Genomic DNA, 69,590 nt, shown 5'->3' on the forward strand with positions numbered 1-69,590 from the left:
ATAATACATTTTATTGCAATTACTGTAAATACAAAAGGAGCATTTCCCCAATCAGTTATGATAATACAATAATAATAATACAGCTTAGTCACCATGTAGAAATGTCAGATATATAAAGAGACTTCAAGAAGTTGTTGTATCCACAAGTACTGTCACTTATCTATTTGTCTTAGTGTTCTGTAAAAAAAAAAAAAATCCAACTCACTATCCAAACTAAAACATTTTATTTAAAGGAGTTTTAGGGAACCTGCATGTCCATCTCCAGAATTAACATAATTCACTGGAATGAAATAAAAATGCCATCAGCTTTTATGGTAACATTTTATGTAACAAGGGTTGACTAATAAATGTTTGCAGACTTTTAGTTTATGTACATAATCTGTCAAAAGGGGGAAAACAATATGCCAATTTATTAAAGCATTTCAGTTTGAAAAGAGTGAAGGATTTTATGTCCCTGAAAATGTCCTTATAGTACTTTCTAAAATGTCTAACTCATCCAATGTGTGACAAACTATATTTCTTTCATTATTTAAATGTACAGGCGCTGCCAAACACAACACACTTTCCCTGCAGTGATCTCTGTGATGGAGCCAAAACCCACGAGTCTTTCCGATAAACATCACCCACTGGGGGCTCATAAGTTGGAGTCCCTCTCTGAGACAGGAAAGTAGCCATTTTTATTCATGGTGGCATCTCCCTCTGGAGTAAAGATGGCCAGTAACCTCTCTTGCTCCCTCTTGGTTTTGGGTAAGTCATCAGCTGGTGTGATGAGCACCCGGATGCGCTGTAGAAAGAGAAAGTCGTTTAAACAAGCTGAAGTCTGATTTATTTCTTCTCCTCTGATTTAGCTGTTTGGAAAATCAATATGTTACATCTGCTGTTGAGTATGGTGACCTTACCTCTCTGAGTGTCCCCTTAGTGATGCTGATCTTGTACACCATCCAAAAGGGAATGCAGAGCATGGAGGACAGAGCGAGCAGCCAGCCAATGACATACCCCCACCACGGATACACATACTCATTGTTGTATTTTAGCGGAGTGTATTTGATGAGGGAGAAGGCAAAAGTACCCTGGAGAGACAATTGTACAAACATTACAATTAGAAAATTAATACATTCTTTCAATTTCAATAACAAATAGCTGCACACTTACAAAAGAGGAGACCATAAGAGAATAAGGGAAGAGAGGAGGCCTCCTTTGTCATTTTTGGAAAGCTATGATACTAGTTAATTAGTTTGTTGATACACTCACAATGCATGTGGCTGGGGTGAAGAACAACCAACAGTACTTGATGTAAGGTCCTGGACGGTAGCCAATCATGTCCTCGATGTTGTCATAAAAGCGGTCTGCACCTGGAAACACAGTAAAGACAGCTGTTTTCATGCTGCGCCGTAAAAATCAGAGTAGAACGGGAACGTCTGCAAGTAATTAGGTCAAACACTGTATGTTATATTCAAAAAAGTACAGTCAGTATGGCCAGGAGGTATGTTTCTCCATCTTCAGGCAGAAATAAAACCATTTTATTAGTTGAGGGCATCTTACCATAGACCCATGCAATGCAGACAGTCTCAAAGATGGCCATGAAGAGAAGACACATGCCACTAGCTGCGTAGTAATCGAAGAGCTGGAAGACATACATGCCGCCCTTCAAAGAAAGAGATACAAAGACTTATTCATTTATTTTCAGACTGACAACTTTAAAGCACAGGTTCACAAAAAAAAGGCCCCTTCATAATGGCCCCTTTATAATGCACTCAAAAAATGAAATACTTTCTCCGTAGAAGGGCTGTAAATCCACAGCCCTTCTACGGAGAAAGTATTTAAAATATTATTTGAAGCTAATATGAGGCTTCAACTGTCTATATTGGGATGTTTTTACTGCAAATGTGCCCTCTCAGTGCTCATATACATACAGTATGTAATCCAGAGAAATGTCTCAGCATTGTTGCCAGACTAACTGCAATACAGCTACTGTGCATATTATTTCAGTTTTTATTAGTTTTCAGTTTCAGACCTTTTTCACTTTGGCTTTCTAATGTTTTTTATCCCAAATCAGAGCAGTATAAAAATGTAAAGCAGCGTCTAGATTACATATCAAACATAATAAAAAAGTTTCAGACAAATTTGAGGCATCTATTGTCAGTAGTTAATCATAGACAAATCCCATGTGGTTATTATACACAGTTTATAAAAGAAACTTGGAGCACTGAACGCCTGAGACTTACCTGAGACGTGTTGCACAAAACTTTTGACTTGCTTGTTCTTACATAATGAGGACTTGTTGACACCTCTGCAGAGCATTCATGCTACCAGCTGTGCAGAGGTGAGGACATGTCAACTATAATGGACTCTTGAGAAGAACAAAGCATCCAGGTAAGGTTTTAACCCGAAACAACCATCAGATGCAACCACTATCTAAATGCTGTTTTTAAGGCATTTTCACCCTGCTAGGATCATACCAGTAAAGGAACTTGGAGATGTTTGTCTGTGCATGCATTTACAGTATGTGTCTATAGTCTGCATCTGTGTGTATGTGGCCCTCTTACCTCCATCAGCATGATGAGACCCATAAAGAAGGAAAAGAGGGACAGAGCCAAGAGGAAGAGCTCCCTGCGGTTTTTGCGGCGGAACACAGCAGGGTACATGTCGACTATGGCCGTCACAAGGCTCTCTACGCACACAAACTGATCAGAAGGAGGGCAGGGAGGGTGGAGAAAGAAGGGAGGTAAAGTCAGAGAAATAAATCAAATCACACTGCGTTTGTTCAGGAATCCTCATAATTATGGAAAACAGAAAGTTGTACCTACCTGGCTGTCAAGTCCCAGAAAAACGATCATGATGAAGAAGAGGGAGGCCCACAGAGGAGAGAAAGGCATCATGCTCACAGCACGGGGGTAAGCTATGAAGGCTAGGCCAGGACCTGTTAATCCACAGCAAAAACATGTGAATGAAATAAATGAATTCTGACTTTAAAAATATAATCTGACTGTTATTGATCCATTTTTTTCATTTTTTTCCTTTGCAAGCCTCACCAGATTCTGCCACTTCTGAGATGGGAACATTCTGTTCATAAGACATGAAACCCAGGATGGAGAAGATTGCAAAGCCTGCCACAAAACTGGTGCCACTGTTCAGAAAGCACAGTGACATGCAATCCCTGCAAAAGACAGGAGATTTGAAATTTAGTGGAATGAATATGAAGGCAGCACAACTGGAAATTTAAAGTGAAATTCTTCCAAGTTTACACATTAAAGTGCGTTTAGAGGTATTAGGAGGGCTCTATTACATATGTAAAAAGATTGTTACAGGTACTCAATGATGGCTGCTTTTATTCAAATGTTTCAAAATGAGACAATATGTTTTGAGAGTTGGAATCTAGTATGCACATAGTTATTGTGTTGATTACATACTTGTAGCAGTTATTGTTGTATTTGTTGTAGCTTCCAAGAGCAGTCAGCGACCCTAAACAGATGGCGTAGGAGAAGAAGATTTGGGTGCCAGCATCCATCCACACCTGACAAAAAAAAAGAACAAACAGAATATAAAAGGCCAATGCGAAAGCCAGCAACACAGTGAACACTCGTTTAGGTTGATGCATACGAACAAACGTGCCATGTGGTGTTTATGTAATCCAGAGGAATTCACGTGCAGAGAACGTTTGCAATCGTTAACTATTGAGGTGGAGGTGACCCAACAGTAAACTGTTAAAAGTCTGTTATTGGTCTTGGTTGCCTCAACACTGATTGACAAAGCAAGCTTCAACAAATGTAGAGATTGTACATCAGATGTTTCTGGTGACAAGTCATTTTTAAAAGCTGATTATGAAAAGGAAAGAAGAGCCAACTGTAATGGATATAGAAAGACTTTGACCTATTTGATTAGGAATGGTAGAAAAGTAAGTTGCATATTGAGTTATTTGTTTTGTTTAGTTCACTCTAGACAGATTATGAAAAAGCGAACTGAGGGTCTCGTCTGATTGTACCACTACTACCCTGAGTCAAGCCGAGCCAGAAAAATCTCTGTTTTGTCTTGTCATCCCGGAGGAGGGGAAGCCTAGTTAGCTCGGCCCTGGTGGAGCTCATGTTTACAGTCCCAGTGGTGTCCTGGCCCTGCATTTGATCCCTGTGGTCCCTGCCTCTTTCATGGAGAGCAGATGGACCCAGCAGAAACTAGGCTCCCCAGCAGAGAACCATGGGATATCTGCACCTGGTGCGCCCTCGTCCACAGGGAGCAGAACACCAAATGACCCTCATTGGGAATATGTGACAGGGCGAGAGATGTTTTTGTGGAACATACCTCACGCCAGATATATAAAGTATATCAATAGATGTTCTGCAACTCAGCTTTAATTTAAAGGTGTTTGCGTGACATTGTGGTACCTGTGGATCCGCCAGTCGTCCCAGGTCAGGGTAAAGGTAAAACTTAATGCCGATGGTGGCACCAGGCAGGGTGAGCCCTCTGATCAGCAGCACAATCAGCATCACATATGGGAAGGTCGCAGTGAAGTAGACCACCTACATTGAGACACACATGCAATGATGTCAAATATGCAATGAAGATAAATACCAGATGTTATCTTGAATGATGGCACCAGAGAGTTCAACATCAGTCAACCTCTGGCAAAACAAACAAATGAAAACAGGACTCTTGGTACGGTCACTTGGTATAGATCAGAGGTGCTGGTCAGTAGAACCCTGACCCTGACCCTGAACCCCTCCCCTCCCCTCCCCTCCCCTCCCCTCCCACCCACCTTTCCTGTAGATTTCACCCCCTTCCAGATGCAGAAGTAGCACATGATCCAGGCGATGAACAGACACAAGGCCAGGTCCCAGTTCAGAGAGCCCATGTGGTCAATGCCTGGGGAAATCCTCAGTGCTCTTCTCCTGCATAGACAAACAAAGAGGTGATGCATCTTTTTTCTCTTTATTGCATGAGTAATATATCATCAGGAGGAAAATAGGCCATGTGAAAACTCACTCCCAGAACTCCATGACAGGAGAGGTGAAGTTCATATTTTGACTGATGGAGTTGTTTCTCCTCTCAAACTCCATACAGTTTTCTGTGGGGAAAGAGCAGGCATTTTTAGAAGTGTGTGGTTATTTTTTTTATGATTTCTTGTCCCATTTAAAAGAAAAAAACTGTTCTTGTTACCAGTGTTCCATGTGTTGTTGCAGGAAGACCAGGCCAAGTCCCAAGTGAAAGAGAAAGACAGGTAGAAAATCCCCCAAGCCAGAACAATGATGTAGTAGAAGTTCAGCAGAGTCACTATCACCTGGGTACCGTAGCCAAGACCTGCAGAATACGGCACACGACACATGAAGAATAACCTTATTAAAATAGTCTGAAACACCTATTAAGATGTAAGCTGTTGAATAATTAGGCGTAGTTTTATCATATAAGGATCATTTATGTAAAAATAAGCCAGGGGGATGAATATTTGAATGAACAAATGTTGCTTTGCCAGGAACCTGCAGTGGTTTTGGCCTAAGGTGATGCACCTGTCCTCCTTACCTTCAAACAAGGGACTGATTTTCCTCCAGCAGGTAATGCCTCCCTGGCTGGTGTACTGGCCCAGGGCTGTCTCCAGGAAGAAGACAGGAACACCACAGGCAAACAGGAAGATGAGATACGGGATGAGGAACGCACCTGAGTTGAGAGAAGACAGAGGACTCAGGATTAGTTTACAAGGTCACAGCAATACACTGGAAATTGTCAACCATCTGTGTCTAGGTGTCACTTGAATCGATAAATGTTTTCACTGAGTATCCATCCTCCAGGATCCAACAGGGAAGGAAAGAGCTTGGGCAGGTCTTCAATCTACTGCAGGTCTAATGCATAAATATATTCACTCTCACACCTGTTTACAGTTTTCAGTCCAACAAGCACATGGGGTCATGAGTCAGGTCAACTCTGGGCCTCTTGCAGTGCTGAAAATGTTGACCCCAAACATACTGTAGCTTCAAAAGTTAATAACAAATCTGCTCAAATACAAATAAATGGACCAAAAGCCTAAGTTGAGTCCTGTGTGTGGTATAACCTACAGAAACATGCAACACTTCAGGAAACTGTGAATCCTGGTGGGTTTGAAGCAGTTGATAGAACAACAGAAGATAAACCTACTATATGATGTTGATGGGGTTTTTTTTGGGGGGGGGGGTATTTTAATTTTAATGTTAACTGTCTTACTGTGTTTATGTCTTGTCTTCTTTACCTTGCTCTTTTGTTGTTGGATTACTAATTTGTTCTTATGAAACATGCTTGTTTTTTCGGTCTCTACATCGATGCTGCTACTGTTTGAGCCAGATCACCTTTAAAAAAAATCTTTCATTTCAACCTGATCTTAAAATAAAAAAGTAAAATATATCAAATTTAAGATGTGTGCAAGGTCAAGTGTTGATTGTTTTATTCACATAGAAGCATTAAAAATATTCCATTATAAGTGAAGAGATATGTGCCTTCACATAAACTGAACTGGTCTTTAGTATTATATGTATGTATGTATTAATAACTCAAGGCACAAAACACTGCAAGTAGGCATAAGAATGTCATGATGATTAAGTTTCTTTAGTTCATTTTAGACACTGCCACTCTCTTTTAGCTTTAGTGTCGACATCCCATCGGGTGGCCGAGGATGTTTGGCGTGCTCAGATTTCCGCCTCTCAGCGGGGACAGCTGCTGTGAGCAAGGAGCAACAACAGCTGTCTGACCTTGCTGGGCCCTGAGCCCTGACCCTGCTACCCCATGGAGGGAGAGAGAGAGAGAGAGAGAGAGAGAGAGAGGGGGACGTCCAATTTACCAGCTACACAAGCATGTTTCTGCAACGACACATTATGTAGAATCATATGGGGGACAACATTCTTCAGGGTCAGATTTGCAGAGGTTAATTAAGACTCTGTTTTTCCTGTTTTCCCTTGAGATCTCAGGTGCTTTGTGAGGCCCTTTGTGCATGTGATGTAAGGCTGTCAGCTGTCATTAATCTCATATTTATCAAATAAATGTAAAAAAAAAAAAAAAAAAACTTCTGGATAGATCTTCTGTGTTGAAAGTGCACTGTGGAAAAATTCATCAACAGCTCATGGCGTAGTAAAAGCTCAATCACAAACCTGGCATACAAGTACTAGTAAACATCTGCATTGCTTCTGTTGGTGCTGACATTCATGTATGCATTCAAAGAACCTGAAGAAGAAAAGAGCCTCCATTTATTCTTCAATTACTCCACTCACCTCCTCCGTTCTTGTAGCAGAGGTAAGGGAAGCGCCACATGTTGCCCAGGCCAATGATGGAGCCAGCAACAGACAGGATAAATTCTATCTTGTTGCTCCACTGGCCCCGCTCCTCCATCTTCTCCTCCGCAGGGGGCAGCAAGCCATTTGATGGGCTGGTGCCATTAGGTAGGACTGCTTTGACAGCATCTCCTTCAAATAACAAGAGGGAATAGAAGCCAATATCATTTCAATGCTGTGCTCAAACTATGCTCAATTCTCTCATTAACAGTCAAGATGCAATAGAGTAAGAAAGATCTGAATATTTAGAACTAAATCGATATGAAGCAGGGATGAAAGAAAAAGAATAGTAGACTTTTGTCATGTTTCTTGATCTTGATTTTAGGCTGCCAACTCACACCTGGCCAGGGACAACAGATGAAAACTATATATTATATTTACAGATGTGTTTATGAATATGCACTGTCCAAATAAACTAATAAAATAAATCTTATACTGACAAGAGATTTACCAGTCAAGACAAAACAAATATAAGTTTGATCTCTGTATAAAATCAAATGTATTGTCATTATACAGGTAGTACAACAAAATTAGAGGAATGATATCAAAAGATATACAAAGTTCCATGCAACTTTTAAACATTTTAAATGAAAAAAAAAGAAAGATATATTTTAACATTTTCTAATCAACCTAAGTGAACAGTGAAAGCTTTGTCTTACCTTTCATTGCAGTGTCACTTGCTCTGCTGTACGACTTTTGTCTCCTGAGGTTGTCGCTGGGGATTTCTGTGCAAACGTTCCAAGTTTTAGTATTTAAAGTGACTGGACGGAGGGGCGGAGGTCTGTAATGCTAAACTTAGGGCCAGCCTCCGCTTTCTTTCCCTTTGTCTGCCCCCTTCAGAGCAAAGTACATCACCTTAACTAGAATTGGATGACACTGAACCAATCAGAGGATCACCTCTACTGTAGAAACTGTATGGTACATCACCTTCAAGAAAGTTGTGCAATAAGTTTTCTTTCTTTTTTTTTGTAATGTAATACATACCCCATTTTTAATTTAAGCACTATTTAATGGAAGGAGCAGATCCTAATTATATATATGAAATAAAAACTAATAATGAAAGAGAATCCATATTTATTTTTAAAAATCCAAAATTCCTACAGATGTTGAGTGGAGATGGGTCAGGCTGGTTTGTACACTGATAAATCTTCCATCATGTGGTCAGATAAACTATAATAATAATGATGATGATAATAATAATAATAAACTTTATTGACATAGTAACATTGTTGAGAAAAGTGCTAAGTGTTTCAGAAAAAACAAGAAAATCAAAGCTATTCATGCTTAAATCTGATCAAGTGGATACAGTAGAATATATTTATGGAATGTGAGGTAGCCATAAACAGTGTGTGTGTGTGTGTGTGTTTGTGTGTATTTCAATCAGTCAGTGCAGGAGTCAGGAGAGTTGACAAAGGCAGCAGGTGAAGATGGAATGGCATGCGATAACGAGGTAGGCGTTATGCAATAAATCATGTATCATTACAGCTGATGTCCTGTAGACCCACTATGACCGTAATCCTCCCTCCCAGTCCAACCATTGCAAGCAGGACACTCACATGGAGGCAAAAAGCAGCTGAGGTCAGTTCACACCGGATTTGACTCGGTTGAGTTGGAAGTGGACATCCACACCCCTCCCACCTGCCCCCACCCACAACCCTACCCAATTCCTCTAGTCAACAGAAGTGTGTTATTCAGTTATTCATGTGTAAATCTCACAAATCTGTTACAAAAGGTCATTGAAATTAAGAGCATCATATTAGAAAGTTTATCTCAACGATGTCAAGATGGAAAAATCTGATAGTGTATGGAAGATAAAAATAGGCATCTGTTCATAATTGCATTCATTTTTTGCACGAAACTGGCAGTTACTCCTGATTGTTTGTGAGGAGAGAAAAAAAATGCATAACACTGAATTCAACATGCAAGTGTTCATACCTTAGACCCACGAAATGCTACCACATCTCTCCTCTAATGGAGCTAATGAGTAACATGGGAAATGTGAAGAATGACTTAGCAACTTGAAATCAATCAGCTTCTCAATGACGAGGCCGATTCAATTTGTGGTTTCCCCTTTGGTCAAAAAAATCCAAAAAGTTTTTCACCTGAGCTGATTTTCCTGTGCGAGGAATTAGCTAATTTTGTTCATTTTTGTCTCATTAATTTAAAACAAAATACAAAGTGGACCCTTTTTTGATTCTTGACACCTGATAACTACTATAGAATCATTTTAAGTGACTTAAATTAAGGCAAAAATTCACCATTTCAAACACTCAAACAGGTCAATCAGAAAAAAAACCCCATCACATAACCATCAATCATTTGACTAGGAATAGTTTATTAAAGGTGAGAAAACAAAAAAAAGCCACAATCCATTCGTTTAATTGCTTAAAAGCTATGTACATTATAAATAATTGCACTACATTACAACCATTTGTTTTTCCTAGTCTTGAGTCCTACATATTGAGATGTTACTGTCTGAAGGGCCAGGCAGAAGGGGGGAGCGGTTTAGGACGACTGGGAACATTATTTGTTTGAATACAACAGCTGGGCTAAGTGCGTGTTTGTCTGACTGTTTAGTGGACCGTTGACTTTATTACTGTAGAGAGAAAGAGAAGGTTTTGGGAAGTAGCTGGTGGATTTTTCTGGAGCTAAAAACTGTCCGTGCTCTGTCGGCCTTCTCGACACGTCCCGGCGCTTGGATCCCTCGTGCGGAGAGGAGAGAGGACATCAGTTTGTTTCAGTGTGTGAAGGCAGCACTTTGCTCTTCCTCTCCGCCTTTATGTTTGTCTTGTGCTCTATAATGGCTGATAGAGAAATGCCCCTGCTGAACTAATTCACAAAGGGCTATTCTTTCCCTCTGTTAGATGCCGGACAGTCTTGCAGGTCGAGAGGTTGAAACACTATCCTGGATACTGGGTTTTGTGTTATGCACATTGTGTGAGGTACGGTATTCAAACTCAGTCTTAATCCCCCTTTTTTTTTGACGCTAACTGCCCTGCTGAGGTTCTTGCTGCTGCTGCTGTTGCTGATGGTGATGATGATGATGATGTGAAGTTGCTGGGTTTAGAAGCATGGCGGCTGGCGCGTGAGACCACGACGCCACGACCGTTGCCGCCGCTGAGGGCAGGCTCTGCACGCCGCCGCCGCACATCGACGTCGCCAGCAACACCACGCTTTCCTCCGCCACTTCCTCCACCGCCATCCCCCCGCTCGCTCCAGTCACCTTCCGGGAGCAGTCCATGCAGATGTAATCCTCGTTCTCCGCCATCTCGCACGACACGCCGACGCACACCTGGTGGAACCACTCGTCGCAGCCGCCGTCGCATTGCACCCAGTCCACCTGGACACACACACACACACACACACATACACACAAGCAGACATGTGAGTGAGGATTAAGGATTATGATGAGTCTGAGAGTACAATGAGGAAACAATATGATAATTATTGAGAAAAAAGGCTCAGACTGGGCTTTGACGAGAAAAAGAAAAAAAAACACATTCTAGTGTAATTTTTAACAGCTCACGTTAAAGCTGTAAGTCTGTCACTGTTTGATTGATTTAATGAGCATGAGAACAGAGCCAAATTGGCAGACCGAATTGGCAGACCTGGCAAACCCAGTAAACCCTGGGCAGACTGTAGATGATCTTTGATATGTACATCACACCACTAAATATTTTTGGGTTTACCAAAGTGCTGTAATCACAAAGTGATGAACAGTGTGCACAATTTTGATCCTATGCACCTGTTACTGAAACCTTGTTGTGTTCAGGTACATTCTGGACATTTCAGGTTCACAAATGTAAAAAAACAAAACAACTTGCATATACATATTAAAAATCCTTCTTCAGCTCTTCTCAATTTTTTTTCTCTTCCTCTTATTGGTATATACTTAATAAAACAAAACAATGAGGACATTAAATAAGTGAAACTCACATGCTTAAGAAACCCTAATTTAAATAGTCAAAAAGTTCAGAGGTATTGCAATATTGGCAGCAACATTTAATACATTTAAGCCTGTTAAGATTTTATGTTGTATTTTATGATTTAGACATCAATACTTCTATTATCCTATTCAAGGTTGCAGAGGCCTGGATCTTGCCCCAGAATGCATTGGTCTAGAAGCACACATCACCAGTTTAATCACAGGTCAGATGTGCAACATCCCACACTGAAGTGAAATATGACCTGATAGTGAGAAGGAAGAGATAAGCATCTCAATGCCACTCTTGTTAATCATCCCAACTTCAGGTATTGTTGGCCGAGTTGAGAACAGCACCTTCCATCATTTCATCACCTCTGCTCCACCCACCCTGCTGGCCTACCAGTTTCCAGGGCTCTGATTGGCTGGGGAAGGAGACTGGACACTGGTTAACTTGATGGCCAGTCTCAAGCGCCGTCTCCAAAAAGGGACCACATCGGCCTGTCCTGTTAATATGTTATGTGTAACTCTCTTTAAGGTGTTCCAGTGCTGTTATCAGCTGTTGATATTCAATAAGGTTCCATGATGTTCATTTTGAAAAGTGTTCGTTATTAACTACATACTCGAGACATACAGGGAAAATCTTTGTCACTCACCAGCACACAGCCAGGTGTTTTGTTTCAAGGGCGTTAAGTTCAGTTTTCCTGAGATGAAACTAAGAGGCAGAATTTATTGTTTCTAAAAGTTTGCAAATTATGTTAGAGAGGAGGTCAAGAGCTGTCTGAGTGGCAACATAATCTGCCAGCATCATGGTGCTACAACAGCAAAGCATTCAGTTGTTGTTTTATACATTTAAAATTTGAAATGAAAAAGGTACTTGCAAATGACAAAGTAATAACAATGTAAACCATACTTTAGTGTTTCATTTGACCTTTTGAAGATTTCATTACTCTTCTTATATATTTTTTTTAACAAGCTACTTTTTATAAACATCATGCCTGATATGATTAGGTCAGTCTGCAATGGAGGAGATTTCACTATCAATATCAAGCCTGTAGGAATATTAAGGGGCATTGCTTTGATACTGGAGATACAGAAAGTGAAAGACAAACTAAACATCTATTCACATACAATATTTTGGATGAACATCTAATATCAGCAAAAGTTTAGCACCCAGCTGCATGTATGGACGTCGCTTTATCATATCTACATAAAATTTTCTCATATAGAAACACCATGATTCACAATTGTCATGTCTTACTCTTAGCAAATGATAGCAAGTACAAGTTTATATTTTAAGTGAGATCTTGTGAGATCTTAAGTGAGCTGAAGAGTTTTATTTTGAAATGTATATGATTTTGTTCTAATAAGAAACAAAAAGTGCAAAACTGAAAGAAAGCGTATCATTTTATAGTGATTTTGAATACCTGAGTTAAAGTCCTATTTCAATATCAGACAATGCTGTGGTAATTATCACAATATTAATACTGTCCATACAGCCAAACTCTATTATTACATATCGGTTAAAAAATAATATTTAAAAAACACACACAGTACTTTGAGTTTTAAAAAGGCACACAGTCACATGGTCACCTTTGACCTCTGTTAAATGCTAAACCATAGCTGTGTCTATAAATCATCTATGTTTTACCCCTCGTGCCTCTTTTCCTGACCCTATTCTGACAACATAATCTCCATCTTAAGTGCTGAGACTCACCTTTTTTTAACCCACTGACAAAATATTCTGCAAAAATATGTTTTCACTTTCATTGTGGAGGCTAATGGCTGAGTCCTCACCTTATCTTTACAGGGTCTCTGGCAGTTTTTGGCTGCACAAACAGCATTCTCATCATTGGAGTCTTCAGCCCCGGACCAGTCGTACTTGGAGGGAATGTCAAGAATCTTCTTCTCCTTCCTTTTCTCCAGTCCCTCCCTGATGGCCTCGGCCTTAGCGGCTGCCTTCTCCTTCCTCTTTCTCTCCTTCTCCTCCTTGGCTAACCGCTTAGCCAGCTGCTTCATCTCACGGTTCTTCTCCAGGTTGAGTTTTAGTTTCTTCTTCTTCGGTTTGACCCCAAGACCAAGCTCCAGGCCCACCCTTTTCAGTTCTTTGGACTTGGCCGGTCGCATTTCTCCCATTGGTGAGGTGCCACCAGCAGTGGCCATCAACATATGGTGGTGCTCGGCTCTTTCTAACTTTCGTTTCCTCTTCTTCTCTGAATCTTTCAGCTTGATTTTTAGAGGCTTCTCCATTAGGGAGTCATCAGGCTGTGAAAAAGAAGGAAAAGAGAGTGAGGATTGAGAAAATGGGAGCATAGAACATTTTTGCCAAACTATTTGTCTTTTTAAGTGAAGACACTTGCAAAAAATGTTGGTTTTCAGTGACAAATGTACGGTTTATGGACAGAAAAGCTGTTGTTGAGAATAACACAGGTATCTTCTGCTACAGCAAGATACCAGAGGCATTGATTCAAACACAAACCCAGTGATCAGTTACTATCCAGCAATTGTCACGGGGTCCAGCTGCGCAATCAGGTTGCATAATGGATGACCTCCCTACCTCCATGACCTGCAGGAATCTCTCCTCTGAGGGGGGGTGCGTGGCCTGCAGAATTCTCCAGATGTGCTGGGTCTCATCCAGGGACACCTCCAGCAGGTCTCCCAGCATCATCAGTTCCTCCAGCTGGGCCTTAGCCTGCGGGGACAGCTCAAGCACTGGCGGCTCCAGGCTGCGAGGTACTAGGGGGGTCTTCCTGGGCTGCTTTCTAGGCGTGCCCAGGTCTGAAATATCAATATTTAAATATTTTCAGTAAAAGATGACACACACACATCTTTTAAGAGTCCAAGTAAAACGGTGTAACGGTGAAAAGTGCATAAGATAACAGCTATTCTTTAATGTTTTGAGAGTGAATGGAGTCAAAACAGTAACAAAAAATCTTAAGTGAATGAATCCTCACTTTGCACACAGGACTTGGAGGCTGAGGAGTAGGCGTGCTCGGCGCAGAATGAGGGCGTGGCAGCCGGCCACATGTGACTGACCACCTCCTCAGATTTCACAGGGATCTCTTCATCACAGAAAAGGTAGGGCTTCACCTCGCCTGGGTCCTGAAACCACAGAAACACATGAATAATGTTCCCAGTTTAGAGGTTGGATTCAGTTACAGCCCTCATTTAAAATATTAGACCAATCTCTGCCTCTCGTACCTTCATGTCGTAACCATAGGTCTCCCTGATGTCCTCGTCTGAGTCGGTCTCCTCGTCATCGTAGTCCACAGACTGCCGAGGTGATGTGGCTCTGCTGAAACCTGACTGCTGAAAAGTTTGGATGTGGCCCTGTGGAGGGAAAAACACACATACACACACACACACTTATGAATATACATGCAATGTCCATTTTCTGTTCTCAAAAGAACTTAACTTATACCAGAAACAAAGAAGATGTTGGATATTGTGAAATCATCCATCTACCATCTAATCAATTCAATTCCTTGCATTTCTTCACATTTACCATGTCAGTGCAATCACTTAGCCTGTTTCATGTTTACATATGAGCGCCCTCTTCTGGTGAACTCCACATCTACATCAAAAGCCAAAGTTGAGGCCAAAGGAAACTACAACCTGCAACTCAAAGTTAGATTCCTAGTAGGAGCTTAACTGTACACAAGTGTTGGGGTGATGGTTCAGTATGTTTTCAGTACAGCAGGAAAACAACAAGGGTAGAAAACAACTTTTGGTCCTTAATTCAGTCATGACACCTGCTGATCCACTGTCTCTTAAAACTGTTTTTTACAAGATGCTGTCCAACCACATCAGAAATCAAATGTGTTTATAGTTGTTGTGAACGGCTTCACTCAAAGAAGACCATCAGAGAGGGGAGGGGTACGAGGAGATGCAATATTGTTTAAACACTACATGAGTTTTGGTAACCAGGGTAACCAGGTGTTGTGCTGCCAAAATGTTCCAGGTTGAACTCAAGCGCTAGAATTATTGTTCCACGTCAGAATAAGTGGATTATTAAACTAATGAGGTAGTAATTGTGTGCATGAATGGACATAATGAATTGAGGAAAGCCAGATCCCAAAATGAACATCCTGCACCGAATTGTTACACTCCTAAGTCCTAGAGTCTTACTGAAGAAGATCATTTAATGTGACCATCTGAACCTACCTGCAAGTCAGGGTTGGCAGCGGCTTTCTGCAACTCCGCATTGATGATCTTCTCGGTTTTCTCCCTCGCAGCCTGCTCCACCATACGCTGGCTCAGCACTGACAGCTTTGCCAGGGCTGAGGACAGCTCCTCAGTGGCCAGAGCCTGGCGCGCTCTGTCCTGGTAGGGCAGACAGACAAGTGTAAGGTTGAGCTTTTCAGTAAAGATTAAGAGCAGTTTAGTGATTTCCTATGCATGCTGATAATATGAAGTGTTCAGAATAAATCAGGTAATGGTCTCTGATATAATTTCCATGCGTACCTGCCAGCTCATTGCCCTCTCTGTCAAACACTGGAGGGCCTCTCCTTCTGGTAGACGCACTGGAAGCTTCTGCAGTGACACCAGCAGCGAAAGGATGGTTTCTAATCTCGGCCTCCTCGACCTCTGACAGAGCGGGCACAGGAATTTGGAGTCTTTGCTGTTGCTCTGCCAGCCCACACCCAGCTTCTTCTGGGACCCAGTCTTAGGCAGAGGCACACATGCCCCGTGAAACCAGTCCTTACACAATTCGCACTGCAGCATGAAACCGCTGGCCGTCTTTCGACACAGGCAGAACTTGACCTCCTCGATGCGGTCGGCCATGGCCATCTTGGCCAGATTGGCAGCACGGAGTGAATGGATGGACTCCACTTCTTTTTGCTCTTTGGATTTGAAGGCTGCTACAACGGTGGCGGGGTCTCGCACCTCCTCGAGGCTCTCTTCCAGGTCGCTCAATGTGTCCGGGTCGAAGCCTCCTCGCTCCTTCTCCATGAGCTCCTTGACGCGCTTCCGCTTGCTCTTGCTGTTGCCGTAGACCCCGATGTCCACACGAGGACTGAGAACCTAAGAGAAGAGAGGAGAGCGACTGGTTTTCATTCTGCTTACAGTACATATTATTGTACTTAACAACACTCTACATTTTACAGCCACGAATGAAATCAACTACTGCTGCTTCAGTCTTGACAGCCAACCTGGAGCAGTGTGTACGTGGAGTTCTTCTTGAGGAAAGTGCGACCAGTCCTCTCCCTCCAGGCTCGGGCTGAGGCCACCTGAGACTCCACCTGGGCCAACGGATCTAGCCGGACAGGGATGGAACGACCCCGAGCCAGCAGGCTTTCCAGCTGCTCCAGGTAAGCGTAGCTACTGCCACTCTGTGTGTGGAAAATACAGAGAGGGAGACAGGTGAAGAGAAAGCTGAGCTGATGTCTCCATTCAGATACAGACACGTATATAGATTCACTTTCCACTAGAGATTATCAAACTTTTTAATAGAATTGTTACAAGTCTGATATGTAATGTATGTATAGTCAGTACCTGGATGGCCTCCACCTTAGCAGTCCACTCCTTGGCCTTGTGCAAGGCCTCTCGGAGGGCCAAAATATTAGGTAAGTATGCTGGAATGTTCCTGGCCTCCAGCACAATACTCTCCAACGTCACCATGCTGTGGCGAGGCCTGAGGACACATTTGATGGTTCAGCATAAGAAGAACTAAGTAGCACCAGTAGGACGGTTTGTTGTTGATTAAACACCCCAAAGTGGCCTATGCAGTTGTATGTGAGCAAATGGGTACGTGCAACCTTACCTGGCCTGCAGGCAAGCACGAGCCTTATCCTCCCATCTCTCAGAGACAGTGAGGATCTCCTGCAGTTCAGCCATCGCCTTCTCCACAGCGTGGTGGGGAGCCAGGCCCACCCCGGAGTCTATCAGCCTCTTCATCAGCTCCAAGGTGACGCGGTGAGGCTCGGCCAGGGTGACACGCACCTGGGATGTGACAAGGATACCGCATGTTACATGAAGCCACAATTACAGCTGCGCATCTAAAACCTCTCAAACAGGTTGTGGGTCTTATCGAGGCTTACCTCATCGAGCCAGCGGGCCTGCTGGAGCTCCTGTTTGAGCCGGGGAAGCTCCGGCAGCTCAACGTCCAAACCACTGCCAAGATCCAACAGAGCCTGGAGCTTGGAGGAATCGGGCATCTCGTCTGCCAGCGCCACCTGGGCACGCTCATGGAAGTCCTCCACATTCTCCAGTAACTCCTGAAGACATGGGTGGTAGCACAGCGAGTGGGAGGAGAGGAAAAGAGGGATTAGTCAGGTAAAGGTTTTAGCAGTTCAATAGTATTGATAGAGGAAGAGGGTGGTTTAGTAGATTTCCATGAAAGCACACAGATATGGAGGGGACTAACTTTGACTTGTCGGGCCTGGCTGATGATGCAGGGCAGCCTGTAGAGCTGGTCCACGAAGGCCTTGAGCTCATCCACTGTCAGTTTGGTGCGGTTACGACTGCTCTCAGAACGCAGGCGACTGCTGGAGACACACATGGACAAACACTAACGATTTAGTTCTGAACCTTTGGACATGAGTGCACGTAACATTGATTGAATGGAAAAGGTGTATACATTTGCTGCAAGTCACCACTTTTTGGTGTGTGCTTAAATCGGTACATTGCTTTTCTTTTGGCTCACAATAAGTGCGTGTATGTGCATATCGATGTCCACTGACCTGTGTCTCTGCTTGCGGCTGAGCAGCAGCTGGGCTACAGAGGAACATGTTTCCGCCTCCTTTACCATCTCCCTAAGGCGTCGGAACAGAGCGTTCTCAGGGTACTTCCTGTCCTCTGCATCCTCAAGCAAAACTTTGAGCTCAATAAGATCTATGAGGGAGAAACAGCGAGAGAACAACAATGAGAGATACTTCATACACAATGAATAAACAGTCAATGTAATTTCACAAATGATTCAGTCATACAAAACAATCCTCCAGTAGCACAAAAACGCGTCAACATTTTTTTCAGTAAATTTATATTTCCAATGAGGGTATTCACATGAAATCTTCACCAGAATTTGGTATTAACTTAAGAAATTCACACATATAAAGAAATTAAGACATTTAAAGTCCATACATAAAGAACACGCTAAGAAAAAGCAGTACACCAAGGCAAGGAAAGGGAAGGAACCAGCTGAAATCTGTAAGTAGTTAGAAAGTAATTCTACCTCTTATCTGTGTACATTGATATAAGCTGGATTAGTACATGTTGATGGGCTATAAAAAGATTTTTTGTTACCAAGGTGTAACACAAGGGACCTCTAATGATGGGTAAAAGCAAAGAGCTCTCACAAGACCTTTGCAACCTGACTGTTGCAAAACATATTAGTGGAACTGGTTACAGACGTATTTCAAAACTTCTGAATCTTGCAGTAAGCACCATTGGGGCAACATTTGTGGAAGGAACTAGATATCAGAGTTCACAAGAGGGGCCCTTGTAAACTTCCAGATTTAAAGACAATCTGTTTTAAAGAATGGGCCAAAATCACACCTGAGCACTACAGACTTGAGTCTTGAAGCTCTCATTACAAACATAGGCTTCTCCACTAAGTATTAAATACATTTCAGTAAGTGTGTTCAGTACTTTTTTACACATAACTTTATTTATGACGTCTTTATATGCGTGGATTTCTTGAATCAATACTAAAGTCTGATGATAATGTCATGTGAATAGCCTCATTGGAAATATATTTACTGAAAAAAATGGTGATGCGTTCAATACTCATTTTCCCCACTGTATACATTATAGTAGAAACAAACCTTTTTTGTTCTTCTGGTCTGCAGCCAAGGCTTCAGTGACCCTCTTTGCCCAGGTGTCATAGGACTGTGCCCGTGTCTTTACTCCATACAGCATGGACGGAAACTCCTCCAGATCATAGCGATACCTGAAACGTATAATAAAAAAATAGCTTGTTCAGAATGTGGTTAATGTGATCCAGTAAATGTGTGGTCCAGTGCTACCAGCCAATGTTATTCTCCATGATTGAATTCACTTGGAGAGCTCATTTTCAAAGCAATATAGATCTTTTTTAATAAATCTAATTTTACTAGTGTGTTATTTAATTGTTAGAAATTTACTGTCCACAGGTCAAAAAGCAAGAACCTCTTACCGGAGACACTTGTTGCCAAGTGGACAATCACAGAGATCTGCTGCATGGTGGAGACAAACCAGCCTGTCGGGGCTACAGGAGCACGTCAGCGCAGACAGGAAACAGGTCGTCTTACACTTGTGGCACTGGCGCTCGTCGTCAGGCACCAGCTCAAAAACCTCCTGCTCTGAGGACAGCACGCCCTGGAAGTAAAGAGGAGCTGATGAGATAAGTATTTTTAAACCATAATCTATCAACACAAAACAATATGATTTTATCTCACCATCTCCTGGACCGCCTGTCGTTGTTTTGTCTCCTCTTCCATCATGTCTCCCATTTCCTTGAAAACAGCGGCAGCAAGTTCCACGTCGAGGCTCTCTGGATCAGCAGCCATCTTGCACAGGAGCTCCTCGTGGGAGAAGACGCAGTAGCGGTGCAGGCGTTGGTAGTGGGCCACGCACTGACGGCCCATGGGTAACTGAGGAAAAGAAGAAGTAAAAGATGAACCGACGCATTCAGAGGAAAAAAACAAAACATGTAGAGTTCTTATAATCGGAGAAGAATTTGCTTTTCACTCACCCAGTCGGCTGTGCAGAAGTTAACAGCTTCTGCAAAATTGTATCCCTGATTGAAGCCACTGTGGTACGCCCTGGGGAAAGTCACCACAAACTCCCCTGCACACTGATTGGTCCTGTACACCTGAGGGGAGAAAATACACATATGCAATTAATAATTAATGTGCATGACATTACCAATATCTAATTAGACCCACAAAACATCCAGGCCTGTGCTACGTACAGGGACGCCATGCTCCATGAGAACATTGGGATTCATGATGGTGACCAGTTGATGGAGTAGGTCAGGCTGGGAGTCAAACAGCTCTGGAGCCAACTTCTTCATAACCGCCTCCAGCTGCTCTGCTGCTGAGGCCGGCACTCCGTACCAGGTCTTTGGCTCGCCCCTGGAGATGGGAAGAAAAGTCGTTTAAATATAAATTATTCAGCTGATGCTTTAACAGAATTCAGAGTGAATTGTAATAAAGTCTTGAGTGTCCATTGTCTCACCAGTGCAGGAAATTGATGGAGTAGCTCCAGTGATCCTCGATATGCCAGCAGAATGAGGAGAAACACATGCCCACATACAGCCAGGGTACCTTCATACCCGAGATGTCCACATTGATGTGGGTGAGCACTGACTGCTCCAGCACTGGCATGTTGTTCAGGTTCCAGCCCGAGTTGGCGTACTCCTGACAGGATGGCGGAGGGGGGGGGGGGGGGGGGGGGAGAAAAGCTTAAGTGAAGCTTTATTTCATTTAAGGGCACATTTCATGTTTCAAGTTAATGGAGCTCCATTAAGTAAAAAATAAAAAAAGCCTTTGGGGGGTTCATTTAAATGGAAAACTAATTAATTCTAAAGTCTAAAGAATGTCTCTGAAACACAGGGGAAATACTCATTAGATTATAGTGTTTCCTCTATATTAAAATACTGGTTATGGATCTTTAATAGAATGTGTAAGAAAATAATAAAATGCAAAAAAGGTTTTGGCTAAAAATTCAAATCAAATTCTAACCTAAAAACTAGACTCACCCTCAGTGATAAGATATGACAACATTTACTTAAACTATTAACCGGTCATTTATTTACTACTGTGTGTGTCTGACACATTCAAAATAATCACAGAATAATCCTGGTGCAGCCTTGAAACCCTCTACTCCTCAACTCTTATAAAGATATTTGTCAATGCAACACTTGAGGCAGTTTATGGAAATATGCATATTTTCTTATTTTTGTTTTTATTATACATCAATCTTCTCACCTCTTCATCTCCCAGTAGCCTCCTCTTACCATCCCTGATGGGAAATCCACTGCCCACTTCCTTGGAGCTGATGTCAGCTCCGTATTCTACGATTACATCCTCCTCGATGCTGCTGACCAGACGCCAGAACTCTTTCTCCACCAGTTCTGTGGGGACCATCTGTGGGCACAAGGTGGGACATGAAATCTCCTGCCTTCATTTTATTAGTGAAAATCGTGCAAGCAACAAAGTTAACCTTGAACTGTTGAAGCATAATAACAAATCAGCTGTAGAAGATGAGAATTGAAGGTGGTATTCATAGAGGTTTGTGTGAATGTAGAAGGAGTTTTGTGACAGTCAGACATCCATACAACAATTTATATATTCTAGCTCATTGACTGGATTTTACATACGTGAACAGGCATGTTGAAATAGTCGGACTTGAAGTGGTCAGCCATTTCTCCAAAGCTCTGGAGAGAATACTCCCTCACAGCCTGCTCAAAGCCAAATGCCTCCCTGGGCTTACTGCATTCCTGCAAGGGAAAGGGGACAACAAATTGATTATAACAGGAATTTATTTCCTGTGTGTTATTTACTCAGAGAGGGCAAATTCTACAAAAGAGAAATTAAGAAATAAACAACTTCTATCACATGTTTAAAGAATATAATTCTTAGTCCTAACCAATTATATTATTAGAGGCAAAATTGTATTATTTTACTATTTTTGCAAATGTCTTCATATATTCGAGCACCTGAAAATTATGAATTCATGCTTTAGACTTTGAAGAAATCACCCAGTGTTAAAGTTTTACCTCAGCGACACACTTAGGGCAGCGCCAGTCCCCCTTGGGTACATCCTGCAGGGGTGGGATCAGGCAGAAGGTGTGGTAGCTGTCGTCACAGCCGTCACACAGCAGGAGCCGGTCCTCCTCATCGCCTCGTCCACACATCAGACAGAGGTACAGGTCGATCTGTGAGATCAATGTACAAAAAAACCCCCAAAAAACAGTAATGGTCATGCCTAGAGCTAACCAAGATACATTAAAAGTGAGCAATCGGGCAAATGCTAAACACAATGAATTGTCTGATACTCACAAAGTTGACCTCCAGGGTCTCCTTGCGTGGTCTCATTTTGATGGCGAAGGCCTGGGCTTTGAGGTGACGCTGTTTCTTGTTGAATCCGTCATCTACGTGAATGGGGTAAAGTGACAGTGTGAGAATAGTAACACTGTCGATACATTGCTGATTATCTGCCATGTGTAAAAACGCGGGTCTTACCAGCTGACACAATCTCCAAGCCCACCATCTTGGGACTTGTACCAAAGATCTTGAGGCCTTTTGGCTCCTTGTTTTCTCTCTGGAGAAACACAGTAACAACAACAAGACCAGAGTGAGAAACAGTCTGTGAAACACAGTAATCCTGTTAAAAGGCCAAATATTAGACGACCCCTGGGGAACATCCCTGCTGTCATAGGAGGGAAAGTATACACCAGTAAATAAAGGATGAATATGTGGACTATTTGCAACAGTAATGTTATCAAAAACTGTGCTTGACTTTCTGTAGTATAAGCCCTCTTGTACTTGTTCATTTGTTTACCTCAGACTTCAGACGCCTGGAGCGTCTCTCAGGCAGAAGCCGCTCTTTGGTTTGCGTTGAATCAACCTCCCCGTCTCTCTCCTTGTCCTTATCATCCTCATCCTCTTGATCTTCCTCCTCCACCGCCTCCTCGCCAACCCCCTCATCTATTTCTTCCTCATCGTCTCCCTCATCATACAACCGGTGGAGGCCCTGATCGAACAAAGCAGTGAAGAATAAAGAAAGCCTAAGTTTGCAGTCCGAGACTGAACTTTGAGAACACAGAGCTTAAGCAATTTTATCTCAAATTAAAATAAAATAACCAGAAGATGGGTCGCTTCAACAACAAAACTCCCCAAAATAGGTGTGAACTTTTCCCAACTCTTGAAAGGATGTACAACAACAAGAAGTTTATCTCATGTACAATGTTGCAACGTGACTGGATTCTTACATTGTTTTTGTGTTAGTGAATGCTGGAGCTAACAGAGTTGCTGCCAAACATTTAGGTGCCATTTAGTCAGAAAACCAACACCAAGACTCGTTCCACAAAAACAAACAATAAGCAAACATGCCTGTTGCATTTTTAAAAACTTGTAATGGCCTTACATATATTTAACTATGACATTCCTTCCACTAAGAAAATTATTACTATTGTGCAGCTGTGTGACGCACAGCCAAATTGCATCTGCTTGTCTATGTTCAGTCAGCAGCACTCACAGTCAGAGTTGCTCCAGACTGGAAGAGTTCATAGGGGTACAGGATCCTCTCATAGTGGGAACGTAGTAGTGAGCCGGTTCCTTTCCCAGGTGGGAAGCCCATCCGACTGGAAACCTTGGACCACCTCTTCTCTTTACACACCGTCTCAAAGCCGCCTTCGGATGACACTACCTGAAATGCACGCAAACACAAGTGTCCTATATGAGCATTTTTACCAGCGACAATGACAAAATAAATATTTTACAGCCAAAGCGCAGAACAAAGTGTAAAATTAGGGGCTGACATTAATGGTTATTTACAATATCAATTTATATACAGATTATTTTCTCGATAGATCGATTCATTGTTTTGTATTTAAAATAGCAGAAAATAGTGAAAAATTGTTAGAATTTCCACTGGTGAATTATTCAAATTGCTTGTTTTAGTGAGACAGCCAAAATCCATCATCATGTGAGACAAGGAAGAACATAAAACCCTCACATTTGAGAAGCTAGACACAGAGTGGTTGTCTTTTTTGCTTGAGAAAACAAAAACAAAAAACTTCAGTCAATTATTAATTATCTGTTGAATGACTAATTAGTTCATCATTACAGCTCAACATGAAATTGCACCTACAGACAATATGTGTATCAGGGAAAACTAATAGCAGCCACCACATTAGTTGTTCATTTGGTCTGTCTCTTTAACTTTTAAGATAAATAAGCAACACTCTTTTTGGAAAATTTGGAAAATTTTTCAAGACATGTCTATGTAACAAAACACAAATACTTTACCCCACTAAAATGAATGCTACATATTAAGTGTATCCAAACTGATCTTGTTTTACCTTGCTGAGCTGATAGAGGTCCAGGATCTTTCTCTCCACATGCGGGAATCGGAGCTTGGATCCCTGCAGCTCCCAGAACTTTGCGATCTGATCCAGAAAGTTGAGCTTAACCCGAGTGAGGGCCTGGACAGAGAGAGGAGAGACTCTAAATACAGAAACCCAATGTTCTGCCGTCATGCACAGTGGATACCTCGGGTGAAATTATGTCTGGATGGCTGCACTCTGCTAAAAGACCATACTGGTCCATAACTTCAATATTGAAGCTGCCCTGCTGTCTTTGATTCACACACATTAAAACAACACTACAGGAGTAGAGATCTCAACAGGTATTAGACAGAAGATAACACTTAAGGTGGAAACAGCATCTAAATACTCTGCTACCATCCAAGGAGCACTGATGTGATAATTAACAACACACCTTGGGACAGCGAACAGCATGTGGATGCTGTTTCTCCCAGAAATGTTTATCAAAACTGAACGCAACTAGGATAATTTACATAAAGGTTAGACTCCTTTTCTTTCTTTTCTTAATATTACTGTTATGACAGCAAGATGCATCTTCTTGGAAAACTCACCTCGAGTTCATTGAGTCTTTGTACTCGAGGAGTGAAGCGGAAGTTGCGTACATCGCAGGCAAACGGAGGCTGCCAGTCCTGATAGACGAGAACACAGAAACATTAGCTCTATGTCAAAACAAAAGCAATAAGGAAGTGACTGCAACAACACTGCAACTTGGAATAAATCACTGTCTCTACAGGGGACATAATGTGAGCTGATGTTTGTTAGTGAGAGGCTGAGGCTCAGACTATTTTCATCACAATACCACTCTTTAAGTCCTCTTTAAGTGCAGGACATGCTGTGTGTCACACGCTGTATATTTGACTGAACACCTCGATGTTGATATTGTGACAATATTGTAGGGATGACCAATAGTACTTTCACTAAATATTTACACTATGAGATTTTTGATCAATCATCAATAATGTGGATATAATAACTAAGTAGGTAAAGGCAAATAATAGAACAGCTAAAACAGTCTATAAGTTCACAAGACTACATCACTTTACTGTAATGCAGCCTTTAAAACCAGTAAAGACAACACTTGTACCATGATATCATGATATTACAATTATGTAAGACGATCATCAATATAATATCATTATATTGCCCAGTTTTAATAAACATAGCTTCTTTCAAGCCCTACTTGTGACAATTCTTTCTCTTCTGGAAGCTGTAAATGCTCTACAAGCTACAAAGACACCCCCAACAGTTAAAGGCCCAAGAAAATAAAGATGGATTCTAATGGTTGCTTATATATAAAATAGCATAAATATGCGTTTAAAGTGTGTGAGGAGGGACAGGCCTGCATGTGGCCCAATGTCGCATCTTCGCAGCTAACATGGTACAATCACTGTACTGTAACTTAGCCATGAGAGAAAACAAAAACAAAGCAAGTGTGATCGGAATTATTGAATGTGTTCGGCTTTTATACAACTTTGAAGCACACCAAACACAAGCCAGTATCCCCAAAGTGCAAAATATGTACAGTTGGGTGCTAATAAATTAAGCTTTATTTGACCTCTATTAGGGTAATGGCAACTAGTCACGTCGTTGCCTTTCGCAAAATTCACGCAGGCCCAAAGTAAACTAGCACCGGCTTATGTAAGAGCATAACAGCCAAATCCTCACAGACTCCAACACAAATTGTTTGTTTCCAATGCTCTAAAACGATAGCTGAGGTTTACCTCGGGGGGTCGGATCTTGCAGATGCCCGTTTTCTCTGCAATGGGTCGGATCTTGTTGATAAATCCTAAAGGATCCGAGAAATCCTCCCAACTCGGCTCAAAAACAGGACATTCAGGAGGGGGGACAAACTCAGCAAATGCAGACATGTTGGAGTGGTGAATGAACAGTCTTTAAAAAATAAAATAAAATAAAGATTTGTTTTTTAATAGAAGAGTTGAGACTCAACAGTCCATGATTATTTCCCAGTTATTTTCTTCTTGGGGAACTTCCTCGGTGTCCATCATGATGCTTCAAATGTGCTAAATTGCGATTCACTTCAATGACAGGATGTAGATGCATTAAGACAAAAACAAGCGAGATGCGGGTGATTTTCATCCGCTCAAAGGCCGGGCCAGGGCCGGGGAGAGTCTTCACCACCACTCCCCTACCTGGGACGGAGGGCAGGGTCAGTCCAAAACGCCATCAGTCCTCCTCATAGACGAGAAGCTTCACGAACAACAACAAAAAAGCAACTCTGCGGCGAAGATTTGAGCCAAAAGGATTGGATCACAAGCAGAATTTGAAAAGAAGTTTTGTGACTACAAAACAAAAACACAACCCAGCTTTGTAATGTTTGCTGCGATGTTATATTACGCAAGCTAACGTAGCTACGTCTGTGTACCTGGCTTGTGTATGATTTCTTCGTGATGATGCATTTTCCCACAAAGTTTTCCCACGGCTGCGTCTAATGGCTCGCTAGTAAATCCAGTCTTTGTGTCCACTTCTTCAAGCACCTGGCAGCTATGTACCAGCCAAGCAGGACCACAACAAGGAAGCTAAGTAGTAGCAGGCGTACATTGTTGACTGACGCCTTCGCTCAGTGTAGCAACCCCCCATTCATTGGAGCACTTGAGGCGATGGAAAACTAGCGTAGAGCTAATTTGGTTAGCTCAAATAAGCTTAGCCGCTGCAGCTCGTTGCGCAGCTAACATTGACGGTAGCGGAGAAAGTCGACTGAGCAGGACTGTCCGCCATGACTTGAGTAGGTGGATTGGATGACATGGGAGAAAAAGCTAAAATCCTTTCGTTTAGTTTTACCGGGTGTCACTTTGCATATAATTTAACGTCGTCTGTAGCTACTGTAGCCGCATTAGCCGACGTGCTAACTACAACTAGCTGTTAGCAAGGCTGGGAAGAGCTGTAATGTTGCATTCGCAGAACCTCGGGAAGTTTTTAGTACTTCCGAGTTCGCAAATTGCAATAAAAAAGGCTGTCAGTGCTTTGTCTGAAAATAGCAATTTAAAACAATTTATATTAAAGGCAACTATTGACAGCCGTTGTCTTGTTCTACAAATTAAACTATGCCGTGTTGTCGTGTGTTGAATCGCTACAACGAAAGAGATTTTGGTAATAATTTATGACACGACAAGTAATCAAACTATAAAGTCTGACTGTATTATCTTTCATAGGCGTCACGGCTTCTACCTTGATGCTACATCTGAGCAATTAAGACCGCTGTTTAAAAAGACGGACAATCTTGAGAGTTGAAGGCAGATGTCTAATAATTCCTATATCACCTGAAGGCAGCACTATTTCTACAAGGGCTTGTTGGAAGACGGAAATAAATCTGATCAACTTTTGCAGAATACGTGATCAAGGTTGATCTTATGGTTCAAATTAAGATGTCGTATTCATAAATATCCCCTTGTTACAATAATAACCATCAAATATAATGCAAACGCATTCGTGCTAGCCTCCACTTCCCTCTCAGATTCGTCCAGATTGAAGCTTTTGTCCAAAAATGTCAGGCTGAAAACATTGTTGACCATTTGTTTTTAAATCAATTACAGAGGATTTAAAATATCAGTTTGAAAAATATTAAAAAATAAAATGTAAGTAATTTCTCACAAATTATAACTAAACCAGGTTTGAAACAAGGATTTTTATTGAAATAATCAGATTTCCTTTTTTATAAACACATTAATAAAACATGCAGTGAATTATATATCAGAAATATTTCATGAAACATACAATGGAAGTGCTATTAAAATTATTTTACAAGGCACAACATGTGAAAATGAACAAGCCATCTTGTATTTGTTGAAATTAAATCATTTGTTCGTGTCTGCAGGGTCTAGTAGTCGTCATGAAATGGATACTCGGGGTGATCAGACCACCTAGGGAATCAACGAGGAGAAATATAAATTAGTTGCTAATCAGAAGAACAGAACATCACTCAGTATACACTATATACTCACATGAGGAGCTCCACGAAACGGATGTTCTTGTTCAACCCTTCAATGGCCTTCATCTCAGCATCAGTAAGCGAGAAGTCGAATATCTGCAGTGTTGAAAACAGATTATGAGGGGATGCAGCAAAAAAACCCAAACAAAAACCTCTCAAGCAATGCAGAATTAGTGCCAAACCAACCTGGAAGTTCTCCTTTATACGAACGTGGTTGAAGCTTTTTGGGATGACCACCACTCCTCTCTGCACGTTGAACCTTAGAGCCACCTGGGCTGTGGTCTTCTTGTACTTTTTAGCAACTGATACCAGCAGCTCATCTTTCAACAGTGGGGGGCATGTTAGGTTTACCCTGGAAGGCACAACACATTCATTTTTTTTACAGTTTACATGAATCTGGCACAGCTGTTTAAACTACTATTTTACTAGTATACATGAAGTGAATGTGGTGAATTAGGATTTCTACGTCATACCAGGATGCATCTCTAGATGTCCCCAAGGGGCTGTATCCCACAATGACGATATCTTTCTGCCGGCAGTACTCAAGTAACTTTGGCTGAGTGAAATAGGGATGGCATTCAACCTGTATTTTAAAAAGAAAGTGTTAGTGTGTGAGTCTTGTGTGCTGTATTAGTCAGCCTTGATGCACCGACCCAGTTTTCCCAAGGCTATCATTACAGTTTTGTGTAATCATATCTTTCTTTGAAAGGATGGGCCATGGGAATTTTTCTAAGCCTGTCTCCGAACAACAGTCCTCGCTGTAATCATTCCTCCTGTTCATACTGAAATGTGCATTATATGTAAGTAGTTTTTTTTTTTTTCCAAAAATGCATATTTAAAAGTTAATCTGAAACTTCTATGTGGATTCAGCAGTATGAGTTAAAGTTATGAGTTAAAGTGGATATCTGCCAGGTTTACAGTCTTTTTTAGAACTCTTTGTTTCCCGTTAAGCTGCTTCATGTTAGCTTCATAAAAACTTCAATATATTTGCAGAGAAGGAGGCTTGTTGATTTTGACCCACATCACTTGCATTGTTAACACATTGAAAAGGGATCTTATATTTGCCTATATCAACAGGAGGAATCATTATGGCAAGGAAACCCCTATTTTAATGTTTATTTTGGCTCCAGATTATTGTTTGCAGACAGACTTGAATAACTGTGATCCCATCCTTGAAGTTTAATGTTCACTGTATCATTTGCCACCTTTTTTCCTTTAAATGAGGTATGTTTTCTACATGTCTGTACCTGGTTCGACACAGGTTTGTGTTTCAGCCCAGGTTTGTTAAGGATTAACTCCAGCTGTCGCTTGTTGAAGTTTGACACTCCGAGAGATTTCACAAGTCCTGCGTCTTTGCAAGCCTCCAAGGCCTAAAACAGAGCACAGCAAAGAAGCAATAAATGGAACATTGAACTTTGAACAAGAAGTCGTAGGCTTATAAACACACAACACAAGATAGCACCACGGGTCCGTTATATGTGTGTGTGTGTGTTTAGTAAATATTGATCTGTGTTGTGTGCGGGCAGTGAACATTAACCTGTGAGCTGTAATGAGTCTGGAACTATTCTGATCATGAATGAGAGACTTACTTAAACTGAATGTTGATTTTTTTTTTTTTACCATATATTATTTAGTTATAGTGAGTGTTGTCCATGAATTAGACACCAAATTAGTAAAATGTTCTATTCTTCAAAATTCTCACCTCCCAAGTAGCACAGAGATCCGTCTCATGATAAATGTACTTCCCATTCTCGTCCCTCGGGTAATACGTATCTCCAGGCTTCAGTGAATAATAATATCATATAATGAGGTGAAATGACTGTGGCAAAGCTACAAATACAATACAATTTCCATTGTTTCAACATGAATTGTTAATGTTATTACATATATGTGTACCTGAAAGGCTGTGGGCAGTTCTATAATATAGAGATCGACATAATCCAGCTGCAGTGTTTTCAAGGTTTTCTCCAAAGCAGGGCGTACCAGTTCTGGGGGATGGAATGTGTTCCACAGCTACAAGAAATACAAATAATTACTGCCACATTGTAGATACATTTTTACACACCACACACACAGAGTGGTACAAACTCTTGCAAACCTTTCCACAGTAGAAGATGTCCTCTCTCTTCACACTTCCATCTGCAATTTTGTCCCGTATAGCTTGTCCCACCTCATGTTCATTGAAATAAACCAAAGCCCCATCAATGTGTCTGTACCCTGTTTCAATAGCCACTTTCACTGACTCATATGCAGTTCCTTGAGGAGTCTATTGAAAAAACACACTTTTAGTTAGTTATAATAAAATTAAAAAAAACACTGGTCCACATAGTAAAAAGTGTAAATGTTCATGGCCTAATATGTCTTACCGTGCGAGGGTCTCCATAAGTTCCCAGTCCCATCAAAGGTATGCTGTTCCCATCACTCAGAGGAATGGAGTGAGCCTCAGCAGTCAAGTCCATTTTCATCAAAATGTGAGTTGTCAATGTAAAAATGTACCAGCACTGCTAGGTGCATCTGTTTAAAGCTCCAGGTTAAATGTACTATTAAATACAAGCTGATCCAGTGGCCGAGGGTTGTCCTTTAGCCCTTTGACCAGATTCAGGACTCCTCCCAAGTAGGAAGAGCAAACCTCCCACAAAAAAAGGGCAATGTGGATCGACAGTGCTGAGAAGGATTATAATACTGCAATAAATGAGGCTGCAGTTTTTCCACAACAAGTTCACCAAAACAGATCCAGCCGTGAAGTCAGACAAGTACAGTCAGTACACAACTCTTTTAGTAGAAGCACAAAAATGAAGAACAGTGGTGGAAAGCTACTTCCACTTTAAACTTTTCTGACTGTTGACACCAACTATGACACAATTATGTTAAATGTCTTTGTCAACAGCTCCACCCACCTGTAGTTTATATATGAAAACTTCTTTTCTATAGCTGCAGCAATGCAGCTTACTCACTGATGCCTCAGTATTAATAAACTAATGATGTCAAGTGTAATTTATCAGAGGTATTTGTATGTTTGTTTGTTTTTTACCTGCCCCATTGGTTTTGGTATTTTGATTTATGTAAAGTGGCTGCTGTAACAATGAATGTCCCTTTGGGATTAATAAAGTTCTCTGTCCATGTCTACAGTAGTACCATTGATTTTGAGTAGGATTCTTCATGCAGGACTTTTACATGTAATGTAGTAGTTTACATTGGTGTATTGGTACATTTACTTAAGTATAGGATCTGAATATTTCTTCCACAACTGCATTTTAAATAATATGTGAAGATTGCTTAAATTTATATTAATTACTCATCTATTTCAACTCTTTAAACATGCAAATATATCATATATTGTAATAAGAGATCAAATTGGATTTAGATTTTCTCAGGAAGAAGATACTTAGCCTATAGTTACAGTCTCATTTTTTTTAAATCTGGTTGAAGTCACATTTTATGAAAAGTGACTTTAACTGCCTGAATCTGAGTGAGTTTATAACAATTGTTATTCAGAATGAATCTTCTGAAGACAGCCCAGTTGATAAGTGTTGTAGAGTGAAATTAATAATGAATGTTTTTTTTTTTTCCCTTTTAACCTAATTCTTTACTGTTAATCATTTATTTAATTGTTTTTGTAAAACTGTTAATAAGGAGGATCATAATAAATCACTACTACTACATATTTAATAAGTACATAACCAACTTTCAATCTATAACAAATTTGGCTGAATAGTCTAATACTTTTTTCCCAGTTTCTTTGTCATTGCATTTATCGTTTGCCTTTGTAGGGAAGTGTAGTTTGGTCCAAACCGGACGCTGTAGCTTTAAAACACCGCAGTGCTATCTGGGTAATGTATGGTAGGTGTTTTGAGCGAAGAAAGCACAGATGTTCGCTTTTCTCACAGACATGTGAGCTTAAAAATACCACTTATCTACCAAAATGTACACTCTTAAGTAGCCGTACGCGTTTATGTTTCGCGTGATGTACTATGAACCGCCACAAACCGGCCAATTTATCATTTATTGTCTTTAGCATATGTACAAAGGCTACGATGCTAATTTAGCTTCTAAACGGAAAGAATAACATCTAAACTAAAGCTATTAATGTGACATTACTGCTCAACAACCCGGCTCCCCAGGATGATGGACTAATATGCGTGATATTAGTATCCACATCTCCTTTCTGACTAGTTAAGTCGCAAAGAAATTATAGGCTTAGCCTTTGTTTTTAAACGCAACGCGACATTGATCGGGGGGCAGCAGAAGGAGAAAAAAAATGGATGAAAGTGCCGAAAATGTCAACGATGACATTGTCATCATCGTGGAAAACGAGGCGGAAAGTTTGCCAGCCGAGGAGGAGAGGCTGAAACAGCTGGGCACCTTTGGGCTCATGGACACTTGTCCCATCTGCAAGTTGAGCTTTCACAATAGAGAGCCCAAACTGCTGCCGTGCCTCCACTCCTTCTGCAAGAGGTGTCTGCCTGCCCCGTTCAGGACCGCCGACCCGAGGCGTGACTCGCAAGGACAAGTCGACAACAACAAATCATGTGAGAATATACTGTCTTAAAAGATATAGTCTTGTCGGTCACTGATAAAGTCATGATTGATGTAACTGTGTCAGTGGTTGTACAGATACAGCTTTTATGTTTTTCTAAGGTTGGGCCAACAGATATTCAAGTAACTCCAGTTTTAAACTTGATGTGGTGTAACTTATCAGCTGGATGATGTGTCCAATATAAACAGACAAGCATCATTTTACTCAATGATAATATTGATCAATAAGAGGGTAATATTATTTGCTGTCAGAGGATATCCACTCAGCAAGAACTGATCTCTGGTCTCTAAAAATCAAGTTTAAGTTTATTTGTCATTTACATGTTTGCACACGCAATTTGTACCAGCAGCGTACAATACAATGAGTACGTCTAAAAAAAAAAAAGCTATAATACATAAATAACAGACTCAATGTCAAATGTTTCACCCAACTCAAATACATCCTTAAGCATCAACCGAAAAGAAATGTAAGCTTCTGATAAGCTTTGTGTATATAAAAGACACTAAAATCAGTATCTCAGCTGTATATTACCCATGTGTGTATTTTAAACGATAAAGTCATGTCCTTCAATAATCAATATGGATTTTTACAGCAGTAGGCGCCATCCGATGTCCAGTATGCAGACAGGAATGCTGGGAAATGGACGTGTTGGATAATTTCTTTGTTAAAGACTCTGCCGAGGTGCCGAGCAGCACAGTGGAGAAAAACAGCCAGGTTGGTCAGCTCGTGACACCATTCTCACAAGATTACAGTGGTGATTTTTAATTTGCTCGGCCTTCCTCTTTATTTGTTCTTTGTAAATTTTATACTTTGGCAGGTATGCATGAGCTGTGAGGACAACACGGAGGCGACAGGTTACTGCGTGGAGTGTGTTGAGTTTCTGTGTGTGACGTGCATTGAGGCGCATCAGAGGGTAAAGTTCACCAGGGATCACACCATACGGCAGAAAGAGGAGATGTCGCCAGGTAGTAAGTGTTCTCCATCACAGGAAAGCAGCTGTCTTTCTGTAATTAGATGATCTTAAAGTACCTATTACCATATTGTACCTCAGACTGCAAGGATCATGCATGCGCTATAGTGTGCTTAAGTGATCGTCTACACACTGGTAAATATTTGAATAAGACAATGCAGCAGACAAGATATTCTAGTTTGGAGGCTTTACAGTGAATTTCTTTAAACCCATAACCCAGATATAAAGAAAGGAGCATTTTTATAGCCTAAAGACATGCTTAAAGGCTAGCAGTGGAATAGTTTACCAAGTTAAGAAGAGAGGGGGATGGGACCACTGTTGGCAGGTGTAAGAAGTTTTCTAGAATATCAGATTTACTATTGTAGTACTTTATACAAACTTTACAAGCTACTTTATGTGCAAAGTTTTAAAAATGTTACTCAAAACGATGGTATAAAGACCTCAGCAAATGTTTAAGGTGCTTAAACGTTAGTTGGCTCTCTCATAAGCTTTTTTGTGTCATGAAATTCTCCTCCTCGTCCAGAAGCAGTAGGCATTTCCACGCAGAAGCCCGTCTTTTGTGACGTCCACAAGCAGGAGCCACTGAAGCTGTTTTGTGAGACGTGCGACCGACTCACCTGTCGAGACTGTCAGCTGCTTAAACACAAGGATCACAAGTACGCTAAATTTAGTTTCCCGCCATAAGAATCGTGTATTGAAATATCATTTTTCTCTCATGTGACTTATTTTTGAAAGCCCCAATTATCCATTACCAAACATGTACAGAGTTTTCATTCATTCTTTCAACTTGGTTGTGTCCAGCTACCAGTTTCTAGAGGACGCATACAGGAACCACAGGCAGAATCTGGAGAACATGACTCAGCAGTTGCAAGAGAAAAGAAAAGCCATTGAGGATGTTTCCAGCTGTATCAACACTGGGTAAAGTTGTTCTCTACCGCTGGCAATCCATCTGTTTTACTGTTTATCGAAACTGATGCTGGATTAATTGGTGGAAGGAAAAAATAATTTTCTGCCTTTTTTGTTTTTCAGACTCCAACAAGTTGAAGAAAACCGAAAGTCTGTAACTAATGAAATAAAGAAGTCTATCTGTAACTTGATTATGGAGATAAACAGGAAGGGAAAGATCCTGGTTAACCAGCTTGAGGTGTGTTTAATTTAGGGAGTAGTATCAGTAATAAAAGTTATGACTTATAGGCAATTTCTGCATTTGAGATCATTTTTTGTCTGACGACTCCCTCACACTTATACTCCCAGGCTCTGACTAAAGACCACGAGTTGGGTTTGAAAAAGCAGCAAGAAGACGTCAACTCTCTCACCAGACACCTAGACCACGTCATCAGATTCACTAAATGGGCCACAGCCAGCCACAGTGGAACAGCCCTCCTGTACTGCAAGAGACTGGTGAGTGCATTTTTGACCCAAGCATGCTTACGTACTGTTTTTTTGTAGGAAAAATATATTTTATACAATGATGAAAAAAAACGACTAAATATTCCTATCTTTTTGTCTCATAGATTCTTTTCCAGATCCATTACCTGATGAGAGCAAGCTGCAGTCCCTCCATCGTCCCTCAGAGTTCTGTTCGCTTCCAGTGTCGCTCTGGTTTCTGGGCCACAAATGTAGATCTCGGTAAGAACGGCAAAAAATGACAGTAGCAGTGAAGCACTAACAATATGATCGTGGAATAAAAATTACGTCAATCATGATGTTTAAATGATGAAATATCATCAGCTGAAGTTTACGAGAATAGAAATATTTCCTAATAAGGGCGTTCACAGTGATTAGTCCTCAGCAGTTAGACTGAGGGAAGTAGTGTTCACAACTGGTACTATTTTTTGACGTCATCTTTAAGTTTTATCTCATCTTTAATAGTCAGTGTGCTCTTGAAATCAGTAAGCAAAATAGATTTGCTTGGCATCTGCGTCGTCCAGTGTATAAATCTCATCTGGCCTAAATACAAAATATTTTTCTAATCTTATCTTTTCAGTTTACATCATTTTTCTTCTCATTGTTGTTTTTGTGGTTATAGTGCATGTATATAGATCTTTTTCTTAAGTTTATGAGAGGAAGACAATATCTGCCTGACTTCTTTCTGCTGCTGCTATATGAAAAATGTCACTGGTATGATTATTTTTAAATTGTGCTCAGCTTCCAGGCCATTTAAATGAGCTGAGGTATTTTATTTTGTCTGTGGTTGGATTCAAAGTTAAACTGTCCTCTCTCTTGTAGCCTTTTTGTTTGTTTGTTTTTGTGAGTGTGGTTTGGTTATTTAAAGCTGTGCCGAAGTGGCAACAGAAATGAAGAGTGAATTCTGTAACTACTCTTTAACCAGAAGACTGAGCTATAATTCATGGTAATCTTTTTAATTGTCTGCTTGTTTTCTTCAGGTTCTCTGGTAGTAGAAAGAGGCCCGGGACGGCCGACCGTCAGCAACCACCAGCCAGGTCCTAGACCAGAGGTGCCCACTGGAGCTCTGTCAGTCTCAGCCCAGCAGCGACAGAGTACGTTGGCTCAGCTCCAGATGCAGGTACAGCGATTTTCAGCACAGTTTATTGTTTTTAGTCACTTTCGCCCACTGCTTCAGTACTGTTAAAAAATCTGGGCAAATATTGCTCATTTATTTTACTGGCATCTCTTATTCCTCTGTCTGAGGTGGAAAAACTCTCCCAGCAGCCCCACAGGCAGCCTCCTCCTAACCATTGGTCCTGGTACCAAAACGTACGGCTCCCAGGACCCACCGGCCCTCCTCCTCCAACCAGACCCATCCACGGAGGATCCTCCCCGTCCCAATGCCCCACCAGCATGGCACAGCCAGGACCAGGACCAGGACGCAGGTACGGGAGCTCCAACCCCAACTCTAACCCCAGAAGCCCCACCTCCTCCATGCTTCACAACGCCGGATTTCCACCTCCTCAAGTAAGTGGGGGAACAGATGAGTATGTATCCGTATGTTATGTGGACCAAACACGGGCGGAAGGAGTTTGTAGATGCTGCTTATCAAAGAATTTCAGTCGTGATAAAAACATACAGCTGGTGTTTTATCACAAGAGATTTCATTTGACGTGAATATTGTTCTGAAGTTGTGATAATCTTGATTGTTTTTGTAAGGAGAAAAAAAAGGGGGGGGGGGAGCTGATTTATCTGATAGTGTGTCCTTTGAGCTTTCTGATAAATCTCTTAGGTTCCATTGTTAATTCCATCCTGATTGCTTTTCTTTCTTTTCTTTCTTTCTGTTTGTTTCTTTGCTTTATTTTCCAACATTTTTAACACCTATTGCTTTAACTTCCTAAAAAAACCATGCACTTAAATGGCTCCTCCAATGAGACAAATTAACTTGATGCTAAGATAGTTTCATTCTTTTTTTTTCCTTTTTTTTTTTTTTAAAGTATTATTTTAACTCCATCACTTTTTTCTACATCTAGTCTCTGAGAGATCTGATCCTTAGCTCCAGCTTCCCCCCTAAACCCGTGGATGTGTTGCAGGGTACGTCCCGCTACCCACAGCCTATGTCCTCTGCCGGAGCAGCTACACAGACATCACTGCACCAGGTAGGTAGAAATGACACCGGACATGTACAGTCTTATATGAGCATGAAGTGCTTTTTCAACCCCCAACTCACCTTTTTTTTTTCTTGTTTTCTTCCGCAGCGGGGCTTAGCGGAATCGTCTTTCCTTAAGAGGAGCGAAGCAGGCGGAACTGTCCCCTCCATCACCATCTCCATCCCCAAACCCAGCTTTGCTTCAAGCCTGGCTTCAGCAACCGCAGACAAAACAAGCGCGCTCAATCACATTACAGGTCATTATCCACGCTCGAATTTAACAACAACTTTAAAGATCTGTGTGACAATGAATCTTATATCTTAATCTTTATCTATCTTAATACATTCATTAATGAATTTTTCCCGTTCTTTCCAGTTCAAGGAAGGCAGAATTCACCGATGGCCAAACCGTCTTCTACAGACAGAAGCACGGGGTAAGAAATGACTTTTTTTTTTAAATGATGGTGGCGTCTGTTCCCAGCAGTTTCCTTGTTCTCTACTGCTGTTGCTGTGAGCTCTTTTAAGACATAGTTAAGTTTAAACATATGTCTGGATAGTTTCACCAATTTATGAATACTTTTTAATCCAACCCTTTTTTTCAGTTTTGGGATTTAAGCAAATATTTAGTTTTATGTCGTTTTGAATCTCTGCTTATTAACTAAGACACATGTGAGGTTCTACTACTTGCTGCTTTTGATATTTGATGGTTAAAAGACATTTTTGAAGTCCAACTTGCTTTGATATTTTGTCATGTTTTGACAGCTATTGTCTTGTCACACTGACAGTTTAATTATAGTGTTCTCCTAGCACATAGTATAATTGATTCCCCCCCCCCCTCCCCCCCAATTTGCCACAGTCTTTGTAGCTGTAACTGCATTGCTTCACAGAATATAGACTTCATAAATCAATTCATAGTCTGTGTCTTTGTATTTTCACTAATCAGTGTAAGATGTGAAACATGACATTCACACCACGCAAACCAGTAAATGTAAGCAAGGCCAGTGTGTCTCATGTGTGTTGGTTTTATTTATGTATCTAATTTTATTACATCACGGTCTCTCTCTCTCTCTCTCTCTCTCCCTCTCTCTCTCTCTCTCTCTCTCTCTCTCTGGCCATCTGTGGGTTCAAGGACGACTTCCTGGAAGCAGACTCCCGAGCCACCATCTGCCCCCTCAGCCAAGCGACGAAGAAGAACGTCCCCCGGGCCCGTTATCGTCATCAAGGACGAACCAGAGGACGAGGATGAAGTTCGCTTTGTAAGAGAATAACGTGGGTTACATAATGTGCTGTCGTGCAACCTTGTATGTCCAAAAACCTGTTCCTTTTCAGGAAATGAGGAAAAACCCAATGCATTAAACAGATTTAGTCACATGCTCTTATTAATACTTTTCATTGGTTAAATATTTGTATTGATTATTGATTTATGAAAAAAAAGAAGAAATATGGAGATATGAGGTTTCTGCCAGACAGTGATGTGTTTTCAGTGGTTAGTAAGTTAAAGGGCTATTCTGTCCTCTGTATGCTCACTTCTCCATTATTAGTAGTTTTCTTTTTTTTTGACGGCATCCCTCTCTACCTACAGGTGCAATCCAGCCTTCCAGACAGCAGCACCGGGGCTCAGTCCAAACCCCGGCAGCAGCTGAAGGTGTGCCCCCAACCCCCGGCCCCTCGATCAGACCTCTCCCCCGGAAAAGAGCAGCACCCTCAGCCCGCAGCCCAGCCAGCCGAGTCCGAAAAGAGAGCGGAGCCAGAAGAAGACCCCAACGAGGACTGGTGCGCCGTCTGTCAAAACGGAGGGGAGCTGCTCTGTTGCGACAAGTGTCCCAAAGTTTTCCATCTGTCCTGCCACATCCCCACTCTGAACGAGTCCCCCAGGTGAGAGACCGGGCGTCTCTCAGCGTCACAGGGATTATAAACACTTAACAGCTATATGGTTGAACAATTACAGGATCATCCAAGCGCTGTCGAACCATACATCGATACATTTAATTGGGAGAAAAGAACAAATAAATAATATGGCATCTGAGGGAAAGTGTTTAACCTGTTGTATAAAGTCATATTGTTTGTCCTGCTGGAAACTGTATGTAAAAAAATTTTTATTAAAAAATCTAATTTGATTATATTTATAACCTTGGAGCACAGTTATCATTAATACCATTACTATATTAACATACTTAAACTAAACATCTCAGGATTGTTAATGGTTGAGATTATTGCGGTGGTAGCAAGTATAAGAGCTTCCACATGAGGTCACTGTTACTTCACCTTAAACTTAAACTGCAATCAACCATGACAGCATAACTAGTGGCATTGATGCCAATTGTAGTCTTTAAGTGGTTACAAGGTGATATTTAAAGCCTGAGATGTGTCTTTACTTCACATGCAGTAATTATAGTAGTCTTTATTATGTAACAAGAAAGAAAGTATATTTTACTGAAGCTCTTATTTTTGTTAGGGATATTGAAACACTTGTTACATTTGATTATATTAAGTTTAGACACATCTGACATGACAGAAAAATGCAACAAACAAAAAAATATGGGACTTAGAATTTGACAATATGTATAGTAAATACTTTTTTTTCTTATGTCACTCGCAGTATCTAGATTTTATTCAAACCTGCTTTAAAATAGTTTACTGTACAAAAATCTATCACAGGAGCAGTTCACATACATTTCTGTGCTGACACATTGCTCCCCCGGTCTCATCAAGGACTAAGCTTGTCTGCTCTCTGTACACAGCCTGGTGTCAGATTCAGCAGCAGTTTGCCAACCCGTGCATCATCCTAACCGCTCTTCCTTTCCTTACGTCTCTCCTCAGCGGCGAATGGTTCTGTTCATTCTGCCGAGACATTGCCTCTCCTGAGATGGTGTACGACTGCGACAGCAAGGACGACCCCGACCCTGACGGATTGCAACCTGTTGACAGAAGGGTACTCTACGTCACGCCATCCATATTTCTTGTTCGATATATGTTTTCTTCTTGATTCCCACATTCGTTTTCCCATCATACAAATTTCACGTTCTTGAGGGTGACATGTCTCACTCAGTATATTGTTAAAAAAAGTTCAATGACTGATTTTCTTTCCTTATTTTTCTCATTTTAAACACGCAGAAATGTGAGAGGCTGCTGCTACGTTTATTCTGCAATGACTTCAGCACTGACTTCCAGCAGACTGCTTCTACATCGGTAAGACTCTCTTTTCATCATTCTAACAATTAAGTTTTTCTTGAATTATTCCATCAGTAAGGAAATAAAACTGAAGTACTCAATAGCTTTGAGTGACGATAAAATAATTGATTTTAAAGTATGTGAAGTATACTAAAAAGCTGAAGAGTTACAATACTTTTTAAAAAATTCTAAATCAAAATGAAGTCTTAGTGAAAGAAATAGATTGTCATCTAAAACCAATTTAAAAAATCCTTCTAGCCACGTTGAAAAAACACACTATACTTTTTTTTACAAGAACAAAACAATCATATTAAGTGCTTCACCTATGTTGTTTCTTTCTTGTAGGAGACGAAAAGGTATAAAGAGCTGATCAAGACCCCGATGGATTTATCAATAGTTAAGAAGAGGCTGGAGTCAAAGCTGAAGGATGTTGAATGTTACATCAGTTCTGAGGGGTTTGTCGCAGACGTCAGGCTCATATTTTTCAACTGTGCAAAGTACTACAAGGTAAGCTGTGGGTTTCATAGAACGCCCCTGATGGAAAATTAACTTGTGTCCTACAAAAAGAAAATCATTGTAGTTTTATATCATTATATCATTGGTAAAGTCCGTCATTTGCAGGTGCGTTTACTGACACTGACATTTCTGTGCACTGATTGTTCCAGGCAACCTCGGAGGTGGGGAGTGCAGGCTTGTACTTGGAGGACTACTTTGAGGAACAACTGAAGCTCGTTTACCCAGACAAGACCTTTCCCGGAGGAAGGGAAGATCAGATGATCCCTCCTTTAGAGGATGAGATAGATGAAGAAGAGGAACAGGCGATGGAGGAAGGTATGGCTCCCATAGAGGACGATAAACCAGCAGATCCTGTGGACGAAGGAATCCCCCCTGTGGAAGATGACATGGCTCATCTGGAAGAGGGGACAGCTTCAGTGGAGGAACAAGAGCCAGAAATTAAGGAGCAGCAGACTGATATGAGCGAAGAGATAACGGACCTAAAGGTGGCAAACGAAGAGGAATGCAAGCTGCCTGCAGAGGAGGTAAAGGAGGATGAGAAAACTCCTTTGGAAGAGGAGAAAAACTCTCAAGCTGATGATGGTGAAACAACAAATGGGGTGACCGCCAGCTCCCCAAAAGAGGAGAGCCCTCAGGTCCCTACGGACAAGGATGCAGATCCGTCTGAAAGCCAGGAGAAGGAGAGCGCTCCTGAAAACACAGCCAAAGAAGAGGAGGGATAGAAAGATCACAGCAAAGAGAAACTGAAAAGATGGATGATTTCAGTCTTCCACAGAAGTGGCCCCAGTGGGGACCTATATTTGCTGCAATCAGACAGTTTTTTTTTACAATGTTATTTGCAATAGGAAAAAAGGGTTCAGCTACACTAAATAGACTGTTATTTAGTAGAAGTTCTGCTGTAGATGCACATTGAGAGGAGTAGCTCTTTTTTCTGTCTTTGTTGAACTGAAGTTACAATTTTACTGTAACTAAAAAGGTTATTTTCTGTGACGATGAGGAAAAGCACACGACATATATATTCTTTGTTAATAGGATCATGCGTAAGTTATTATCTTACTCATCAGTTGTACATAAAGTGGCCGTGAAGGCACAAATGCTGCAATCAAAAATAGGAAAATAAGACTTTGGGTTAGTTAATGCATGCAGGATGTCTTAATATAAATAATGAAGCCTCCTTTTTTCTGTGTTTAGCTCATTTGCCTCATGAACAAATTACATTTTTGTTGCAATAGTATTGTTTATTTGATTAGTATTGTATTAATTACTATGCTATAATTAGGGCCGTTGTACGTACTGTACTAGTTTCTGTACATGAGGAACGTCTATCAGTAAATTTATCAATTTAAATAATCCTTTGAAAAAAAAATGGAATCATGGAAATTGTGCAGTTGGAAAATGAACTGTTGTTTTTTTTTTTTTTGGGTTGCCAGTGTTGGTTGCCTCTCATCCCCCAAAGTCAAAACCATGTTTTATCATACAGCATCCTCACCTTTCTGCATCATGATCACTCTTACTGTAGATAAGAGTTGGTCAAAGCCTTGTTATTTTTAAATAATGTGCAATTGAACACAGTTGGCCAATCACAATGATCACACATCCTCATATCTATATTGCCCTCCTCCCAATATCACTATTTTATTTTATTTTATTTTATTTATTGAGGATATGTGAAATCCTGCTAATGAACTCTATAATGTTGAGCATTAGAACAATCCTGCTTTTGCAATATTTGTAATAAACAGGATTACATGTAGATCTGACTTGTTCCCACTGTTGTCATCCTTATGTTGAGGTGTACTGCACCTGTACACAGTTTATGAATTTAATACTTCACTTACTTATACTTTACTGCATTTCAGAGGGAAATCAGCTGTAGTTTGGTAGGTAGGTTTTTACATCTAAAACAGTTGGTAATATGTTATATAATCAAGTATTTAGCTGTATAAGAGGCGGTTAAATTGACTTCCATTTGAATACATCAGTAGAAATAAGATGACGTCTGGGCCATTCTGCAACTACTTCCACTTTTGACATTTTAAGTACATTCTGTACTTTTTCTACTGACATTGAATGTAGTAGTTTTTGGAGCTGCAACGATTAATAGAGTCGATTGACAGAAAATTGAGTGGCACCTATTTTGATACTATTATTTAGTTTTTTAATTCACTGGTTCCAGCTTGTTGACTGTGAATGTTTTCTGGTTTCTTTAGTCCTGTATGATAGTAAACTGAATGAATTTAACTTGTGGGCTGTTGAATGGAACAAAACCAGATATTTTAGGTAGAATGACCATTCTCTTATTCTATGTAGATCAAGGGACTGATCGAATAATCTGGAAAATAATCAGATTAATTTATAAAAAATCAGTTGTAGTCCTTGTTTGTTTTCATATTTTTCAGTCTTTTTTTATTGTCTTTGATCTCTTACCTTTTTCATCATGCGCCTGTCTTCTCTCTGCTGTGTTTCTGCATCTTTTTTCCTCTGGTTTGAACTTAAACTTAACTTTAATTTTATGCCGTCCTTTTGTTTGGCTCACTGTTATATTTCTTTCTCAGTATCCTGCTTTTGCTTTGCTTTGTTAAAGCACTTTGTACACTGTTTTCAAAAGATACTATATAAATAAAGTTATTATTATTGGTATTATTATTATTATTATTATTGCTATTTTAGTAAAGTAAATGATTTAATTTTTTTTGTTACATCTCTGCTTAGGAAATAGTAGTTTGAAGTAAATTTATAAGAATATTAAAGGCTACACACACAAAAATCAGACATAGCATAGAACCTCATTTGAACCTGATCTACTTTATTTCATCTAAAGGTCTTTGTACCTTACGCACTTTGTTGGCAAATCCAATTAACAGACGTATTTTAATCATAGTGTCAGCAGTCCCGACAGTTACGCAAAGCTATCTCCACCCCGCCCTCGCTGTCCCCCCCCTCCAAAACCAAACCTCCACCCTCACATGGAGAGATGAGTTCTTGCTCCTGTTCTCCTTCCTGACAGAGACGCACACACCGTCCTTTCCTGCGATCCGGGGGCTGGCACTTTTTTTTCCAAGTCCTCTATTCCGTCAAATTTGGAGAATCTGAAAGGGAGGAACACTTCAACCTGATGGCACTGTGGATCATACTTGTGTTTTCTTTGTGCGGAGTAGTGCGAGGTCAAGGTAAGGACACCGGTGAAGTTTCGTGTTTGGTTTGGTGCAGAATTTCAGCACATGTTGAGACTCTGTTGGTACTTTAAATAATTGAAATGTGTTAATAGTACAACTTAACCTGCGCTATTTATTGTTGATAGATTTTCAACCATGGCCTTTTTTTTATTTTTTTTTATTTTTTTATTTTTTACCCCAGTAAACCTTTTCTGAGAGTCCATTGTAATTATTCATTCTGGCACTCAGGTGCAGCTTTGGCATTTTTTCCACCTTCTGCCTTCCCCTTCATGCTTCTCTCATCTATTTCTAATCTCAATGTCATCATCTACCACACTGTAGAAATTCAGCCTCTTACTGAGCAAGAGTGCTGCCAGGATGGGAGGGATTGGGCCCTTGGAGGACAAGACTGTACAATCCCACCTCCCATCTCCTCCTCCCACACCTGCAGGTAAGGAACACCTGGTTTCTCCAACAACCTCAATCCTCTGAAAGCCTCCAACATGGGGCCTAGGGACCAAGAAAGGGTCACCAACATAACCGATTGATTTAAATACTTTAGTTATTTATGTGTAATGGAGAAAAAAAAGTTGATTTGGGTATACCTGCTGTAAATACAGTTCAAATTGGATATAAACTCTTCAAATGAAAGCAGTGGTGAAGTATGTATCCTGTAGACCAGTGGAGGGAAGTTTTAAAAGTAGGAAATACCCCCAGGTCCACAAGCCTCAAATCATCTCCACAGCCCTCAACTATCCCACTACAGGGGAGGATTGCCACATAATAACTACATAGTAAGTACAGGCGTTAAGTGGTCCCCTGGAGCATTTTAACACTAAAGGCCCCTATTTGACTGTAAGAACATGAAGGCAATGACTGATGGAGTAGAGGAACACCTGGTCAGCACATGGAGGTCAGTGGAGGGAGCGTTCGCAAAGGAAAGGCATAGCATAATGAAAATCACAAAGAAGCCACTAGTTACAATGTCTTTCTTGATGTCAGCCAGAGTGTTACAACATACAATAAATCCACTCTCAGTCAGCTGATGGACTGTATCTAATGTAAATAGTAAAAATTTCTTCACATGCTTCTTATCCAAGTCTTTCCTCAAAGAGTAAATGTGCAGCTGCTGTTCTGGATGTAGTTTCATGCTGGATTTTCCAGTTTGTTAGCCATGCTAGCAGCGCGGCTTTAGGGATGGCAGTATTGGTCTAGTGTAGGTACCGCTTTTTGCCGTCTTGTCTGTCTGTCCACCACTTTGGTCCAGACTGAAACATCTAAACAACTGCTGGATGGATTGTCATGATATTTTATACAGGCATTCATGTTCCCCAGAGGATGTATCCTAATGACTTCAGGATCATTCGGATACATCTGGACCCTCCAAATGATGATCCCCTGACTTTTCCTATAGTGCCACCATGAGGTTGTGTTGTTAGCTTTGAAATTTGGTACACACATTTATGTTTCTCTAACTTTAGCACCATAAGAACATCCGAATTTCAGCCTCAGTGGTACTTTGTAGGGCTATAACTAACGATTATCCTCATTATCAATTAATCTGTCTTTTTTTTTTTATCCTTTGATCAGAATATGAGAAAATAGTGAAGAAGTATCTTGTTTTTTGTGTGAATCATCCAGGATCGCCCAGGAGCAGTGCTGTTCGGCATTAGTACGAGACAAACTCTGTGACAATGGCATCAAGATGGGCAAGTCGCAAGGGGCCTGTGAGAGGCCTTTCTTCCAAGGAGAGTCATGGGAAACTAAAATTTCCAAGGTGCCCCACCACTTCTCTGTGAAGTCAATATCTTTAAACTTTACACTTCTTCCAACTTTTACCAACACAGACACCACACTTAGTCTTTTATACATCAATACAGAGTGGCTTTTTTCTGAGAATGTCATGTTTAAGATTAGATCTAGTCTCCTTTTTCATTTTGCCAACTGTTTCTCTTTTCATCTCCTGCTCAGATGTGCTGTGACTGCTGCATGCTGGGTCTCATGTTAGCAAGCCAGGGTTCCAGCTGCCAGCTTCAGGGTTTTTCTCTGGGGAGAGACTGTGAATACGCTGCTAAAACCTGCTGTGGCAAGAACACTACAGAGGAAATCAAACCAACCGTTAAAGGTAAAATAACCTAAACAGTTGTGTGCTTTGAGCCTTTTGTGTCTTGATTAGCTCCACTCTGTCTTATCATGAAGGAATGACTACTGGGTGTTTGTGACACTCAAGTCAATGGAGGCATTTGTGAAACAATCAATACATTTGGCCCTTTGCACACATTAGGTGCCAAGAGACTTTTAGCACAGATGTGATTTGGAGCCACTTACTAATGAGGCCCCCTTTGTAAAGGGTTTATAAGTCGTAACTCCTACAGTCTTGATGATGAAAAGCATTCATTTATGGCTTACTAACATTTATAACTTCATGTTTAACACCTTGCAAGCCAAAGTTTGTTAATGGTTTACAACTGTTCTATAATGATTTATACCCAGTTATAAAGTCATCACATACAACTTATAATAATGGGTGCTTTATTTGATAGTGGTATCAATGATTTTATTGGTTAGTCCTTATGTTAGAGCAAAACCTTGACACTCTGAGATTTCATGTATCTCATAAGTGTGTTTAGGCTAATGGAGCAGTTGTTTTTTTAAGAAATGAGTGCATCTCATCAAAACAGGCTCCAGCGTTGCTAGGAGAAGAGAGCAGCACAGTATCCAAGGAAGGCTGGTTTAAATGGCCTTGATGTGGCAGCGGTGAAGCAGATTGCTGCCAGACAGACAGACAGCCAGATAGATTAGGTCACTGAAGTATTCAGTAGGCTAAGCTGTAGATGCCTTGCCAAATGGTGACACAGGGCCAACTGGTGACTTGTTGTGTCCTGTAGCTTTTGTCGCCTAGCTGGCCTCAAGTGAAAAACACAAACATTGGGGAAGCACAGAGCTCCAGAAACACACATTTTGTGGAGGGCAAATCAATGTCTCATGCTCATGTAAGGCAAAGGCCAGAGTGATAAGAGCATATCAGTGTCAGGCCAGGAGATTTGTGAAGTCATACTGTGTAACAATGTGTTGCTGAAGTGTCTGAACCCAGCCCTCTTTACAGTAGTTATGCAAGGAATGTGCTTGTCTGTATTGTAAAGAGTCCTATGTTTCCCCATAGCTCCAGTGCCAGAAAATCCTGAAGTCAATGTTACTGCAAAGCCCTCAGACGAAATGGACACCTGTAGAGGTTTGGCATCTTCACATCTTAATGTGACCTCCTTCATTATAGTAAGAGCTGTAAAAAGCTTAACCAGCAGCAGACGTTAAGCCTGTCAGCAGACTTCCTGTGAACTAGGACATACACTGTGATGTCTAACTGTGACCTGTTTCGTTGATAAAAAGGTGTCAGGATGTGATTGGTTTTATGTGTGTGTGTGTGTCTGCTCTTAAATCTGTCTGCTTCCTAATTTGTCTCTGTGCTGTTCTCAGACTCCATTTGCTCCCAGCTGTGTGTGGGTGATGGTACATGTGCCTGCCACGATGGTTACCAACTGCAAAAGGATGGGGTGAATTGTGAGGGTAAGTAATGTAAATGAGAGCATGATTCCACCTACAGCTCAGCAGAACAGTTGGAGATGGGCCGCTTTTCTGTTTGTTTGAGTGGGTGTTTGTCTCCTCAGATGTTAATGAGTGTCTGACTGGCAATCACAACTGTGTCTTCGGACAAATTTGTATTAACACGGAGGGCTCATTTCGCTGTCAGAGGGAAACCGGCTGTGGCACCGGATATGAACTAACCGACAACAACAAATGCAAAGGTAACATGATAAGAACACTGTACGGATCATACAGTTTTTGCCTTTGAAGGTCAAAAATATATTCACATTATTCTAAAAAAATAAATGTTTGATCATTTTTTTGTAATTTTTCCCATTCTTGCCTGTTCAAGATATTGACGAATGCACTTTGGGAACCCATAACTGTGGACCGGAGTTTTTGTGCACCAACACAGCAGGCTCATTCCGCTGCCAACCAAAGGACAAGTGCTCTGAAGGATACATACAGGACGCCATTGGCAGCTGTATTGGTGAGTTTGGTGTCACACTGAAGCAAAAAACGTTGCTCAGGCCAACACCAGATTGATTCAGTGAATTTTGTATGTGTTTTTTTTGTTGTTGCTCACATTAGATATAAACGAGTGCGTGGCCAATATCACTCCATGCCCTCCCGGTAACACTTGTATCAACACATTGGGCTCTTACACCTGTCGCAAGAACACAGTTACATGTGGACGAGGTTATCATCTCAATGAAGATGGCACACGTTGTGAAGGTATCGTGATATATTTTCTGTTTGTTGAGTCTCCAACTTAATATCCCTTCATTTTTGTCTTGTTTTAATAATAAAGATTAATTTAAGTAATTTCTCTCCTTGGTCTTTCTCGCTCACCACCTGCGTGCAGACGTGGATGAGTGTCGTGCAGGTAATGTGTGTGGCCAACATGGTTGCGTTAACCTGGTGGGCTCGTACCGCTGTGAGTGCAGAATCGGCTACATCTTCAACAGCATCACTAAACAGTGTGACGGTATGTTACAGAAACTGTTACTATCAGCCATGAAAAAATGTATGATGTAGCAAGTAGAGAAAGAAGACGTGGCACAATTTTTTTTTTTTTATTGTCACAATTTTAATCTGCGCTCTAATTCATAGATTAGAACAGTATTGGGACTTCTTGTAAATCCTCAATCTTAAATCCATAATCTGTGCCTTTTGTTCTTTAGATATCAATGAGTGCAGGCATTATCCTGGGCGACTCTGCGCCCACAAGTGTGACAACACTGAGGGGTCCTACCAGTGCAGTTGCACAACAGGCTTCAAACTGTCTCATGATGGCAGAAACTGTGACGGTAAACTCACTCTTCATTTCTTTCATTTATTAAGACTCATTAGTGCTTTTGTGCTTTCTCAAATATGGGTTTGAACCATACATCTTTGGTCCCATATGTGACCATTTTCAGGGTTTATTCTAATGATGAATGAATGATCTTCCAAAATCAATAAGTTTGGACAGGATGTGTGAATCTAACTTCATTCATTTCACTTACTCTCAACTCTTTTCTTCTTCTTTGTCTCTGTCTTATGTGCTGACTCATAAAATGCAAAAGTTAAGGAGTCATCTCTGATTGAGTATAGAGTTGTGAACATTGAATGACATGCTGTGCCTATGCCTGCTCTGACAGATGTCAATGAATGTGAGGCCAACCCTTGCAGCCAAGAGTGTGCCAACGTCTACGGCTCCTACCAGTGCTACTGCCGCCGTGGTTACCAGCTGAGTGACATCGATGGGATAACATGTGAAGGTACTTGGCAGGTTCTGGCTTTTTATGATGCTTAATGGTGGAATACCAGCTTATGATGCAGTTAAAACCATTATTATTATTGCATAGCAGAAGGAAAAAAGTCTTTAATGCAATTTAGAAGCATTAACGTGTCAAAATGATCTTTACTCACTTTTAAGCAGACTCAGTCTACTCTGCTCCTTTCAGATATTGATGAGTGTGCACTGCCTACTGGTGGTCATGTGTGCTCCTACCGCTGCTCCAACATCCCGGGGAGTTTCTACTGCACCTGCCCACCCACAGGCTATACACTCGCCCCCAATGGGCGCACATGCCAAGGTCAGGACAAACCTCACACTACACAGTATTTAACAAGCATCTCAAAATCACCCCTTGGAATAATGTTGAATGTTTTACTAGGAGTTAATACTCCTTTTGAGGGTAGAATATCAATTTACCTAAAGAATGTGACCTCTGTTTTCTCCCCGTGTGTGTCCAGACATCGATGAGTGTGCAGTGGGGAGCCATACGTGTTCCATCTCTGAGAGCTGTTTCAACATTCAGGGAGGATTTCGTTGCCTGTCCTTCGAATGTCCTCCAAACTTCCGGCAAGCAACACATGGGTGAGTACTGATCATGAGTGGCAACCTGGTAATGAAGAGCTGTTGAAATATGAAGGCTTGTTATCCTCAGCTGTTCATCATGCATTTCTTATTTTTTGGTTGGGATCTGCCGTTCACATTTGCTCAGCTTTTTCGTCGGTCACAAACGCCTCTCTATCTCTTTTGAAGGCTTTCTCTGTCAGTCTTCTTTTCTCCTTCATCTTTCTTTCTACCCCATGTATCCAGATATCTCTGCGCTCCACCTGTAGTGAGTCTTTCGTTTTTCCCGTTTCAGCCGTTGCGAGCGTGTCACATGCGAGTTCACCCCGGACCCTTCGTCGTGTTTCTCCCTCCCGCTGAGAATCTCCTTCTACAACATCACCTTCCCCACCAACACACCCGTCCCCGCTGATGTTTTCCGGATGGGACCCTCCAATTCTGTGCCAGGAGATGAAATGCTGCTCAGCTTAGTCTCTGGAGACGACGAGGGATACTTCATGGTGCAGCAGCAAGCACATGGACGAGTGATCTCACTGCGCCGTGCCATAGCCGAGCCCCGGGACTTCTTTTTGTCCGTGGAGATGAGACTGATTCGCTACGGGACTTCACATTTGTACATGGCCAAGATTGCTGTCTTTGTCACACACGAGCATCCCATCAAGCCCTCAAGAACATTGCCTTATTAGAAGTCTGTGGAATTTATTGGAGAGAGTTTGGAGTGTTTCAAGTCAGTCCCTATTTTATTCAACACTCATATTATATGGGTGGTTTCATTTTTATTCATTCTTTCATTACACTGGAGTTGTATTTCCAGTTTTCCAGCCACCTTGCAATGCAGGAACAAACCTATAATTCTTGTTGAGTGCAAAAAACCCTTCATAGTTTCTCCAAAGCTAACATGATGCTTCAGCCAACATTGATTACTTTTTTCTGCTAAATGAAGTGCTTTCTCTTTATCCTACCATCTGCTAAATCACAGCTCATCATATCAATAAAAACATTTGATAAGTAGCCACTTAAATTCGCTCTCGTTGGCTGCTTTATCATTGTGTTTGCACTGACTGGGGATTGTGTGGTTGTCTCACATTAATTGCTACTGAGCTCCAGTTGGATTTTTTATTTTAATTAAATTTTTTACATTACAGCAAATATAAGGACATATAACATCTTAATTGAGTTGAGTTTTAGAGATATTGGTAGGCACTTATCTAACAATACCTCTAAATAAGCTTATTTCCTAAAATGTTAAACTATGTCTTGAAGATAGAGCAGAAGGATACATTTAAGAGTAAATGATAATAGCAAAAAGCATTACATTTTTATATGTAATGTAATGCAATGTAGTCTCTTACTAAGAGGTGCCCGCCTATTTTTTTAACTACACATGATACATTTTTGTTATTTTTTTCTAGCATATGATGCAGCACCAGATATTACGAATAGTAGGACATTTCATATACCAGTAGATGGGGCTCATTAGCTTTTGAGGATCACCACAACCCAGTGATGGATTGTTTGTTTATGTGCATTAATTTACATTGATGGCAGCTCACTCTAACTCATGTCTGTGTGCCAGCCTCCCTAAATGTGTACTTTCTATGTATTTGCAATTAAAAAGTGACAGATAAAAATGGCTTTTCACTCTGTAATATCCAAGAACTAACGCACACACACACCGGCAATGGTTTTTGCCACTACTCTCGTGCTTCCTCCGCTGTGGTCATTTATGATGTTGAAACCGATTTTTCCTATGATGTGCTCCAAGCGGCCTCACCATAGGATCAAACAGGCCCTGCCGTAGCGGACAGCAAGAAAAATAAGCGTGGCACTTATTTATGGGCACCTGGGGCCGAGCCAGCTAGGGGCTCAATTAGTGGTGGAGCAGCATTACAGCTCATATGATGGATGGCGCTTTTAGTGTTGATATTGGGTGGTTATCAGTTAATTTGTTGTAAATGATACCAAACGGCCAGTAGCTGTGTTGGTCAGCTGGATAAATGCAACCAGACAAATTTTCCACTGTTCCATTTTGGTTTTTGAGGTTTAGTGTATATAGAGTTGATTAAAAATGCAAAAATATGAAATATGTGGCTATGGTTCTCTTAAATCTTTGGAATATAACCTCCTCATTTCCAAAAATGCTATGTTAATCATTTTATATGCTGTCTGATAATGATAACAGCATTCTTACTATAGGAAAACTCTTTTTCTCTTACTGATTTTATCAAATTGTTGACCCTTTTCCTTCTTCTACTATGCAAATGTGATGTCATTGTGATCATATCACATGACATTCATTCTTACACACCCTCTCTTGGTTTTCTACCCTCCCGTTTTTTCCTCAGTGGCATTTGACTGGTGTGGAATAACCTACCACATAATCATGTCTGTGGCTTTGGCCTCTCAGCTTCATGAACCACTTGGACTCACCTGCTTGTTGCTAATTACATGGCTCAATTCCCACTGCAGTTTTTGAGGTTACGTTTGAAAGCTCTACTGTCCTCACACTGGGGAACCGTCACAAGCTTGATTTTAGGGTTTGGAATCAGGATTTGGACTCCCTTTAAGGCACTCGTCCCTTGGTGAACCATGGAGGTCTATGGAGCTATTCAGGTGTTGCCAGGTTCTCCTTGCTCAACTCAAGTGTGGATATTTGCCTATAAGGGTTAAAGTCATGAGAAAATCATTATTCTGTCATTGTTTTTTATGATTTTTGTAATTTTTTGAATTTGGTGTGTTCATCAAGGATATCATTACTTATTTCGTACCTTCATGAATTCCCCTTTTCTCTCTTTTTCATCTCATTTTTCCATCTTGTCTCTTTTCTCTCTCTGCTGTCTGTCCTGGTCAGATACAAGAACGAGGGCTCGGGCAACATGCGTTGTATAAAGGCCTGTCAACCAAACGACTTCGGCTGCGCTCTCGACCCTGTCCACCTCATCACCCACACCATCCTCTCTTTGCCAACTTTTAGAGACTTCAGTGAACCAGAAGGTGTGACAAATTGGAATCATTGTAAATCCATAAAAGCAACCTTTTAAATGTGTTTGTGAAAACTATGTGCGAGTGCTGTGTCTTTGTTCTCCATGAACATATTAGGTTGTACGTGATCGTATGCATGTGCTTGTGTGGCAGTGACGCCAGTACGAATAAGTTGCGATATTCTGTAACGTATTATTTAATTCAGTAGCTTGTAATAGCAAACTTTAAAAATCCCTTTGCTGTCTCATTGAGTTAAACCTATTTTACCCACCAATCTGCCACAGCGCATGAGTTTCAATTACATATTTAAACCCAGTACAATTGTTTAATCATATCATGAATATTTGAGTTGAAGAACTGAATGTACTTTGTGGTTTATTTCTATCAGACTAATAAGTACTTTAAACTCTTTTTTCCAACAGAAATAGTTTTCCTGCGGACAGTCACAGCTGCGAACCCTGCTCCTCTCCCCGGTACTACTGATGTGTTCTTTGACATCCTGGGTGCAGATGACCAGTTCTCCTTTGACGTGGTGAAGCGCTCCCACCAAGGCCTGATCATGGGTAAGAGAAAACCAAGCTTTTAATCCTTTATAAAATTGTTATAGGAAATTTGCATGTACTGTATTATTGAATGATGTTATATTTACGGTGATCAATTCCAATTTGTGTCAACCCTCAGGTGTTGTACGGCAGACGAAACCTATCTTTGGCCCCAAGGATCTGATGGTGGAGGTGGCCATGAACTATATCAAGTCAGGGATCATTTCCCATCGCAATGTTGTAGTAGTTCATGTCTTCATCTCTGAGTTCTGGTTTTGAGCTGTTAAAGTTAAAGTTACAGTTATGAATATCTGGGGGCACTTGTCTTTTCTTGCTTAACACTTAAAAATGCCTTGCAAGATAAGATTAATCAATGCATTTTCTTCATTTCGAAGTGGTTAAACTGCACTTAATTCTGATAGCAGTTTGCAGACTATACAGGCCATTAGTTTACCATAGGTCTTTATCATTTCAATACAACATATAATCATAAAACAAGAACGCATTATTAATAGATCCTCAGCAAGACTAAGAGTCTACAGCAATGCTAGTGGTTCTGTGAGGCTGCAGCACATTGGTGCTTTCAGTTAAATGCTAACATTAGTCTGCTAACATGCAGTTACAATAATGTGTTTTCATGCTAAGATCCGCTAATTAGCACTAAACAAAAGTGCAGCGGAAGCTAAAGAGAATGCTATTACTTTTGCAGCTATGTGGGTCAAAATCAAAGTTTTGAACAAACTTGAAATTTTGATCTGATGATAGTGCAGGATGGAAAGAAAGGGGTCATCAAAGGGATTACTGTTCATTATGAGGGGGACAGGAATGTCTCTACCATATTCAATGACAAGCCATCCAATAGTTGTGAAGACATGTCCTTAAAAAACTAAAATGTCGACTTCATTTTAGCACAAGAGGAAATGTCAATCTATGGAAATGTCTATCTAGGATTCACCTTCTGGGCACCATGAATGTCTGTGCAAAATTTAATTGACCTCATCCAATAGTTGTTGAGATATTTCAGTCTGGACCAAAGTGGTGGAAAGACAGACGTTGCTTTCTGTGAAGCCACGCTGCCTGCATGGAAAGTTACTTTTCAAGCAACAAAACAGACTCATTTCTCAGTCATTGTAAGACGCGTGACTTTTAAGAGTGTGCAATGAAAAAATGTCATAAATGAACAGGGTGCAAACAGCCAACTGCCATTTCCTTAACCACCATCTGATGTGTTTAACTTGAATTCAGTCTTTGTTGTCGTGAGTGCCACTATGATGCACGGTTGGTTAACCTGTGGAACTGTTTGATATTTGCTCCATTTCGTCTGTTTTGAGAGAATAAATACTACGTACTTTGTTTGATGATACTTCATATATGGACTTGCTTTCAACAACATTAATTGTGCTTTGTACCATAAGACTGCACCATCTGTGAATAATAAAGACTCAATGTCGTTAATGGCCTTCATGTTTTGTCTTGAGGAGAACTACTGTAGATCCTCCACTACTGCAGAAACCAACCATCTTCTAGTTAGCATAACTGAGGTTTCCAGAATAACTAAAATCTGATAGGATGTCCTGTTTTTCCTGTAACTCAACTCCTCAGATTCCCCATCATACCATACCACTTCCAGTTTGTGAGGATATTTCCAGTTATTCCCCTCAAAGAATGAATAATGGCAATACTATACTGGGAATGTTTGGTTCTTTAAATACCTCATTTTAAAGCTGAGAAATTGCTTGAGGTGAATACTTCTTACCATGAATAATCAACTCTCTTCCACATTGATCTGCGTTTTCACCACTGCTGTGCTCTGTCTGGCCAGTGAAAACAGAGGGGACAACCATAGGGAGGAAAATCCTATGATCTAAAATTCGCCACTCTACGTGGAAATCCCAAAGGCTTGTCCTGTGGCTTTGTTGCTGCAGCTGCAACAATTGTCCCACAACTTATCCGGCCTGATTGAATTGATCTATAGACCTTCCAAACATTGCTTTAGGTGAATAGATTTCAGATGTGAGTGCAGCTGCAGCATGCAACCTATGCAGAACTTCTGTTTTCGAAATGACTGGGTGTAATATTCTGGGGTATGTCCAAACATAGTTACATATCTGTGATTGCAGCTGGTCTTTTGCCCCCAAAAACCATCCTCAAATACATAATCTCATGGTGGATACATACTACATTAGCCTACACGCAAAGTGAATCAACTTAAGTTACACATCACTTACGGTAAAAGTCGTTCTTTCATAGAAAAGACAACTATCCAAATTGCATAAATCAGTCATCCCATTCTCATATTAAGTGCTCATTATGAGTCATATTTAGTAACAATGTGTTGATGGTGATAATGTTTGTAACCATTAATGACTGGGTTGGATGACAATAGGTTGGGTCCCAGGTTTTATGCTGTCAACATTTGTTTCATTTGCGGCTATGTGGTTGGTTTCAGCATATATTTACATATCGACAACATGAATTGTTTTATGTATCTTATTTTAAAGTGTATTTATGTTTGACCTTTCTGCAACTGTATTGCCCCCAAAATCCTTTAAAAAGGTCAATACAGTTCAAGTTGAAGATTATGTTTTCTTTCATGATTGAGTGTAATACAGTGCATCACTTAAATAAGCATAATGTATTGAAGTCTCATTGAGATCAACGTCAACTTTGCAAAAGAAACCTGAGAACAAATTGAATATATACAGTATGACAGCAAGACGACTACACAAAGAAGTCGTCACACACAAATACACATTAATTAAAAATTTCACTTATTAAAAAGAAAAATTGTAAAAGAGTAAGTAGATTATAGGTTCAATGTTCATGTATTATACAAAACAGGTTTGCCAGTGTAATGCATTATTAACAAATATTAAAATTTGAGTTTAGAATAGAATAAAACTATAAAATTATCAGACAGCAAGCAATCTTCTTCATTACTACATACTATTATTTATCAGCCTGGTTTCTCTCAAGTAACCAAATAAACAGCAACAACTCCTTGAAACAAAAATACATCAAAATTAGAATCTGATTAATTGCAATGTCATAAAACAAAACAAGTATCTACACAAAGTAAGAAAAATACAATGACCACAAAAGACAGGTGATATGAATATGTATTTTACAGTAAAGAATATATTGATTAGAAATGTGCAAATGTTCACAGTATAAAAAGTATATGCAATTTGTAAGATTTTGCATACAATGTTTATACACAATCTAATGCACGTCTCTCTATTATTATTATTATTATTATTATTATTATTATCATTATTACCACTATTACTATTATATTATTAGTATTATTGATACTAACACGTCATGCAGCACTGAATCATCCACTGGCTGCACTGAGCTGCTTGAAAACAGAGTGCCTTTACAGAGAAGGCACTCTAAAGGCACTCTACTTGAAAACAGCAGCACATGCTCAGACTCCGCCCTCAACCTACTCTGAACCAATAGCCTTTCAGGACTCTACCCGGAAGTTCCACCCACACGCAATGAGCAGGCAAACATGGCAGCTACAACCAACAATAACGTGGACTTTTCAGCGTCAATTGCTGGCATTTTGAATGAAAAACAGCGCCCTGAACACCTGCAGGTTTTAAAAGCATGCACGGCTGCGTTACGGGAAAAGGAATACAGGTGCGGACGACGCCATTTCACGGTTTACGGCCCGGAAACCGAGGGTGGTAGCTTACCGGCTAAGCTAGCCTGACTGTCAAATTTTAAAGTGCAGCATTATTCAGAATGGTTTAATGTCTTTCTGTGTTTATAAACGGCGCGTTTGGACTTTTATTCAGCTATCTAATTGTGTAGTGTTACTTAAATATGTGTATTTTGCCAAGACAATACGTTTTTAGTGTTGTCAGCTTAGAGGGAGAAGCATTACAGATAACGGTTTGAAGCTCCGTTATCAATTAGCACTTGACAATAATGAAAGCTGGGCAAATGAAAAATGCAACTTTAACTGTCCCCTCAGTGCCATAGTTTTTAACCTCGAAAGACACAAGACTGGCCTTACTGACTTTGAATATGAGCGCAAGATAGGCTTTTTCATAATGTTCTTGACTTTTATGTACTGTACATGTCATTTTTCCTCTCATAGTTCCTTGTATTACCTTTTACAGTAGACATTTTGACTGTGTTTGTCAAGTTAAAATGTCTGCTCTGAAAATGTGGACTGAAATGTAAGTTAATATGTTCCCCCAAGTTGCTCCATAATTTGAGTGCAACTGCATTAAAGTAACAGTGCTGGCACCCTTCCATTCATCTTTATGGCTCCTGCTGGCCAGGAGGTAGAGTGAGACTCACTAATTGCAGGGTTGGTATTTCGATCCCCCAGTCCTGTCCGCATGTCGAAGTGTCTTTGATGGATGAGCATTAAACACTGTACACAAAAGCGATATCAAAATGTTGCTATTTGTCATTCATTATTTACCATTCTGTTTTCAGAGATGTCGTCGAAGAGCAGGCTTTCTCCAGTCTTTTCCAAGTCTTGTCCTGTCTGTATGATGAGCTGCACGCTGCTAGTGTAGATGATCAGGACATGCAGTCTGTTGCCTTACAGCTGCAGCTGATAGCTGAGTGCTTCAGGGCTCAGAGGAACTCCTGTGTGCAAAGCACACGCAACCAGTGCCTGCTCAGGTAATGACAGTCATGAGCATGATTGATGACACTTACCAGTGCAGTGTTTGTGACAGGTTTATTCCATGAATTGATCAGTTATTTAATATACAAGCTTTTTGAAATGTTTTCTCTATTGTCATTTCCATAGCCCAGGTGTTTCCAAAGACTGACACAATGAGCACACCCACATGTTTGACACACTCACAACACATACTGAACATCATTGTACACTGCAGAATGACAGGATGTATTCGATAAGGCTATAGTAGTGCTTTGCATCATATTGAAGGTGTTCATGTTATTGTGCAGTGTACACAATAAACTAGAAATATGCAAAGAAATCATGCAAACAAACCAGTATAATTAATATTCTATTTTTTTCCTCTAGGGAGCTTGGTTTTATTGATGTTTCTGTTAAACTCCTGAGCTTCCTTCAGACCAAAAATTTGGAGGGCAGGGATAGCATATTAGAACGTAAGTCAGAAACTACATAATTAATTTCTTTTTTCCTTTAAACCTTTTATACTAACCTGTTTCTCTTAAATGGTCCTCTATGATCCAGCTCTTCGTTGTGGGATTCAGTTCCTGGGTAATTTGGCAGTGGGAAACCAAATCTGTAAAGATGACATTTGGCGGCTGACCTTCCCAGATCTTCTGCTGTAAGTTGCGTGTGTGACAGTAGCAGTCATATTTGTAACTCATGAAACAACAATACAATAATGCACACTCTATATCAGTACTGTACTTTTTGATGTGAAAGAATTATCACAAACCTTTGCCCTCACATTGAGTCAACTTAACTGTGTGTGAACAGGCAGCTCCTCAGTGTCGATGATGAGAAGGTGTTGAACTACGCCTCTATGGTGCTACACACGTGTCTGGATGAAGCCAAGGTGGAAGAACTGACTGATTCACGGAACATTGAGCTGGCTCTGAAGGTGATGGAGCTCTGCAGGACGCAACCAGAGCTAGACTGGACGTAAGAGTGTGTGTCTGTGTTATGTAGTTAATAGTTTGTATTTGTAAAGAGTTTACAGCTGTGTGTATATCATGTCAATACTGCTTTGTCGTTCTTGTAAGTAAAGTTTACATTTGATGTTTATTAATTGACAGGGTTATTATTGCAACTCAGCATTTCCTCAATTCTTCAGCTCTGGTGGAAAAAATGTACTCTGGGATGTCTCATAATGAAAGGTACTTCATTTTTATTATATGGTCGGACTAATCTACAAGTATTGTAATCTTTTGATTAAGTGTCAATATACTAGTGCTTGCCATTACACAGAAACTGATCTGCTGACGAACATACATTAAACATGTACTTTTTATAAGAGACTTTTCTGAATGCAAAACATATTTTAATTGTTCTCGTTCAGATTCTGACATTGCAGAATAACCACTGATGTATCCAGAAAAAGTAATAAATCTATCATAGAATACGGTCAAGTAGAGATTCAGAATGTTGACATCCAGACAGTACCGCAGATCTGTTTTACACATGTGTGTGTTTTCCAGGGTTACTCTGCTTGACCTGCTCTGTGCCCAGCTAAGAGAGGAAGACTCGGAGGATTGTGGCGTCCCTTCCAGCGTGGCTCGTTTCATGGCTTCTGCCTTCCAGAAAGGTTGTGGAGCTGTGCTGGCACTCGGTTCCGGCTCTGCTTCCAGTGATGAGGTACAGACATTAAACCTGGCAGATGTTGCTTCCACTGTCCTCAGACCTCTCACATGAACTGTTAGACACAAGGACTATGATTTAACTTTTAAAGATTTTAATTTTATAATTGAATAGAGAGTGGGCATAGACAAGCATATCATGACATTTTTTCTCCCATAACTTTATTTCACACATCTTTTCTCCATGTGGCATGTCCTGCAGGAGGCTCTGACAGTGATTAGTCTGCTAGATGTGCTGTGTGAGATGACCTCAGATAAGGGGCAGTTCATGTTCCTACAGGACCATCCAGACCTTCTAGTAACTACTGTTGGTAAGTGGAATTGACACACTATTAACACTCCCTAAGTGATGCTGTGAAAGATGGACATCCTTATCATATCACCAACAGAAGACAAGCAACAAAACATGTGCCCAATTCTGCCTGTTAACAGGAAATGGCAAAAGAAGCAAAACATTTAATTTTGCATTTAAACAATGTTTCTGAAGTAAATGTAACTAGATCTTAATCACCTTACTTCCATCACTATGCAAGAAATGTTTTATAATGGGTTGATCTTGACCTTGTGGTAAATAAAATGTCTTTCCTTCTTTCCTCCTTTCCTCTCTCATCATCTTCCCTGCAGAGCTCCTGCAGCAGGTGCATGCCATTGGGAAGGCTAGTAAGAATATTTTCAGTGCTGCTCAGAACTTCTCGTCCTTCAGTGGAGATGAAGACACTTCCTCACATTCCCCTGTCGTCGGCTTCAAAGCCCACCTCATCAGGCTCATAGGAAACCTCTGCTACAAGAATCCCAACAACCAGAACAAGGTTTGCATTAGTTTAAATTGAAATGATGAATGGATGAAAGATCAGATCAATAAACAGGTTGATCACTTGTATAGTTCAGTTACCCTTTTTAAAATGCACTGAAAATCTACATAATCATGCAGAAGATTGCATCAAATGTAGAGATATTAATCATGTGACTCAGATCAGTCAAAATATATTCAAGGCGGGTTCTTGTTATAAAACACAAAAATCTGCTTTCACTTGATTTGATTGTTCTTTGGTCTTCAAACATCCATGAAATCAGCTTTTCTGAAACTGTTAATCCTCTGATGTTTCATTTCTGTAGGACTATAATCCGCTGCTGTTGGTATTTATCAAAGCCAAGAAAATATTGTATGGAACAGAAACCTTGTGACCCAGGCAGTGAATTGATTAGCCAATCAATAGAATAATATTTTTTACTGCCATTAACCATTATTGTCATTATTAAGTAATCTGTTGATAATTTCTTTCATTAATGGATTTGTTGTTGAGTCTATTAAGTGTCAGAAAAAAACCCAACAATGTTCAGTGTACTGTCATAAAATACTAATGAAACCAGACAAATATTCACATTTAAGAAGTCAAAAGCAGATCATTTGGATTTTTTTCTCTTAGAAATGACTTCAACAATTAAATGACTTAGTGATTAATTATCAAAAAAGTTGGCAATTCATTTAATAGTCCACAAGTAATTGATTATTCAAATTGTTTCAGCTAAATAGAGTAGTCAACAATCAATTAATTGGTAATATCTTTCCCCAAAGAAAATTGTTAAATATTTGCTGCTTAGTGCTTCTCATAATGTATTGGTTTTCTTTCATTTTTTACATGTATATTTTGTAAATGTTACATATTTTGGTACAAAATAAGTCCTCTTAAGACATGGCCTTGGCACTCTGGGGGCTTGTGAAGGACATTTTTCAGTATTTTTTGACATTTTGTAGACTAAATGATTAAAAGATTAATCATACTAATAATTGACGGATGAGTCAATGATGAAAATAATCATTAGTTTCAGCTATGCTATGCTATAGGTTGGAAAAAGTATGGAATAGAAAAGCAAAATGCATAAAGTCCTTGTTAATTTTCATTTTTATGTTTTCCTAATCTGCTGGGATCCTCCTCTAATGGGATTGAATGGGATGAAGATTTAATGGGCACCTCCATCAGTCTAGCACACTGTCAGGTCAAGGTCTGGTTTTCTTTGACCAGAACGGCAGCCACCAGTTGCATTTTACAGATCGATAGAGTCAGACTCTGTCATATCAAACCACTTGATCTCCAGAGGACTGAGGACAACTGTTGAGTGCAAAAGAGTTTAATGTCTAATGGAGCAGGAGCCTGTGTGTTCCTGTGCCTGGAAGCTTTAAATGTTCTTTCAACACAACAACTCGGTTTTGTGCTGAAATATGAAACATTCCCTCCCTTGCTCGCTCGCTCTAGTGATTTTATCAATTTCCTTCCATCGCCATCTGTCAGTGCGCCACTTTAACATAAAGCACAGATAGATAATACAGCAGATGAGAAGAAATTGGCCTACATCTGTAGCGTAATACAGACTCAGTCGTACTTAATAGAAACGGATTTGTGGAATGCTTGTGGGATGGCCACCCTCTGTTGGCCCCTCTGTAATATTTACGGATGGTGATCTGTGGCCTGTCAGTGGTCAGAAATCACCCCATATCTGTTTTCACTAAGATCACTTCCAGTAAACCAAATGTCATTCTGTTCACCTTTGGGAGAGATTGTAATTTAAGATGTGCATGCAAAGGGCTGAACTGCATGTCCGGGGCTGAAGTTGGGGTCCAGTCGCTTGTTATTCATCTCTTTATGGGTTTGGACATAATGTAAGCAACTTCAGACAATCAGTTTGAAAGTGGAAAACACAGACCTGGGTGCTTGTACTAGTCAGCGACTTTGTTTCATTTTGACAGTTTAAATGACATTTCCATTTTCTGCAACTCAGCACTTTGTCTTGTTCTGGTGCTCCCACCAATGTATTTGGAGGGTAACCGCAAATGTCAAAAGGGAAGGCAACGGCAAGCAAGACAATAATTAAGCCTATAGAATCAGACACATGATACAGAGCAGATCACCCTGTTGTGACCGTCGCAGACTAACCGACAACCACACTGCTGCTTTTGTACGGACGTGAGGCTCTGGAAAAGAGAGGGACAGTTGGGTCGACTGCATATTGTTTATTTTGTGTTGACCTTCTGCTTCTGCACAGCTTTTTTTCTTCATCCCTTCGGTCTTGAATTCTGACCACCTAAGAAGTACTCAAAAATATTTCACATCTCAAGTCTAACATATTTGTTTCCTTTTAAATAAACTGTTTTCACTTTTTGATCACTGACTAGACTGCACTGCATAACCATATGTTACAATTTGCTGTAACCTTTTCTATGTAAGAATTCATTTAATGGTTTTGATGAGAGATTTCTTCCCTAAAATGGGGCAGTCTATTTTTGTGTGTTTGTGTTTTTAGCAGAGATTGACATCAAGGTTTTGTACTGAAAAGTAAAACCTATAGGTGCAATTAGTTGTGGGTGTTACTTGTAAATCTTGAAACGAGTCGTGAAAACTTACAGTAAACTGCAATTTCAGGTTTTCTTTTGTCCCACGGATGTTTTATCAAGACAATCAACACAAAATGGCTTTATACATAGTGTAATATAATCAGAAAACCAAAAGCATAAACCTCTGATTAAACAGTGTAAAACGAGCTTTTGTTGAGTTAAGACGTATGTGTGGGAAAAGTATTGTTTCTGGCATCAGTTTGTCTATTCTAATACATTACTGGAAAATGATCAACGATAGCAAACAGTAATGAAAAACGAAATGAAATCCATCTGTATCAGTCGATTCTTTTACATCTTCCTGAACTTGTTTCCTCAGGTGAGAGTACTGGAAGGCATCCCGCTCGTCTTGGACAACTGCAACATAGACAGCAACAACCCATGTATCCTTTTGCTAATAGGAGTTAATGGTTTAGAAATACAGACACATCTTTGTACATATTTGTCAAGTTGATCTAAATTGCTTTTCAAATGTATGCCCAGATATCTTTCCAGTCAATGTTTATCTTATCCTGGCAGTTTTCAAATTGAGTTTGGCATGTTTGCACAGGAGAGCTGGTCGGTTTGCAACCAATAATAAGTGTGGCATCGAGCTTTGATTGCTGCAGAATGTGCAGGCTAGCCATTTCAAACATTTCAGTGTAGGTTTCACATACTTATTCACCATTCCACAATACATCTTTGCCTACAACTGGTCAATAGTGTCAACTAATTGGGTGCATTTATTATTAAAGGGGGTATATTGTAGAAAGAGAGATTTCCATGCCGTTTTTGATTATAAAGCATTAATGCTATTAAATACTGTTTAAAGTGTCAAAATGCACAGTCCATGAAGAAATGCACACAGTTTTGGGGCACTGAGCAGACACAAAACAGCCCGTTTAAGGCTGAGGTAGACAGAGGGGCTGCATCCATGGCAACAGCTGTAACTAGGGACCGTTTGACCATAAAACAAACAAATGTTTGTGAATAGACCTCAGAAATGAAAAGGGGCATTATATGACACTTTAAAGTCATTTGGACTGGTTGTTAATGATACCTTCTTACACTTAAGTAGTGCTGAGTTATAGTACCACTTTATTATGTAAGCCTGTGATGTGGTAATCAAGTCAGGTTACCCCATGATAAAATCTACTTGTTTTGATGTTCATTTCTGGTTGACACCTTGTTCGAGGGAATTTATTAGACCACAGAGGTGATTTTGTGCTGGATTGCATTTTGATGGATGTCAGCCCACCATTTACATATAAAGGTGGACAGAAGAACCTCTCAATGTTATCCAATATGGAACCACCACTAATTTTGGCTATTCAGTACCTCATAGTTGAGTTAGTATGTATTTGACACTTTGTCAATGAACATTATATTACAGAATGGCAGTTGAATTGGATTCTGCTGGTGTATCCAATGTATTAAAGTGGTAACTGTGTACTTAAAGTGTATAGTCTGCTCCCAGACTCCTTCAGCTTGTGTGGACACTTGTAAATCCGCAACCTTTGTAGTGGAACGTGTGTACACAGGCACACACACACTGTCTACCCCTTACACTTTTTTCATGTACATGTCAGCATTTGTTTCCGTTTCGAGAGAGATGGGCAAAGAAAAAAATGTTTCTGGATTTATTCGGGAAACTAGAGACGAGTGAGTCAAGATTGTTTTGTATCATAAAGCCTAACCTGTCTGCGAAACCCATTTTCGTTTGTTGGGCCTGTGTGTACTCAGGAAACCTAAAGTAAATACTAGAGTTATGAGTTTGACATTCAAAACAATTGGCCTCAATTCTCCCAGTCTATGTACCTTATCTGTATACATTTGTTAGCTTATTGGAGTGAGTGGTGGTGGTGTAATCTTGCATCTTAAAGTGCTACTCTCGCGTATGTCCAGTATTAAATATTGATTGTTAAATAATCATCATTATAGCGCCAAGACCTACTTGTGTGATAGTCACCTAAATTGATATTCAGACATGACAACTCATTTTACACCTATCAAAACCTAAAGTTTGCTTGTTTTATATTCTATTTTAGTAGCTACATACTTTTTCCATCATTTACTTCATTTGATCCAAAAACCAGTGCCTAAAAACACAATCAAAAAATACCAGAAAGAACCACTGTGTAAAACTTTATGTTGCTGTCCTTGACTAACGCCTTCAGTCATCAGCCAGTGGTCCATCTTTGCAATCAGGAACCTTCTAGAAAACAACACGCAGAATCAGGAGCTGGTCGCCAGCCTGGAACGCCGCGGCACCGCCGACTACTCTGCGCTCAGGGAGTTGGGCTTCCAGGTGGAAGAGCGAGATGGGAGCTTGCTGCTCAAAACTGTGAGGAAGGATTCATGAAAATCTTACAGGACCAGCAAGGAGAAAGGAGGCCTTCAACTCAAAAGCAGGTTTTCATGTGAAGTCATTGTTTAGAAAGGAATAAATTCCATGTGTATAAGTTTGTGTTAACATGTGCTGCAAGCCTCCTCAGGGCTACCCAATACTTAAGCTTTGTGGCTGTCCAAAAAATAGACAGTCACTCTGCTGATTAGAATAAGCTGAATTAGACATTTCTATTAGAGAAGTATAGGATAACTTACTTTCCTGTCTCAGTAATGCTGGGGCTTAAGACATTCTTGGTACACAAAAGGTCCACAGGGTCCCCCTGGTATAAAAGCAGAGGTCAAGACATCCAGAACTCTTGTTTTGTGTTGACCCCAGTCTGGGAAATGAAGAGTTTGTGAGAAGCGAGAACATGCTGGTACCTTTTGGCAAAGCTAATGCTCTGGAGTTTAATCCAAAGACAAAGAGCACCTCAGTGTCCAGGCTTTTCACTTCTCAGAGACACTGATGTTACCAGCAGGGGTTGTGGTTTAATCCCAGGCCCATAGTGACTTCTCCAGTAACCGGGAAACAGAGCATGACCAACAAAAATGATGTAATAACCCCCCTGCCCTGCATCTCACCTAATTAAATGGTGTTGTCTGACCTTCTCCTCATACGCATGCTTAAAACTTTAATGAATAACTGCTTATTTTAAATATAAATATAAGGTCATCTAAGGTCAACATACAAACATACTAAAACTAACTCACACTATGCATGACACTAACCAGCAAAGCTCTTTACAGCATGAGCTACGTGCTTTTGCAATGCTGCTAGTGTTAAGGTTATAATAGTAATGAGTTTTATACTCAACATAATGTAGTGTAGTTCATCTTCATCTCTCTCTTCATCTTCTATTTCAATCCTATTATGCAGTATTGGAGATGAGTAAGGCATGAGACTGCTTATGGCATGTAATGTAGATCATTAACCATCTTTAAACTGATATTGAGTTAATATTTTCCACCTTACACCGCTTCTCTTCGCTTTGGCAAATGTCTAAATACTGACCTTTCTGTTTAGCTGTAGCTGTGTGTTTATGGCTATCTTGTGTTACATGAGGGATGGCTACGTATTGAAAGTCCAAAGAGTGAGTGAGAGATTGAGAGTGTGAATGAATGAAAGAATGAGTGAGTGAATCAGACCAGAAGCATTAGTTTGCAGAATGACATCCCTCCCTGCTCCTCCCGTTGCTGGATAAGCTGAACAGTCCTGACACCTCAACAATGCAGCGCTTTACGGGCCTGCCCACACCCTGCTCCACCCTGTTTGCTCTGCCTCTGATTTTTAATGACAAAATGTATTGAAACAATCCGCCGGACTCTCCCCTCAATCCGCCGGCATAGTGAAGGGAGCTTATGCGGTTCCGGTCCCCAAGGATTTCAGACAGCTAACAAAACAGCTGTTACTTGCGCTCGACTGGCTGGCTGCAATGCTTTTCAGCCCCACAGGAAAGAGGCTATGCGAGTCAGCCGGGCTGAATGAGGTGGCATGGCCGCGGCCGTCTGTTCACCTCCTAACACATTAGTACCACATCAGTCAAGGCCAGAATTCTGGTGTTTCCCATATCAGCGTTTTATACCGCAGGCCTCTACTATATTGTATCTGTGCCTTCTGGTTTGATATTCGCCTTCAGCAAAAAAACAACAACACTTTGTCAGGGTGTAAAATATATGCTTTATGTTTGGATAAAATAATATGTTTATATATGACTTAATAAAGATATTGTGTGTGAGAAACAGCTTTTTGTTATGATTTTACTAACAACAAATAAAGGCCAGATGTGACATAAAACTCAAGAGACTTAAAAAGGATGCTCAAATTTTATTGGTAAAAAAGAAGTACAACTGTCCGTGTTTGTAAGTGATGCAGACTCTGATTTTGTCACAAAACAAATAAAGAAACCTCCAATGAGCAGTATTTGAAGTTATAACTGCTTTTAGAAAGCAGCGAGTTGTTTCTCGTCACTGAAAGCGGCAACAAAACAAGTAGAAACACTGAAATCTCTTCGATATAAAGCTGCACAATCCGTCAGTTGCAGACACTTTCATTGTATTTTCTGCTTCCATATATTTCCTCAAATACTACAGCGGTTTCCACAAAATTTCCTGGACTTTCCAACATTTGATGCACTTAATGAATCACTCAGAATTTATGGGCTACTTTGAATTGTGAAGGATCATATCGAGATGGACAATCTGGGCTATTTTGATTAAACAAATAAAAGAAAAAAGAAAACACGTGGACTATTTACAATTTAGGAACTTTGATCAAAGACATAAATTCCAAATAATTTATAGCTCTCAAATCTGAATACAATGACATTAGAAAACGCTTGTAAATAGTGACTTTCTTTTCCATCTATAAATGACATAAAGTGCCACGTTCCTCATATAAAAATATACTCTTCAAATTGTTTTGTAAGTTATATAAAGCCTAAATAAACATTTCTGAATACATTAAGGGTACTGTCCAAAAATAGCTTTGAGGCCTTTGATCCTCTCATACCCCCTTCTGTGTGGTTAGGGCACATGCCATCCACCCAGGCAGGCCTAAACCGCGCTGGAAGGCCTTGTGTAAGCAGAGGCCATGATGTGGAATTCCATGTCTCTGCTGCTCATGGGAATGTACGATGTATCTGAACCTGATTGCACCTCTATGGAGTTCCAATGAGGCTTACACCCTTTTCTCAGAAGTCAAGAGCCTCCAAAAACAAAAAACGAAACAATGAACACGCTCAGGGGTGGAAAGTGCCATTCAAGCTGACAAGTTTGGATGCTTAAAATAGGATGTGTGAGTATTTTTCTGCCTCTTTGACTCTTGGCGTAATAATAAAGGGTGTGGGCCCAAGTGGGGGGAATATGTCCATGAGAGAGATGTCAGCACGGCACTCGACAGCACACCTTTCCAAACTCTGTGATGTTTATGTTCCACGAAAAAGAAAAAGTGTGACTACGTGAGTGCAAAAGAACTAATCTATAGCTTAATATGTCACTGAGGACTGATAATGGATTAAGATAGAAGTAGCAGAGGATGTAGCTGAATATTTTGTTCAGTGGCTGTAAATGTGATTCCACTTGAATAAGAGTTTGTTTATTCCCAGCTCGTATCAGTAGATCACAAAAGGAGAAGAAAAACATTAAAAGAGCAATTGAACTTGCTATCCATCCTATATAGGTTTGCAATATATTTATACATAAATAATTTTGTTTTATTTTCAGTGTTCAAACAGAATACAGTGTGAGTGTACAGTTAAACGTATCCCACTGCCATCATCGACTCCACTCCTCCTTTCACGGCAGTCGAAAGCACTTTGCTCTTGTAGCATTCTTCCAGTTAGGATGTTAAAAAAGTCCATCTCAACATCCAACAATAGTTTTATTTTTCCTCTTGTGCGTGACATCTTTTGAAGACTAAGCTACATCTTTGTAAGATGTGCAGGTAATGTGTCTTCCAAAATGTTGCTTTGCTGGAGACAATTAAAAAAAAAAAAAAAAAAAAAAAAAAAAAGCAAACATCCTTTGCAACATGTTCGCATCATGTTGCATGTTTGTTACCAGCACGCAAGAAAATATATTATTGAAATGTTCATGTTTCCTTCTGTCCCAATAGTTTACAAACCATATCCCATTTCATGTCTGTCTCTTGTCTCTGTAAAGAATTCCAAATAGGATGTCAAAATGTGCAAAATGATGAATAAATACTTCCAAGTTCTTCACTTCAAATTCCACTTTGTCATATCCCCTTACCTTCACCCCTTGTCCGTTTCCCCCAGTGCCCCACCTCCTCATCCCCTACTTGCAGGTGAAAACTTCTGATTTCTCACTGCATGTGTTGCACTTGACAAAACAGCACCAGTGGAACTTGCAGTTGCACTGCCAGACCCGCGTGTAGTGGTGCGTGTTGAAACCCCGGCCGCAGCACATCACGTTACAGCCGTCTGTGTGGGTAGATGTACCATTGCACAGTCTGCCCCGTGTCCCTGTGCTGCCTGTGGCCGTGTC

At 40.5% G+C, this 69,590-nt stretch overlaps 6 protein-coding genes and 1 pseudogene across 8 annotated transcripts in view; 3 read left to right on the forward strand and 4 right to left on the reverse strand.

Moving 5' to 3' along the window:
• Positions 1-552: 552 nt before the first annotated feature.
• On the reverse strand, positions 553-7,341 carry LOC128353520 (sodium- and chloride-dependent GABA transporter 2-like). The gene is made up of 14 exons (XM_053314217.1): positions 7,224-7,341; positions 5,512-5,646; positions 5,152-5,292; positions 4,978-5,059; positions 4,751-4,883; positions 4,380-4,514; positions 3,411-3,514; positions 3,033-3,127; positions 2,808-2,920; positions 2,547-2,684; positions 1,543-1,645; positions 1,252-1,352; positions 900-1,070; positions 553-784 (listed from the first exon to the last, which is right to left on the reverse strand). The coding sequence occupies exons 1-14, from the start codon at positions 7,339-7,341 to the stop codon at positions 635-637; spliced, it is 1,719 nt and encodes a 572-aa protein (XP_053170192.1). The 3' UTR covers positions 553-634.
• A 2,243-nt stretch (positions 7,342-9,584) lies between these two features.
• On the reverse strand, positions 9,585-27,129 carry kdm5a (lysine (K)-specific demethylase 5A). Of its 2 annotated transcripts, XM_053314216.1 has the most exons (30): positions 26,622-26,639; positions 25,960-26,128; positions 24,790-24,867; positions 24,215-24,337; positions 23,389-23,559; positions 22,693-22,884; positions 22,374-22,452; positions 22,191-22,282; positions 21,908-22,066; positions 21,509-21,628; positions 21,117-21,275; positions 20,365-20,546; positions 20,099-20,261; positions 19,880-19,999; positions 19,584-19,778; positions 19,322-19,503; positions 18,972-19,096; positions 17,889-18,039; positions 17,573-17,693; positions 17,247-17,423; positions 16,970-17,148; positions 16,702-16,840; positions 16,359-16,538; positions 15,670-16,230; positions 15,370-15,528; positions 14,407-14,535; positions 14,160-14,307; positions 13,763-13,983; positions 13,003-13,470; positions 9,585-10,623 (listed from the first exon to the last, which is right to left on the reverse strand). In XM_053314216.1, the coding sequence occupies exons 2-30, from the start codon at positions 26,104-26,106 to the stop codon at positions 10,270-10,272; spliced, it is 5,274 nt and encodes a 1,757-aa protein (XP_053170191.1). In that variant the 5' UTR covers positions 26,107-26,128; positions 26,622-26,639; the 3' UTR covers positions 9,585-10,269. The 2 variants fall into 2 exon arrangements, with proteins under 2 accessions (XP_053170191.1, XP_053170190.1); XM_053314215.1 differs by lacking the exon at positions 25,960-26,128 and having other exon boundaries at positions 26,622-27,129.
• Positions 27,130-27,872: 743 nt separating this feature from the next.
• LOC128385268 (aldo-keto reductase family 1 member D1-like) lies at positions 27,873-30,740 on the reverse strand. Its single transcript, XM_053344127.1, has 9 exons — positions 30,551-30,740; positions 30,283-30,450; positions 30,081-30,197; positions 29,887-29,964; positions 29,432-29,554; positions 28,658-28,767; positions 28,371-28,536; positions 28,198-28,280; positions 27,873-28,116 (listed from the first exon to the last, which is right to left on the reverse strand). Exons 1-9 carry the CDS (start codon positions 30,647-30,649, stop codon positions 28,074-28,076), a joined length of 987 nt encoding a protein of 328 aa, XP_053200102.1. The 5' UTR covers positions 30,650-30,740; the 3' UTR covers positions 27,873-28,073.
• Positions 30,741-32,024: 1,284 nt separating this feature from the next.
• Positions 32,025-42,396, forward strand: trim24 (tripartite motif containing 24). 2 transcript variants are annotated; one of them, XM_053344125.1, is made up of 19 exons: positions 32,025-32,713; positions 33,314-33,435; positions 33,539-33,689; positions 34,215-34,347; positions 34,493-34,609; positions 34,721-34,835; positions 34,946-35,092; positions 35,206-35,320; positions 36,079-36,218; positions 36,344-36,607; positions 37,114-37,239; positions 37,339-37,486; positions 37,606-37,663; positions 38,359-38,485; positions 38,812-39,104; positions 40,050-40,161; positions 40,344-40,418; positions 40,746-40,907; positions 41,066-42,396. In XM_053344125.1, exons 1-19 carry the CDS (start codon positions 32,443-32,445, stop codon positions 41,636-41,638), a joined length of 3,249 nt encoding a protein of 1,082 aa, XP_053200100.1. In that variant the 5' UTR covers positions 32,025-32,442; the 3' UTR covers positions 41,639-42,396. The 2 variants fall into 2 exon arrangements, with proteins under 2 accessions (XP_053200100.1, XP_053200101.1); XM_053344126.1 differs by having other exon boundaries at positions 33,317-33,435; positions 37,114-37,238; positions 37,335-37,486.
• A 1,635-nt stretch (positions 42,397-44,031) lies between these two features.
• LOC128353225 (fibulin-1-like) lies at positions 44,032-53,800 on the forward strand (annotated as a pseudogene).
• A 3,237-nt stretch (positions 53,801-57,037) lies between these two features.
• atxn10 (ataxin 10) lies at positions 57,038-67,323 on the forward strand. The gene is made up of 11 exons (XM_053314076.1): positions 57,038-57,169; positions 57,980-58,171; positions 58,542-58,627; positions 58,716-58,812; positions 58,968-59,132; positions 59,267-59,347; positions 59,669-59,825; positions 60,030-60,138; positions 60,452-60,636; positions 63,538-63,601; positions 65,375-67,323. Exons 1-11 carry the CDS (start codon positions 57,039-57,041, stop codon positions 65,557-65,559), a joined length of 1,452 nt encoding a protein of 483 aa, XP_053170051.1. The 5' UTR covers position 57,038; the 3' UTR covers positions 65,560-67,323.
• Positions 67,324-69,380: 2,057 nt separating this feature from the next.
• Positions 69,381-69,590, reverse strand: part of wnt7ba (wingless-type MMTV integration site family, member 7Ba) — a 6,820-nt gene continuing 6,610 nt past the window's right edge. Inside the window, exon 4 of the mRNA XM_053314079.1 lies at positions 69,381-69,590. This exon is cut by the window's right edge and continues 270 nt beyond it. Coding sequence (XP_053170054.1) covers positions 69,381-69,590 — 210 coding nt within the window.

The sequence above is a fragment of the Scomber japonicus genome, chromosome 23, assembly GCF_027409825.1.
Source record: "Scomber japonicus isolate fScoJap1 chromosome 23, fScoJap1.pri, whole genome shotgun sequence".
Lineage (NCBI taxonomy): Eukaryota > Metazoa > Chordata > Actinopteri > Scombriformes > Scombridae > Scomber > Scomber japonicus.

Excerpts from the sequence above, each read along its gene's own strand:
- LOC128353520 (XM_053314217.1), bottom strand. The coding sequence starts at position 7,341 with ATGGAGGAGCGGGGCCAGTGGAGCAACAAGATAGAATTTATCCTGTCT. Across the intron at positions 4,515-4,750 it reads GGGTGAAATCTACAGGAAAG|GTGGTCTACTTCACTGCGAC; the intron begins GTGGGTGGGAGG and ends GTCTCAATGTAG. Across the intron at positions 2,685-2,807 it reads TTCTGGGACTTGACAGCCAG|TTTGTGTGCGTAGAGAGCCT; the intron begins GTAGGTACAACT and ends CCTTCTGATCAG.
- kdm5a (XM_053314216.1), bottom strand. The coding sequence starts at position 26,106 with ATGTCTGCATTTGCTGAGTTTGTCCCCCCTCCTGAATGTCCTGTTTTT. Across the intron at positions 22,453-22,692 it reads CCAGGCGTCTGAAGTCTGAG|AGAGAAAACAAGGAGCCAAA; the intron begins GTAAACAAATGA and ends GTGTTTCTCCAG. Across the intron at positions 10,624-13,002 it reads AGAGACCCTGTAAAGATAAG|GTGGACTGGGTGCAATGCGA; the intron begins GTGAGGACTCAG and ends GTGTGTGTCCAG.
- LOC128385268 (XM_053344127.1), bottom strand. The coding sequence starts at position 30,649 with ATGAAAATGGACTTGACTGCTGAGGCTCACTCCATTCCTCTGAGTGAT. Across the intron at positions 29,965-30,080 it reads AACTGCCCACAGCCTTTCAG|CCTGGAGATACGTATTACCC; the intron begins GTACACATATAT and ends TATTCACTGAAG. Across the intron at positions 28,768-29,431 it reads ACAAACCTGTGTCGAACCAG|GTTGAATGCCATCCCTATTT; the intron begins GTACAGACATGT and ends TTTAAAATACAG.
- trim24 (XM_053344125.1), top strand. The coding sequence starts at position 32,443 with ATGGATGAAAGTGCCGAAAATGTCAACGATGACATTGTCATCATCGTG. Across the intron at positions 35,093-35,205 it reads TCCTGTACTGCAAGAGACTG|ATTCTTTTCCAGATCCATTA; the intron begins GTGAGTGCATTT and ends TTTGTCTCATAG. Across the intron at positions 35,321-36,078 it reads GGCCACAAATGTAGATCTCG|GTTCTCTGGTAGTAGAAAGA; the intron begins GTAAGAACGGCA and ends TGTTTTCTTCAG.
- atxn10 (XM_053314076.1), top strand. The coding sequence starts at position 57,039 with ATGGCAGCTACAACCAACAATAACGTGGACTTTTCAGCGTCAATTGCT. Across the intron at positions 58,628-58,715 it reads CAGGGATAGCATATTAGAAC|CTCTTCGTTGTGGGATTCAG; the intron begins GTAAGTCAGAAA and ends TCTATGATCCAG. Across the intron at positions 63,602-65,374 it reads CATAGACAGCAACAACCCAT|TCATCAGCCAGTGGTCCATC; the intron begins GTATCCTTTTGC and ends TAACGCCTTCAG.